Source organism: Triticum urartu, chromosome 6, assembly GCF_003073215.2.
Source record: "Triticum urartu cultivar G1812 chromosome 6, Tu2.1, whole genome shotgun sequence".
Lineage (NCBI taxonomy): Eukaryota > Viridiplantae > Streptophyta > Magnoliopsida > Poales > Poaceae > Triticum > Triticum urartu.
Genome location: NC_053027.1, coordinates 506,017,606 through 506,089,694, shown reverse-complemented (window position 1 = coordinate 506,089,694; position 72,089 = coordinate 506,017,606).

The window sequence follows — 72,089 nt, the reverse complement described above, 5'->3', positions numbered from 1 at the left end:
AAAGGAATTTTTCAAAGGAAGACCTCCGTTACCTGCTTACATATTGAGCATCAAGATCTATAGAGATAGATCGAGATGCTTGATAAGTTTTTTCAATGAGTACATACCTTGACAAGATTTTGAAGTAGTTCAAAATGGAACAGTCAAAGAAAGAGTTCTTGCCTGTGTTACAAGGTGTGAAACTGAGTAAGACTCAAAGCCCGACCACGGCAGAAGATAGAAAGAGAATAAAAGACGTTCCTTATGCCTTGGCCATAGGTTCTATAAAATATGCCATGTTGTGTACCAGATCTATTGTATACCCTACACTGTTTTGGCAAGGGATTACAATAGTGATCTAGGAGTAGATCACTGGACAGCGGTCAAAATTATCCTTAGTGGAATAAGGATATGTTTCTCGATTATGGAGGTGACAAAAAGGTTCGTCGTAAAGGGTTACGTCAATGCAAATTTTGACACTGATCCAGATGACTCCAAATCTCAATCTGGATACACATTGAAAGTGGGAGCAATTAGCTAGAGTAGCTCCGTGCAGAGCATTGTTGACATAGAAATTTGCAAAATACTTACGGATCTGAATGTGGCAGACCCATTGACTAAACTTCTCTCACAAGAAAAACATGATCACACCTTACTACTCTTTGGGTGTTAATCACATAGCGATGTGAACTAGATTATTGACTCTAGTAAACCCTTTGGGTGTTGGTCACATGTCCATGTGAACTATTTGTGTTAATCACATGGTGATATGAACTATTGGTATTAAATCACATGGTGATGTGAACTAGATTATTGACTCTAGTGCAAGTGGGAGACTGAAGGAAATATGCCCTAGAGGCAATAATAAAGTTATTATTTATTTCCTTATATCATGATAAATGTTTCTTATTCATGCTAGAATTGTATTAACCGGAAACATAATACATGTGTGAATACATAGACAAACAGAGTGTCACTAGTATGCCTCTACTTGACTAGCTCGTTGATCAAAGATGGTTATGTTTCCTAACCATAGACACGAGTTGTCATTTGATTAACAGGGTCACATCATTAGGAGAATGATGTGATTGACTTGACCCATTCCGTTAGCTTAGCACTTGATCGTTTAGTTTGTTGCTATTGCTTTCTTCATGACTTATACATGTTCCTATGACTATGAGATTATGCAAATCCCGTTTACTAGAGGAACACTTTGTGTGCTACCAAACGTCACAACGTAACTGGGTGATTATAAAGGTGCTCTACAGGTGTCTCCGAAGGTACTTGTTGGGTTGGCGTATTTCGAGATTAGGATTTGTCACTCCGATTGTCGGAGAGGTATCTCTGGGCCCTCTCGGTAATGCACGTCACTTAAGCCTTGCAAGCATTGCAACTAATGAGTTAGTTGCAGGATGATGTATTACAGAACGAGTAAAGAGACTTGCCGGTAACGAGATTGAACTAGGTATTGAGATACCGACGATCGAATCTCGGGCAAGAAACATACCGATGACAAAGGGAACAACGTATGTTGTTATGTGGTTTGACCGATAAAGATCTTCGTAGAATATGTAGGAGTCAATATGAGCATCCAGGTTCCGCTATTGGTTATTGACCGGAGACGTGTCTCGGTCATGTCTACATAGTTCTCGAACCCGTAGTGTCCGCACGCTTAACGTTACGATGACAGTTATATTATGAGTTTATATGTTTTGATGTACCGAAGGTTGTTCGTAGTCCCAGATGTGATCGAGTACACGATGAGGAGTCTTGAAATGGTCGAGACATAAGGATTGATATATTGGAAGCCTATATTTGGATGTCGGAAGTGTTCCTGGTGAAATCGAGATTTTACCGGAGTACCGGGAGGTTACCGGAACCCCCCGGGGGCTTAATGGGCCTACATGGGCCTTAGTGGAAATAGAGGGCAGCAAGGGAAGTGTGGGGCGCCCCCCCCAAGGCCCAAACCGAATTGGTTTAGGGCAAGGGGGGCGGCCCCCTCTTTCCTTCTTCCCCTCTTTCTTTCCTTCTCCCGAATCCTATTCCAACTAGGAAAGGGGGAGTCCTACTCCCGGTGGGAGTAGGACTCCTCCTGGCGCGCCCTCTCCCTGGCCGGCCGCACCCCCCCCCTTGCTCCTTTATATACTGGGGCAGGGGGCACCCCATAGACACAACAGTTGATCTCTTGATCTCTTAGCCGTGTGCGGTGCCCCCCTCCACCATAGTCCACCTCGATAATACTGTAGCGGTGCTTAGGCGAAGCCTTGCGTCGGTAGAACATCAACATCGTCACCATGCCGTCGTGCTGACAAAACTCTCCCTCAACACTCGGCTGGATCGGAGTTCGAGGGACGTCATCGAGCTGAACGTGTGCTGAACTCGGAGGTGTCGTACGTTTGGTACTTAATCTGTCGGATCGTAAAGACGTACGACTACATCAACCGCGTTGTGCTAATGCTTCCGCTTTCGGTCTACGAGGGTACGTGGACAACACTCTCCCCTCTCGTTGCTGTGCATCACCATGATCTTGCATGTGCGTAGGAAATTTTTGAAATTACTACGTTCCCCAACAGCATATGACATCTACGCATAAAACCAGGCTCAGATGCCACTGTTGGGGAACATAGTAATTTCAAAAAAATTCCTACACACACGCAAGATCATGGTGATGCATAGCAACGAGAGGGTAGAGTGTTGTCCACGTACCCTCGTAGACCGAAAGCGGAAGCGTTAGCACAACACGGTTGATGTAGTCATACGTCTTCACGATCCGACCGATCAAGTATCGAACGCACGGCACCTCCGAGTTCAGCACACGTTCAGCCCGATGACGTCCCTCAAAGTCTGATCCAGCCGAGTGTTGAGGGAGAGTTTCATCAGCACGATGGTGTGGTGACGATGATGATGTTCTACCGACGCAGGGCTTCGCCTAAACACCGCTACAGTATTATCGAGGTGGACTATGGTGGAGGGGGGCACCGCACACGGCTAAAAGATCAAATCAATTGTTGTGCCTATGGGGTGCCCCTGCCCTCGTATATAAAGGAGCAAGGGGGGAGGTGCGGCCGGCCAGGAGGAGGCGCGCCAGGAGGAGTACTACTCCCACCGGGAGTAGGACTCCCTCCCTTCCTTGTTGGATTAGGAGAAGGGGGGAAAGAGGAGGGAGAGAGGAAGGAAAGCCCCCCCTCTCCTTGTCCTATTCGGACTAGAGGGGGAGGGGAATGCGGCCCTGCCCTAGCCGCCTCTCCTCCTCTCCACTAAGGCCCACTATGGCCCATTAAGCCCCCGAGGGGTTCCGGTAACCCCTCGGTACTCTGGTAAAATTCTGATTTCACCCGGAACATTTCCGATATCCCAATATAGGCTTCCAATATATCAATCTTCATGTGTCGACCATTTCGAGATTCCTCTTCATGTCTGTGATCACATCCGGGACTCCGAACAACCTTCGGTACATCAAAACTCATAAAATCATAATATAACCGTCATCGAAACTTTAAGCGCGCGGACCCTATGGGTTCGAGAACTATGTAGACATGACCGAGACACGTCTCCGGTCCATAACCAATAGTGGAACCTGGATGCTCATATTGGCTCCCACATATTCTACGAAGATCTTTATCGGTCAGACCGCATAACAACATACGTTGTTCCCTTTGTCATCGGTATGTTACTTGCCCGAGATTCGATCATTGGTATCTCAATACCTAGCTCAATCTCATTACCGGCAAGTCTCTTTACTCGTTCCGTAATAGATCATCCTGCAACTAACTCATTAGTTGCAATGCTTGCAAGGCTTAAGTGATGTGCATTACCGAGTGGGCCCAGAGATACCTCTCCAACAATCGGAGTGACAAATCCTAATCTCGAAATACGCCAACCCAACAAGTACCTTCGGAGACACCTGTAGAGCTCCTTTATAATCACCCAGTTATGTTGTGACGTTTGGTAGCACACAAAGTGTTCCTCCGGTAAACGGGAGTTGCATAATCTCATAGTCATAGGAACATGTATAAGTCGTGAAGAAAGCAATAGCAACATACTAAATGATCGAGTGCTATGCTAACAGAATGGGTCAAGTCAATCACATCATTCTCCTAATGATGTGATCCCGTTAATCAAATGAAAACTCATGTCTATGGCTAGGAAACATAACCATCTTTGATCAACGAGCTAGTCAAGTAGAGGCTTACTAGTGACACTCTGTTTGTCTATGTATTCACACAAGTATTATGTTTCCGGTTAATACAATTCTAGCATGAATAATAAACATTTATCATGATATAAGGAAATAAATAATAACTTTATTATTGCCTCTAGGGCATATTTCCTTCAGAGTGAATATTTGTTCTGCCTTTAGCTCCTCGTTGGGTTCGACACTCTTACTTATCGAAAACTGTTGCGATCCCCTATACTTGTGGGTTATCAGGACCTTTTTCTGGCGCCGTTGCTAGGGAGTTATAGCGTGGGGTGAATATTCTCGTGTGTGCTTGTTTGCTTTATCACTAAGTAATTTTTATTTGTTGTTCTTAGTTGTTTTCTATCTTTAGTTATGGGCAGGAAACGCAAAGTACCAAAAAAAATTAGTTGTACCTACTAAACCAATGGTTGAAGAACCGCTCAAAATCTATCACATTGCTGAAGCTTATTACTTGGATCATCTTCGATCCCTATGTGCTCGTGCTGAAACCCCGACTAGCTTAGTTGAGGGAAAATCTTTAGATGAGCATGCTTGTTTTGTGCGACACCGAATATCTGAAAAAGGGAAAATTTTAGTGGGTCAAATTCATCGTTTGCAATGCTATGCTTGGAATTTATGCGAAATATATGATATTACTTGTTGTTCTGAAAACCCTAAGAAACACCTTCCCTATCAATGTGAGTTTAGTGATAATGGAATCGTATCTTCGTATGCTAAGGGTGTTTATAGTTACTATGATGTTCAACAAATTGAAGAATTTGTTGCTTTTAAGGGTGCTTATGAAATTTCTTCTTTGATTGAAACGTATGATGCTACTCTTTACAAATCTGAAAATTTTGACATACTTAAATATTGCTATGGTAATTATGCCTCTAATGCCTATATTGAACCATATATTAAGGACTACCCCGCTGTCCAAGAAGAGACTAATATTTTGCAGGAGTCTATGGAAGAAGAAATTGATGAAACTGTGAGCTCATTGGATGTAAAAGATGAGGAGGAGAGCGAAGAACAAAAGGAGGAAGAACGGATTAGCTACCCGTGCCCATCTTCTAATGAGAGTAACTCTTCAACTCATACATTGTTAAATTTCCCTTCGTGCTTACCGAAGGATGATTGCTATGATGATTGTTATGATCCCGTTGATTCTCTTGAAATATCCCTTTTTGATGATGCTTGCTATGCTTGTGGCCAAGATGCCAATATGAATTATGCTTATGGAGATGAACTTGCTATAGTTCCTTATGTTAAATATGAAATTGTTGCTATTGCACCCACACATGATAGTCCTATTATATTTTTGAATTCTCCCGACTACACTATATCGGAGAAGTTTGCCCTTATTAAGGATTATATTGATGGGTTGCCTTTTAGTGTTGCACATGATGATTTTGATGAATATAATATGCATGTGCTTGCTGCTCCTACTTGCAACTATTATGAGAGAGGAACTATATCTCCACCTCTCTATGTTTCCAATATGATAAAATTGCAAGAAGCTGCTTATGCTATGCATTGGCCTTTACTATGTGTGCATGAATCAAATCATTGTTAACTAAAATTGGCTTTGATATACCTTGGGATTCGGGTGGATCCATTACTTGAGCACTATATGCCTAGCTTAATGGCTTTAAAGAAAGCACTGCCAGGGAGACAACCCGGAAGTTTTAGAGAGTCATTTATTTTTGTTGAGTGCTTTCATATAGTTTAAAAACAACAAAAATAAAGAGGGGAACCCAAAACTTTTTCAAAAAGGAAAGTGAAAGTGAGAAAGACAAGCATTGTTGAAGTGGGAGAGCTCCTTGAACTTTGTTCATGCTCACGGCAACTTTGTGAATCTTGATTACAGAAACTTTTCAACAAAAACAATTATCCCCTTGTACAATTCCATTGTATTATAAAAATAATGTGCCAAGGTTTGCCTTTAGGATGTTTACGATGCTTGTTGGTTTGTACGGTGCAGGACAGAAACTTTGGCTGTAGTGCGTTATTTTACATTTTTTACTGGAACGTCAAATCATCTTTTTGCACTGTCTTTATATAAAAATTATTTATTTTTCCTAATTGTGGTAGAATTTTCCAAGTATCAGAAGTATGGTGAATGTTCAGATTGTTACAGACTGTTCTGTTTTAGACAGATTCTGTTTTTGATGCATAGTTTGCTTGTTTTGATGAAACTAACGATTTATATCAGTGGATTAAGCCATGGAAAAGTTATATTACAGTAGACACAAAGCAAAAACAAAATATGAATTGGTTTGCAATAGTACTTAGAGTAGTGATTTTCTTTATTATACTAATGGATCTTACCGAGTTTTCTGTTGAAGTTTTGTGTGGATGAAGTGTTCGATGATCGAGAAGGTCTCGATGTGAGAAGAAGGAAGAGAGGCAAGAGCTCAAGCTTGGGGATGCCCGAGGCACCCCAAGTAAATATTCAAGGAGACTCAAGCGTCTAAGCTGGGGGATGCCCCGGAAGGCATCCCCTCTTTCTTCAACAAACATCGGTATGTTTTCGGATTCGTTTCGTTCATGTGATATGTGCAATCTTGGAGCATCTTTTGCATTTAGTTTTCATTTTTCTTTTATGAACCATGCTTGTATGAGATAGTCCTAGGTTGATTTATAGAATGCTCATTGCACTTCACTTATACCTTTTGAGTATGGCTTTATACAATGTTTCATGTGCTTCGCTTATATCATTTGAAGTTTGGATTGCCTGTTTCTCTTTACATAGAAAACCGCCATTTGTAGAATGCTCTTTTGCTTCACTTATATTTTTTAGAGCACGGGCATATCTTTTGTAGAAAGAATTAAACTATCTTGCTTCACTTATATCTATTTAGAGAGATGACAGGAGCTGGTCATTCACTTGGTTAGTCATAAAATCCTACATAAAACTTGTAGATCACTGAATATGATATGTTTGATTCCTTGCAATAGTTTTGCGATATAAAGATGGTGATATTAGAGTCATGCTAGTGGGTATTTGTGGATTGTAGAAGTACTTGTGTTGAAGTTTGTGATTCCCGTAGCATACACGTATGGTGAACCGTTATGTGATGAAGTCGGAGCATGATTTATTTATTGATTGTCTTCCTTATGAGTAGCGGTCTGGGACGAGCGATGGTTTTTTCCTACCAATCTATCCCCCTAGGAGCATGCGCGTAGTACTTTTTTCGATGACTAATAAGATTTTTGCAATAAGTATGTGAGTTCTTTATGACTAATGTTGAGTCCATGGATTATACGCACTCTCACCCTTCCACCATTGCTAGCCTCTCTAGTATCGCGCAACTTTCGCCGGTACCTTAAACCCACCATATACCTTCCTCAAAACAACCACCATACCTACCTATCATGGCATTCCCATAGCCATTCCGAGATATATTGCCATGCAACTTCCATCATCATCATATACATGACTTGAGCATTCATTGTCATATTGCTTTGCATGACCGTAAGATAGCTAGCATGATATTTTCATGCTTGTCCGTTTTTTGATGTCATTGCTACGCTAGATCATTGCACATCCCGGTACACCACCGGAGGCATTCATATAGAGTCATATCTTTGTTCTAGTATCGAGTTGTAACTAAATAAAAGTGTGATGATCATCATTATTAGAGCATTGTCCCATGTGAGGAAAGGATGATGGAAGCTATGATTCCCTCACAAGTTGGGATGAGTCTCTGGACTTTACAAAAAAAATAAAAGAGGCCAAAGAAGCCCAAATAAAAAAAAGAGGCCAAAGAAGCCCACCAAAAAACAAAAAAAATGAGAGAAAATGAGAGAAGGGGCAATGTTACTATCCTTTTACCACACTTGTGCTTCAGAGAAGCACCATGTTCTTCATATAGAGAGTCTCTTGAGTTATCACTTTCATATACTAGTGGGAATTTTCATTATAGAACTTGGCTTGTATATTCCGATGATGGGCTTCCTCAAACGCCCGAGGTCTTCATGAGCAAGCAAGTTGTATGCACACCCACTTAGTTTTTAGTCTGAGCTTTCATACACTTATAGCTCTTAGTGCATCCATTGCATGGCAATCCCTACTCACTCACATTGATATCTATTGATGGGCATCTCCATAGCCCGTTGATACGCCTAGTTGATGTGAGACTATCTTCTCCTTTTTGTCTTCTCCACAACCACCATTCTATTCCACCTATAGTGCTATGTCCATGGCTCACGCTCATGTATTGCATGAAAGTTGAAAAGGTTTGAGAACGTCAAAAGTATGAAACAATTGCTTGGCTTGTCATCGGGGTTGTCATGATCTGAATATTTTGTGTGGTGAAGATGGAGCATAGACAGACTATATGATTTTGTAGGGATAACTTTCTTTGGCCATGTTATTTTGAAAAGACATGATTGCTTTATTCGTAGGCTTGAAGTATTATTGTTTTTATGTCAAATGATAGACTATTGCTTTGAATCACTCGTGTCTTAATATTCACGCCATGATTAGATACATGATCAAGATTATGCTAGGTAGCATTCCACATAAAAAATTATCTTTTTTATCATTTACCTACTCGAGGATGAGCAGGAATTAAGCTTGGGGATGCTGATACGTCTCCGTCGTATCTATAATTTTTTATTGTTCCATGCCAATATTATTCAACTTTCATATACTTTTGGCAACTTTTTATACTAGTTTTGGGACTAACATATTGATCCAGTGCCCAGTGCCAGTTCCTGTTTGTTGCATGTTTTTGTTTCGTAGAATATCCATATCAAACAAAGTCCAAATGGGATAAAAACGGACGGAGATTTTTTGGAATATATGTGATTTTTGGGAAGTGAAATCAACGCGAGACGATGCTCGAGGGGCCCACGAGGCAGGGGCGCGCCCCTAACCCTCGTTTCCACCCCGTAAGGCGGTTGGTGCCCTTCTTTCGCCGCAAGAAAGCTAATATCTGGATAGAGATCGTGTAAAAATTTCAGCCCAATCGGTGTTACGAATCTCCGGGGATATAAGAAACGATGAAAGGGTAGAATCTGAGAACGCAGAAACAGAGAGAGACAGAGAGACAGATCCAATCTCGGAGGGGCTCTCTCCCCTCCCATGCCATGGAGGCCAAGGACTAGAGGGGAAACCCTTCTCCCATCTAGGGAGGAGGTCAAGGAAGAAGAAGACGAAGGGGCCCCCTCTCCCCTTCTCTTCCGGTGGCGCCGGAACGCTGCCGTGGCCGTCATCATCATCACCGCGATCTACACCAACACCTCCGCCATCTTCACCAACATCTCCATCACCTTCCCCCCTCTATCTACAGCGGTCCACTCTCTCGCAACCCGTTGTACCCTCTACTTGAACATGGTGCTTTGTGCTTCATATTATTATCCAATGATGTGTTGCCATCCTATGATGTGTGAGTAGATTTTCGTTGTCCTATCGGTGGTTGATGAATTGCTATGATTGATTTAATTTGCTTGTGGTTCTGTTGCTATCCTTTGGTGCCCATCATATGAGTGCACGCGTGGATCACACCCTAGGGTTAGTTGTATGTTGATAGGACTATGTATTGGAGGGCAAGAGTGACAGAAGCTTCAACCTAGCATAGAAATTGATGCATACGAGATTGGAGGGGGGCAATATATCTTAATGCTATGGTTGGTTTTACCTTAATGAATGTTAGTAGTTGCGGATGCTTGTTAATAGTTCCAGTCATAAGTACATAGAATTCCAAGTCAGGAATGACATGCTAGCAGTGGCCTCTCCCACATAATACTTGCTATCGGTCTAGTAAAGTAGTCAATTGCTTAGGGGCAATTTCGCAACTCCTACCACCACTTTTCCACACTCGCTATATTTACTTTATTGTTTCTTTATCTAAACAGCCCCTACTTTTTATTTACTTGCTCTTTATTATCTTGCAAACCTATCCAACAACACCTACAAAGTACTTTTAGTTTCATACTTGTTCTAGGTAAAGCGAACATCAAGCGTGCGTAGAGTTGTATTGGTGGTCGATAGAACTTGAGGGAATATTTGTTCTGCCTTTAGCTCCTTGTTGGGTTTGACACTCTTACTTATCGAAAACTGTTGTGATCCCCTATACTTGTGGGTTATCAGTCACCTCTAGGGAAATAGGCACGGGATACTTTTTCGTTCCATTACCAGATCACTGAAAGGAGGTCAGTGACTCAGGATTTTCCATAGCGACCATGGAACTTGCCAATACATTCAATGTATTAACCATGGTTGCTGCAATGTATCATGTTGCAGGTGAATGCTACGAGGAGTGACTTACGTAGGATTTTTTGCCGCTACTCAAAATGCTTCCCTGTGGTGTTGATGGAGCTTACCAAGACGTCTACCTTTGATTTGCTTTCGTTTCTGCTTTAGAAGAACAATATTTGTTTATTGTAATATTATGCATTTGACTAGACTATGGCTAGAGTTTGTAAGACTATTTGCTTTCTGGATCATGCGATGTAATTTGTGTATGATACTACATCTATTACTCTGTATGCCAACAATTCAATCCAGGGGTTGGCATAGAAACATAAGGAGTCTGTATGCCTAAAAAGGTGGGTCGTGGCAGATGGTATCAGAGCAATGTGTTGACTATAGGACGTAACCCTAGGATTGGACGAAACCATATGATCATTTTTTCTCTTGCTTAAGATTTTCCATTGGTCTCGTACTTCACATCACTCATTTCTTGTCCTATTTTTTTCAAAACTGTAGATGGAAAACTTCACTTGATACATGTATGCTGAGGAGAAGACTACGAGCATGTTCATGGACCAGCCCATCAAACTGACAGAGGAACTAACCCTTCCACCACTGGAATTCCTGGGGAAGAAGTTGCCTCCCATAGTCCTTGAGGCCTAGCAATAGATCATCAAAACCGTGGTACGAGGGAGATAAGCGATGCCCTACACCAACAACATCACCTTCGCTAAGCTCTACAACAACTGGGGAAATGGTGTTGAGTAAGTCGCCCAGGAAGTCCTTCATTACACCTTATAGAAGTACCAAAATATGATAACCGAGAACCACACCCTTTCCGTGAGAGGAGCTATGTTAACGGGGAGCCTTTGGGGAACCCTAAAAGTAAGGAGGTGATCTGGGAGGAAAGGAATTACGAGGACATGGAGAGTCATGTGGCTAACCCCGAGGAGTATAGCGAGGAGTTTCTGAGTGAGTGCGATGAACTCATGGCCAACAACGACATTTTGGAGAAGGATGTGATATGTCCATTTTGCATCATGTTTTATACTGATAATTATTGCATTATGGGGCTGTTATTACACATTATGGTACAGTACTTATGCCTTTTCTCTCTTATTTTACAAGGTTTACATGAAGAGGGAGAATGCCAGCAGCTGGAATTCTGGACCAAAAAGGATGCAAATCTGAGAGACCTATTCTGCACAACTCCAAAAGTCCTAAGAATTTATGGAGAATTATTTTGGAATATATAAAAAATATTGGGCCAAGAAAATATAGAGGGGACCCACCAGGTGGCCACAAGGGTGGGGGCGCGCCTCCCTGGCTTGTGGGCCCCCTAGCAGACCTCCGGTGCCCCTCTTCTGCTATATGATGTCTTTTGACCTAGAAAAAAATCAAGAGGAAGCTTTCGGAACGAAGCGCCATCGTCTCAAGGCGGAACTTGGGCAGAACCAATCTAGGGCTCCGGCAGAGCTGTTCTGCGAGGGAAACTTCCCTCCCGGAGAGGGAAATCGGAGCCATCGTCATCACTAGTGATCCTCTCATCGAGAGGGGGTCAATATCCATCAACATCTTCACCAGCACCATCTCCTCTCAAACCCTAGTTCATCTCTTGTATCCGATCTTTGTCTCCAAACCTCACATTGGTGCCTGTGGGTTGCTAGTAGTGTTGATTACTCCTTGTAGTTGATGCTAGTTGGTTTAGTTGGTGGAAGATCATATGTTCGGATCCTTAATGATAATTATTACTCCTTTGATTATGAACATGAATATGCTTTGTGAGTAGTTACGTTTGTTCCTAACGACATGGGAGAAGTCTTGTTATAAGTAATCATGTGAATTTGGTATTCGTTCGATATTTTGATGAGATGTATGTTGTCTTTCCTCTAGTGGTGTTATGTGAATTTCGACTACATGACACTTCACCATTATTTGGGCCTAGGGGAAGGCATTGGAAGTAATAGGTAGATGATGGGTTGCTAGAGTGACAGAAGTTTAAACCCTAGTTTATGTGTTGCTTCATAAGGGGCTGATTTGGATCCATATGTTTCATGATATGGTTCGATTTATCTTAATTCTTCTTTTGTAGTTGCGGATGCTTGCGAGAGGGGTTAATCATAAGTGGGAGGCTTGTCCAAGTAAGGACATCACCCAAGCACCGGTCCATATCAAATTATCAAAGTAACGAACGCGAATCATATGAGCATGATGAAAACTAGCTTGACAATAATTCCCATGTGTCCTCGGGAGCGCTTTGCTTTATATAAGAGTTCTTCCAGGCTTGTCCTTTGCTACAAAAAGGATTGGGCCACCTTGTTGCACCTTTGTTACACTTGTTACTCGTTACCCGTTACAAATTATCTTATTACAAGACTATCTGTTGCCGATAATTTCAGTGCTTGTAGAGAATACCTTGCTGAAAACCGCTTGTCATTTCCTTCTGCTCCTCGTTGGGTTCGACACTCTTACTTATCGAAAGGACTAAGATAGATATCATATACTTGTGGTCATCAAGACTCTTTTCTGGCATCGTTGTCAGGGAGTGAAGCGCCTTTGGTAAGTGGAATTTGGTAAGGAAACATTTATATAGTGTGCTGAAATTTACTATCACTTGTTGCTATGGAAAATAATCCTTTGAGGGGTTTGTTCGGGGTATCTTCACCCCGACTGGAAGAGCAAAGAGTTTCCCCTCAACCTACTGAACCTACTAAAAATATCTATTTTGAAATTCCTTAGAAATTCCATGGTAGGAGTGTGAGTTTAGGCTTGCTAAATTCTGCATTAACCCGGTAGTTGTAAACTTAGGTCTTGTACCTTGTTCCTTGTAACCATCAAGTAGTGCTGCTTAGCTGCAGCTACGTGGATTGGGAATCAATAACAGTTTTTGAGCTTATGACCATATAGTAGACTACTTGACAACAACTTAAGTAATGAATCATATGGGAGGTACTTAGGTATTGCTTTGCTGGTAAACTGGGGGTGACTCCCGCAGACCCATGTCTATGGTTTACCTGCAGGAGGAGCTCACCAGTGGGTGACCACTAGGCTCAAAGGGATTGTACGAGTTCATGGTTGAGTAGCTTTTGTTTGTAACCGTGAGTCTATATGGGCTTTGTGTTGACCAAGTAAGTTGTGGGAACCCCCTCCAGAATGACCAACAGATGTAGGTGTGTACGTTGGAATGGGCCTTCCATTGGGCAAGGGATACCACTTCCCAAAAGTATCATCTTGGTCTACCTAGCTACTTCATGAGTGAAGTTTAGTAGCAGAAGGGTGTGACTAGGTCTTACGGGTAAAGTACACAAACCTCTACAGAGTGTAAAATTTTACGGACAAGTTTTGAGCAACTCTACTGAGAATTGTCAGCTTGATCTCATCACCTCTTCTTAATTAAAATTTGTTGGGGTTGAGTAAGGCATTACTAACTAGCCAGGTGCCAGGAGCGGTGAGCCACCAGCTAAGCGTGAGGTGCTAGTCTATTTATACAAAGCTATTAGAGTAGACCACCTAACACAAAAGTTGGACACAAACTATTTTATACAAAGAGCCTTGTACTCCACGAGCCAAAGGTGCATGTAGGTGACTCGGGATTTTCCATAACGACTATGGACCAATACATTCAATGTATTGACCCTAGTGGCTGGAACGTGTCATGTTGCAGGTGAATACTACAAGGAGTGTCTTACGTACAGTTTCGTGCCTCTACTCGACATGCTTTCCCATGTTGGGAATTGTTGTTGGGAAACATAGCATGCAATTTCAAAAATTTCCTATGCTCACCCAAGATCTATCTAGGAGATGCATAGCAACGAGAGGGGAGAGTGTGTCTACGTACCCTCGTAGACCGAAAGCGGAAGCGTTTGACAACGCGGTTGATGTAGTCGAACTTCTTCTCGTTTCGACCGATCAAGCACCGAACGTACGACACCTCCAAGTTCTGCACACATTCAACTCGATGACGTCCCTCGAACTCTTGATCTAGCAAAGTGTTGAGGGAGAGTTTCATCAGCACGACGGCGTGGTGATGGTGATGGAGGGGAGGAGAGGCAGCCAGGGGGTGCCCCAATTAAGATTCAAATCCTACTTGGGGTTTCCCCAAGTGGCGCCCCCTTTCCTTTTTCCACCGGAGAAGAAAGGAAGGGGGAAGAAGAGAAGGAAGGGGGCGAACCCCCTCTTCTCCTTCTCCTATTTGGCCACCTACCATAGGGGGCCACGCCACCCATTGTGGGCTGGTGTGCTCCCCTCTCATGGCCCATATGGCCCATATATCCCCCCAGGGGGGAGGGGTTCCGGTAACCCCTCCGGTACTCCGGTAAATACCCGATACACATTGGAACACTTCTGGTGTCCGAATACTATCGTCCAATATATTAATATTTACCTCTCTACCATTTCGAGACTCCTCGTTATGTCCGTGATCTCATCTAGGACTCTGAACAACATTCGGTCACCAAATCACATAACTCATATAATACAATATCGTCATCGAATGTTAAGCGTGCGGACCCTACGGGTTCGAGAACTATGTAGACATGACCGAGACACCTCTCCAGTCAATAACCAATAGCGGAACTTGGATGCTCATATTGTCTCCTACATATTCTACGAAGATCTTTATCGGTCGAACCGTTATGACAACATACGTAATTCCCTTTGTCCATCAGTATGTTACTTGCCCGATATTCGATCGTCGGTATCTTCATACCTAGTTCAATCTTGTTACCGGCAAGTCTCTTTACTCGTTCCGTAATACATCATCCTGTAACTAACTCATTAGTCACTTTGCTTACAAGGCTTCTTATGATGTGCATTACCGAGAGGGCCCAGAGATACCTCTCTGATACTCGGAGTGACAAATCCTAATCTCGATCTATGCCAACCCAACAAACACCTTCGGAGATACCTGTAGAGCATCTTTATAATCACCTAGTTACGTTGTGATGTTTGATAGCACAAAAGGCATTCCTCCGGTATCCGGGAGTTGCATAATCTCATAGTCGAAGGAATATGTATTCGACATGAAGAAAGCAATAGCAATAAAACTGAATGATCAATATGCTAAGCTAACGGATGGGTCTTGTCCTTCACATCATTCTCCTAATGATGTGATCCCGTTATCAAATGACAACTCATGTCCATGGTTAGGAAACCTTAACCATCTTTGATCAACGAGCTAGTCAAGTAGAGGATCACCAGGGACATAGTGTTTGTCTATGTATTGACACATGTATTTAGGTTTCCGATCAATACAATTCTAGCATGAATAATAAACATTTATCATGAATAAGGAAATATAAAATAACAACTTTATTATTGCCTCTAGGGCATATTTCCTTCATCCCGTGGTGTTGATGGAGCTTACCAAGACGTCTACCTTAGATTTGCTTTCGTTTCCGTTTTAGAAGAACTTTGTTTGCTTATTGTAGGACTATGTATTTGACTACCCTGTGGCTAGATCTGTAGGATTATTTGCTTTCCAGATCATGCGATGTAATATATTATGCATTTGTGTATGATACTACATCTGTTACTGTGTAAGCCGACGATTCGATCCGGGGTTTGGCATAGAAACACACGGAGACCGTTTGTTTGAAAAGGTGGGTCATGATAGTTCATCACTCTACTTACCGTGAATGTACTATAACACCATGTGCTCTTGCAGGACATCATGTTGAAGGTAAATCTATAAGTCTTGAAGGCAAACTTAATCATCTTGAGTAGTAGGTGCTTTCTCCTCACCCTTCCTCTTCTTTTCAGAACTTTTTGTGCAATGCAACTAAAATATAATGTCATCACCGCTTTAACATTTCAGTGACACTGTAGAAAACGAAATTGACTTGTCTTTACTACGTCAAGTGAGATATGAAATATAAAACCTCAATAGATGTGTCTAGCTCTAGTAGCATGAGCTGAAGTAGTTTAGTTATTCTTCAACACCATTAGAATAGTTTGACTAAAATCTAAAGTATTAGCAGAATTCTATAAGCATTATCTATAGAAAATATGAACGTGGCAACTTTCATCATCGGTCTAGTGGCAAGTGCAACACAATTAGCATGGTTTGACTAAAATCTAAAGCATTAATGGATTTATATAAGTAGTAGATATAAAAAAGGTGAAGGTAACACATTTCATCATTAGCCTAGTGGCTACTGCAACACCATTAGTACCGTTTTGTGTTAACACTAATCCTTAATAGATATCCGAAAGAAGCAGGAAAACCTACAAGAATTCATAAGCATATATATAAAAGTTAATCTATAACACTAAGATATACATCGACATGAAGGGTGGTAACACAGGTATGAAGCTCACCAGTTTGGCCGCCACCGCGATCGCAAAACAAGGTACCGCATGCCGGGTCTACGACCACGCACGCGAGTATTGGAGACCGGACATCCCATGGCAAGAAAAATGAGTTGTGACATTTTTCAAAATGATTATATAATGTAAAAAAGTGTTCGCATAGTTTTACAAAATGTTTTGTATCACTAGAAAAAATGTTTCAACATGTACATGAAAAATGTTTAACAAGTGCTCAAAAAAATGTTCGAAACATGTATTTATAAATGTTAATCATGTATGTGAAAAACGTTAAGCCTGGATAAAAAATGTTTTATATGTATACAAAAAGAGACAATGTTTATGGGAAAAAAATAACATTAAAAGATTTATTGGGAAAAATGTTAATCATGTATTTGCAAAATGTGAAACATGCATAATTTTTTTCATAATGAATACAAAATATATACAATGTGTATGAAAAATATAAGCATGTGTTAAAAAATTAAAAGGAATAATAATAATATGAAATAAAATAGAAAACAAATAAACCCGGTGTAGATTGAAGGAAGAAACAAAATAACCCAATGGAAAAGAAAAACCGACAAAATAACCAAACAGAAACCGATGCAAACTATGAAAAGCTGATAAGAAAACCGCCAAGACTCGCGCAACAGCTAGAGTACTGGACCTGCGCAACTTTCTGCTCCCATGAATCAGAGGGTTGTGTTTCTTGTCGTGATTGGGCTGGGTTCTTTAGTGTTGTTTTCATTCTACTTTTTTGTCTTATCATTTCGTTTCAATTTTTTCTCTATTACTTATTCATTTTCTCCTCCTCCTTTTTAAATTTTAAAAAACCATAAAATATTTCCAACGAATTAATGAATACTATTTTAAATTTTTGAATACTCTTAGAAATCTTGAACATTTTAAAAATTCGTAAATTCTTTTTAGACTGATGAAATTTTTTAGTTGTTGATTTTATGAATATTTACAGAACTAATTAACCTTATTAAGCCTTGGAACATTTTGTCAACTTGCAAAAAAATTATGTTCATAAATATATCTAAGCTTGTGAATTTTTTTCAAAAATTTGCAAACAAATAATAATTTATGGACATTATTAAATTCTGTTTTTTCTAAAAACTATAGAACATTTATAATGTATGTAGACATTTTGTTCCATATTGTATTGAAATCGGTAGAAATATTAAATCTAAAAGTAAAAAAAACTAGACCGAAAAAAAACTAAATAGATAAGCAACCAAAAAAACTAAAATATAGGGCACATAGCATTGTGCTAAGGTTGTGCCTCGGCCCAGAAATGCATATCGGTCTATTTGCAAGGGGATTTGATCGCAGATCATCTCTATTTTTAATGGAGCAATTGGTAGTCTCATATGATTTATTTTGGTCCCATCTTTCATGTTTTTTTATATCTCCTTCCACCTTCGTTAGTTTTTTTGTCCCCTTCCTTCATTTCATTGGTTTATTTTCGCGTCACCCTCTCATACAACGAAAGAAACCTGAACAGATCAAAACTTTCCATACTGCCGCAAGTTATTTAGTAATGTAAAATCAATCACAAAAAATCTCTAAAAATAAAATCTAAATTAATTAACCTTACCTTAAATCACTCGATCATATTAATTAAAAAGCAAATATTTGATTTTCAGAAAAATCGCTCAATCACATTAACCTTACCTTAACTCATGGATGGTAATCAATCTCCAAACAAAGGAAACAATACATAGAGGGAGCAGTAAATAAACTCTCTTTCTTATGACATGTATATGATCTTTCATTCCCTATCCGTTATCGAGCGTTCTTGATTCTCGAGACCGATACTTGGGCTGCGTCACTGGGTCGCGACGGTGGCGGAGGACGAGGACGGCGAGGCCGGATGCCGCGGCACCGCATTGGCCGCGGCCGGTGAAGGGGGCGAAGAAGGGCGGCTTCCCGCCTCCCATGGTTTTTTTGGTACCTCCTCCAACCTTCGCTAGTTTTTTTTCGTAGATTTTTTTGTCCCCTCCCTCCACCTTATTAGTTTATTTTCACGTCACCCTCTCACACAACGAAAGAAATCTGAACAGATCAGAACTTTCCATACTGGCGCAAATTATTTAGTAATGTAGAATCAATCACGAACAATCTCTAAAAAATAAAATCTAAATTAATTAACCTTACCTTAAATCACTCAATCACATTAATTAGAAAGCAGATATTTGATTTTCAAAAAAATCGCTCAATCACATTAACCTTACCTTAACTCACTGATGGTAATCAATCTCCAAACAAATGAAACAATACATAGAGGGAGCAGTAAATAAACTCCCTTTCTTATGACATGTATATGATCTTCCCTTCCATCTTCGTTGTCGAGCATTCTTGATTCTCGAGACCGATGCTTGGATTGCGTCACTGGGTCGCGACAGTGCCGGAGGACGAGGACGGCGAGGCCGGGTGTCGCGGCACCGCGTTGGCCGCGGCCGGTGAAGGGGGCGAAGAAGGGCGGCTTCCCTGGCCCTGGCCGTGGCCCTGGGAGTTGGTGCGATGGAAGAGGCACTTGAAGGACCCGGCGTGAGTGGCCGGCGTGCAGACGCACTTGGAAGCGGGCCCGTGGCCCGCACCGGACGGCGCCAACGCCGACCCGGGCCACCTCCTCCGCGTATTCTTGGAGCTGTGGCTGACCGATTTACATGAAATTAATTCCCTCAGTTGTGGTGGCAAATATAATACACATAATGCATATTGTTATGCACTAGCGTGCGTGTGTGAGTGAAATAGATGGATTATGGTCCCGTACCCAATAAAATGGATATGTGTGTGTGTTAGAGAGAGAGAGGGAGAGGGGAAGAGAGAGTGAGGAAGAGGGAGGAAGAGAGTGTGTGTGTGAGGATTTGATGGTAGAAAGGTCGCCAACGTAACTTGATATGCTTAAGAATATTAATATTGAACTCTTTAAGTTAATGTGGCCCCGTTGCAACGCACGGGTATTCTTCTGGTTCGTATAGTGTTCTTGGTTAGACAGGAGGCGCACCTTACTTGATGATAAGGTCCCGAGTTTTCTTTTATATCTTTGTTTTCTCTTTTTCTTTTCGTTCCTGTTGTTTTTTGGTCGTTTTTTACGCCTTTCTTCATTTTAAATAGCCACTAAGCCAACATCGAATTTAAATTAAATAACAGGGGCGCAACCTACTATAAGGAAAATATCTGGTTTTACACTGGTTTCCTAGTTTTTTCTATATTTTTTCTATCTCCATTTTCTTCAGGCATTTTTAAATTGTTTGTTTATTTTAATTTTTATTGTCTGATTTTTATCATTCTTTATTCATTTGTTTGTTCAATTTTATTTTCATTTTCCTTGTTCTTTTAGTTTCTTTTGTTTCTTTTTTGGTTTCAATTTTTGGTTTTCTTTGTTTATTTTGCTTTTCATTCTACATTTTTAATAAGTCAACAACATTCTTCTAATACATATTTAACATTTTCCAATACAAATTTAATATTGTTTAATACATAGTCAATATTTTTCTATACACATTTTTTACATTTTTAAATGCTTGAGTACCATTTTTAAATACAAGAGTAACATTTTGCAATACATAGGGAACATTTTACCTATGGATACTTATAATAAAGTTTCAAATTCTTTATAAAATTCTCTAATACATGGTCAAAAACAATTTATGCAGATTTTAATATTTTTTAGATGCTTGATTAAAATTTTCTAAATGCATCATTAACATTTTTTGAACACATGGTCAACATATTTTTTCTAAACACATTTACTATTTTTCAAATACTTGTTTAACATTTTTCAAATGATTGATTAACATTTTTATATATATGATGAAAGAAAAATCATCATTTTTGTATTACTTGGTCAACATTCTTTCTACACACATTTTAAAAAATTCAAATACACGTTCAACATTTTTCGAATGCTTGATAAACATTTATATATATATGATAAAAGAGAGTCATCATTTTTTCTATTACTTGGTCAATATTTTTTCTATAGACATTTAGTATTTTTCAAATACATTTTCAATTTTTTAAAATGCTTGATTAACATTTTTATATACTTGAGAAAATTAGTTTCATCATTTTTATAATACATGGTCAACATTGTTTCTACACACATTTAATATTTTCCAAATGCTTGATTAACATTTTCAAACACTTGCTCATCATTTTTAAAAATGTCTGATTAATTTTTTTAAAATTTATAACTAAATTATATCTTACACATTTTTCTGCATAAATTTTTCATATACGTGATAAACATTTTTGCTGTACAGATTTAACATTTTTAATGCCTAGTTAACATTTTTCAAATGTTTTAATGTAGAGTAATTTCGATAATATATTTAAATTTAATATCTTGAAGTATAAAAAAATTAAAAAAAAGAGAGCAAAAAACGAAAAAAACGTGAAAAAACAAAACAGAAAACAAGGATGTTGTTCCCTCGCGACTGGGCCGGCGCAACCGGTGGCTCCCTTCAGCCAGCAATCGGGATTAGGCCGGCGCATCTAAACATTTTCTGCGTTTCCGGTTTTGCCCAGCCGGGTCTTTTAGGTTTCGGGAAACTTCTAGAAGATTCTTGAACCGGATTTTTTCTGTTTCTCTTTTCCCTTTTTCTCCCTTTTTACTTTTATCACTTAATCGCTTATTTCCTGTCCTTTTTTCGTTTTTTGTTTCTTTTTCTTTCCTTTTTACTATTATTTTCATTTTAATTGACTTTCTCAAATATATTTTTCATTTTAAAATATTTTTCGTATTTTAAATTTTATTTCATTTCTAAAGAAAATGTTCCATTTTTCAAATTTTCTTCATAAATTCCATAAAAAAGTCCAAATTTTGTTTACTTCATTTCGGAAAATGTTCGGCAATTCAAAAAAATCACCTTCAGAAATTTGTTCACTTCATTTCCCATTTAAAAAAAATTGTTCACAAATTCAAAAAAGTTTGGGGATTTCAAAAGAGTTCTTGTTTCCAAATATTGTCCAAAAATTCAAAAAAATCTGGAATTTCCAAAATTCTTCGTTTTTGAAAATTCAAAAAATACTTACATTTTCAAAATTTGTTCACATGTTCAAAAAGTGTTCATGTTTCAAAATTTGTTTAAAAATTCAAAAAATATTTTCATGTTTAATTTTTGTTCACAAATTCTTAAATATTTGGGAATTTAAAAAAAGTTCATGTTCTCCAAATTTGTTCACATATTCTAAAAATGTTAGCGTTTTAAAATTTTGTGAACCAGTTTTAAAAATGTTCATGTTTCCAAAATTATTTTACAAATTTAAAAAATGCTCGAGTTTTGTAAAAGTAATTTTTTTGTTACTTTGTGTTTTAGTATTTTTTTCGAGTTCCCAAATTTTGGGCTTCAAAATGTTTTTCCTTTTAATAAATTACGCTTGAAATTTTAAAATGAGTTTTATCCTTTCGCGGGTTATAATTCATATATACTGGGCTGTATTGTGCGCACTAACCTCGTTTACTACAGTGGCTATGAACTTGCTTTCATAGTGGGAGGACTTGAGTTCATCCCTTGCCCGCAAGTTTATTTTAGGGAATTTGGCAAACTTGTTTTATTTTTCGCCTCTACCGGCAGGTTCTTTAAAACTCGTGCTGCTGAATTTTCAGAGTAGCTCACCTATCGCAGCTACTAGTGCAGCGCGCGCATGTAGCAGGTCGCTGGTTTGATTCCTACCAGTGTATTTTTTTTTGTTTGAGAATCACAGCGCACTTTATTGCTTAAGTTCAATGTTTACAGGGATACATAAATGAGCAGGTAGTGCATCAAGCCACACATGCCTACCTATATCAAGAGACGTAGCCATACGTGCTAGTCTGTGAGGCTCCCCATTACATTCGCGCTGTTCATGACTAAAAAGACAAGCCCTAAATAAATTGCTTCGTTCTTTTGATCTCATGAAACACCATACAATGTCCACCAAGGTTCTTTGGTGCTTCGATTTCCCGGACGACTCTCAGACAGTCAGTAGAAATATGTACTCTTTCCAGGTCCAGGTCCTCACTCAACGCTAGTGCTTCTTGACATGCAAGTGCTTCCAGGGTTTCTGCATCAGAGATGCCCTCAAACACCACTGCCGAGGCCCCTTGGAAACACCCTTGTTCATCCTGGCATACGGCCCCAACAGCCCCTCTGCATTGCGTCTTTACCACAGCTCCGTCGACGTTGATCTTGCAATGTCCTGTGAGCGGAGGAACCCATCGAGGCACCGCCCGAGCTGCCCCATGCCCGGTCTTGGTCTGCACATCTAACACCTTAAGCTCCTCCAAGTATCTGCTGATGAATAGATGCGTCGACAATGGACTTTGGAATTCATGCTCATGAATTGCTTTCCTCCGGGCATACCATATTGCCCACAAAGTGACTAACACCTCGATAAACTTCTTGTTGGACAGAGTCTCGCTCATCCCGAACAACCATAACTTTGCATCTTGTGTTTCATCTCCATATATCGGAAGGGTAGAATCATCATCCCGCAGCGCCCACACACTTTTTGCCATATTACAATCCAGTAAAGAATGTCTCCATGTATCATTTGCTGCGTTACACAGGGAGCAGACCGGCGTGGTGGCCATTTGCCGTTGTGCACGTTCCTCTCCCGTCGGCAATGATGCCTTGGCCAGCCTCCAAGCAAACATACGTAATTTTGGCGGTACTTTTGTGCTCCATAGCTTCTTCCAACCCTTCTTCTCCTGCTGTAAATTGGAGTTCCCCGTGTCACCACTCAGCCAAGCTTCTCTCTGTAACTTAGTATCAACGAGAAACTTATAACAAGATCGCACCGTAAAAATTCCATGTTGATCGTAGTGCCATGCCCAGAAATTATGAGAGTTTGAGTGACTTAATGGAATCTTTTGTACCACCTCGACGTCCATAGGCAGCATATAAGTGTTTAGCTTCTGAACATCCCATTCTTTTGTTGCTGCAGCTATAAAGTCAGCTACCTTCTCAGGTGGGTTTGCAGCCGCTGCACATATTAACCGCAGCATGAAATCACGTGGTAGCCAGCCATCCTCCCATGCATTCGTAACTGCTCCATTTCCTATGCGCCGGATCAAGCCCAGTTTGAGTACTTCCTTTCCTTCGTGTAATTTTTTGCAATTTTCAATCCCTGAAGGAGAGCGAATGGGCCGGCCCAGGTGAGCCGTCTCCTGTGCGAAACCAGGACTCCTTGCCGCAATAAGCAGCATATAGGAGGTCCTGAATGCGAGACATAGGGGCGCCTGGCATTTTGACGCAATAAACATAAAAAACAAGCACACCAAACAAATAAATTCAGCCTGTTGAACCTCTGAGGGCTATGTCACTCTCAGTGTGAACCGTAACCTTGCCTTGCCTGTTGAACCTGTAAGCATGCAATTCACATTTTTTTCAAGTATATTTGTTGATTTGTAGTTTTTCATGTATGTTTTATATTTTATATACACATTCAACATATTAAAAATACATGATTAACATATTTTTCAATATATTGTTTAATCTCTCCTTTTTTTCATGAAAATTGTACTTTTGCTATATAGATCATGGAAAAATTATACAGGTTTAATATTTCTTGAATACATGATGAAAAAATTCTATAATGTCATGTACATTTTCTTGAAAGACATGATTTTTTTGTGACAAACATTTTTAAGCAGCATCAACATTTTTCAAACTACGGTAATTTTTGTACACTCTGTTAACAATTTATCAAATCATGGATTTTTTACAAAAAAATCAGTTTGTTCATATCTATACCCCCCTTTTTTACTAATAAAGCAAGGTGTGTTTCTCCGATTTTTTTCTTCCCTTCACCATTAAAAAGTTTTTTTTCTATTCGAGGTTGTACTAAATTTGTGTCCGTTCGTTTTTTTAGACAATCTCACGAAGTTTTTATTAAATCGTCACAATGTTTATAGGGACGGATGGTAGGTCTCCAGGATAGCCTAACCAAACATGGCGCCCAACCCCTAGAGAAAGTGCATGCTTCGCTAAATTGTTAGCCTCAAAATTTGAGCTCATAAATTCATGACTAAATTTACAAAAATCAAAAGTCGAAGAGTGATCTATTATTTCATGTATGATTGCTCCGTAACGAGAGGCGTTTTCCTTCCGAATATCTTCCACCACAACTTTGCAGTCTGAAGCCACATGGATACTCCGTAGATATAGATCATCTGATAGGGCAAGAGCTTCTCTTATAGCCAAGGCCTCAAGAGTTTGTGGTTCGGCAATATATCCGAAGACTAGCGCCGAGGCTCCCAAGAACACCCCATCTGCATCTCTGCTTATTGCTCCCACCGCGCCATATCTTCTATGCGGAGGTACAGCCGCATCAACATTCACTTTCACACTGTTCACAACCGGCGGCAGCCAAACTGTAGGTCTTGGGGCCCTGGTTACCACCGGCTTCGGCAACACTGTATTCACCACTTGTAGTTCACTCAAGTATCGTGTGATGAAGCCGTGGATTGACAATGGTGATTGGAAAATATCCTCATGAATTGCTTTCCTTCTCGCTCCCCAGATTGCCCATGAAGTGACAACTAGCTGTACAAACTCATCTTTGCTTAGTATCTCATGTAGTGCAAAAAGCCAGTCCTTCGAGCTCTCTTCCTGTCGGTCAACCAGCTGTTGTACAAGCTGCTCCGGAGCCAGCGCCCAAACACTGCTGGACATCGGGCAGGTAAGGAGAGTGTGCCTCCATGTGTCCCTTGCCCTGCACAGGTTAAATGTGTCCTCTGTCGACATATGACGGTGTTTAATCAGCTCGTCAATTGGCATAGATTGCCTAGCTAACCTCCACACAAACATCCTAAGTTTTGAAGGTACTTGGATATGCCATAAGCTGCTCCACTGCTTGCTCTCATGCTGATCGTACGAAGATCCTTCAGCCTCATGCAACCATGCCTCCCGGTTTAATTTTGTCCTCAAGATCATACGATACGCCGAGCGAACGCTAAAAGTTCCACGGGTTTCCTCATGCCATGCCCAAAAGTCTGTTACTTTGTGTGTACACAGCGGAATCTTGAGAATTTCCTCCGAGTCAAAAGGAGTGAAGGTAGATCGAACTAGTCCTTCGTTCCAAGAAGCGGTGGAAGCATTAATCAGTTGTGCAACTCTAGTCGGCGGGTGTTGTACCAGGGATGTTATAGGTCTTTTGAAGCTCTCCCTCGGAATCCAGTTGTGTGCCCAAATAGACGTTGTTTCTCGATCTCCAATCCTCCTGATAATGCTCTGCGGCAATATGTCCAGGCCATCCAAAACAGCCCTTCAGATCTGCGACGGATGAGATCCCAGCTCAGCCTCTAGCAAAGAGCAGTCTCGGAAGTAAACTGATTTAAGGATCTTGGTGGTTAGTGAGAATTCCGCTGTCATTGTCCGCATGCAGTGTGGCCCAGCAAAGTCAGCACCTTTATTTTCGTGCCAACTTGAAAAACCCTATTTATCGCAGTGGGCGTCAAATAGTCGCAGCTTCCCACAGGGTGCCCAAGCTGGGCTGAATCGTTTTTTTCTTCTGTATTACATTTCTGTATGTTTCTTTTTCCGTTTATTTCTTTTTGTTTCTTTCCTGTTTCTTTTGTATTTTTTCCTTTCGAGTTTATTTTTATTCCTCCCTTTTTTCATTAAATCATAATTTTCAAAAAAGTTCATAATTTCAGAAAAAATGATTTTCTTAGAAATGTTCAGAACTCCAAAAAATATCCTGTTTTATAAAAATGTTCAGAACATTATATCATTGTTATCATTCCAAATTTGGTTGAAATTTTTAAAAAATGTTCCATTTTTCTTTGTGTTTTTCATTGTTGTTTGAGATTCTCCAAAAAAATGCATTTCCAAAATGTGTGGAAATATGAAAAATATTATTGTTTTAGTGAAATATTCACAAATTCTAAATAATTTCCAAGTTCAAAGAAACCCATTTTCTAAAATTGTTCTGAATGTTTAGAATATGTTTCCTTTTCAAACAAAAAACACAAATTCAAAACATGTTCATGTTCTTATAATAAAAAGGTTCATGCGAAGATCGTTTTTGGTGGACACATCAATTATCTCTCCCATTGCTTCTTGCAAAGAAATGTCTCTCCCGTTGCAACACATGGACATACGTGCTAGTATTTATTAAATAATTGTGTGCATTTTTTTAAATTTAATCAGGAGAATTTAATCAAAATATAAAAAAGAGAAAAAAGTGCATGATGTTATCATGACGTCGACGTGACAAGAGTGAATGAAATATGCCCTGGAGGCAATAATAAAGTTTTTTTTATATTTCCTTATTCATGATAAATGTTTATTATTCATGCTAGAATTGTATTGATCGGAAACCTAAATACATGTGAATACATAGATAAACACTGTGTCCCTAGTAAGTCTCTATTTGACTAGCTCGTTGATCAAAGACGGTTAAGGTTTCCTAAACATGGACATGAGTTGTCATTTGATAACAGGATCACATTATTAAGAGAATGATGTGATGGACAAGACCCATCCATTATTTTAGCATATTAATCGTTCAGTTTTATTGCTATTGCTTTCTTCATGTCAAATATCATATTCCTTCGACTATGAGATTATGCAACTCTCGGATACCGGAGGAATACCTTGTGTGCTATCAAACATCACAATGTAACTAGATGATTATAAAGATGCTCTACAGGTATCTCCTAAGGTGTCTGTTGGGTTGGCATAGACCAAGATTATGATTTGTCACTCCGAGTATCGGAGAGGTATCTTTGGGCCTTCTCGGTAGTGCACATTATAAGAAGCCTTGCAAGAAAAGTGACTAATGAGTTAGTTGCAGGATTATGTATTATGGAACGAGTAAAGACACTTGTCGGTAATGAGATTGAACTAGGTATGTAGATACCGATGATCGAATCTCGGGCAAGTAACATACCGATGGACAAAGGGAATTACATATGTTGTCATAACGGCTCGACCGATAAAGATCTTCGTAGAATATGTAGGAGCCAATATGAGCATCCAGGTTCCGCTATTGGTTATTGACCGAAGAGGTGTCTCGGTCATGTCTACATAGTTCTTGAACCCGTAGGGTCCGCACACTTAACGTTCGATGACGATATTGTATTATATGAGTTATGTGATTTGGTGACCGAATGTTGTTCGGAGTCTCGGATGATATCACGGACATGACAAGGGGTCTCGAAATGGCCGAGAGGTAAAGATGAATATATAGGATGATAGTATTCGGATACCGGAAGTGTTCCGGAATGTATCGGGTATTTATCAGAGTACCGAAGGGGTTACCGGAAACCCTGGAGGAAGTATATGGGCCATATGGGCCATAAGAGGGGAGCACACCAACCCACAAGGGGTGACGTGCCCCCCTTGGCATGTGGCCGAATTGGAGAAGGAAAAGGGGGGGTTCGCCCCCTTCCTTTCTCTCTTCCCCATTCCTTTCTTCTCCGGTGGAAAAAGGAAAGGGGGCGCCACTTGGGGAAACCCCAAGTAGGATTTGGATCCTACTTGGGCCGCCCCCTGGCTGCCTCCCCTCCCCTCCCACCTATATATATGCGGGGAGGGGGGCGCCTAGAACACACAACATCAATTGGTAGCCGAGTGCGACGCCCCCTCCATAGTTTACACCCCCGGTCATATTCTCGCGGTGCTTAGGCGAAGCCCTGCGAGGACCACATCACCATCACCGTCACCACGTCATCATACTGATGGAACTCATCTAATACCTCGACACCTTGCTGGATCAAGAAGGCGAGGGACGCCACTAAGCTGAACGAGTGCAGAACTCGGAGGCACCGTATGTTCGGTACTCAACCGGTGGAGCGCGAAGAAATTTCGACTACATCAACCGCGTTGTGAAACGCTTCCGCTTTCGGTCTATGAGGGTACGTAGACGCACTCTCCCCCTCGTTGCTATGCATCTCCACGGATAGATCATTGCATGTGCGTAGATTTTTTTGTTTTCCATGCAACGTTTCCCAACAGTGGCATCATGAGCTAGGTCTATGCGTAGAAGATATGCACGAGTAGAACACAGAGAGTTGTGGGCGGTGATAGTCATACTGCTTACCACCAACGTCTTATTTTGATTCAGCGGTATTGTGGGATGAAGCGGCCTGGACCAACCTTACATGTCCATGCACACGAGACCGGTTCCACCGACAGACATGCAACTAGTTTTGCGTAAAGGTGGCCGGCGGCTGTCTGTTTCTCCTACTTTAGTTGAATCGAATTTGACTACGGCCAGTCATTGAAGAAGGTTAAAACAGCAAACTTGACAAAACACTGTTGTGGTTTGATGCGTAGGTAAGAACGATTATTGCTAGAAGCCTATAGCAGCCACGTAAAACTTGCAACAACAAAGTAGAGGACGTCTAACTTGTTTCTGCAGGGCATGTTGTGACGTGATATGGTCAAGACATGATGTGATATACATTATTGTATGAGATGATCATGTTTTGTAGAAGTTATCGGCAACCGGCAGGAGCCTTATGGTTGTCTCTTTATTGTATGAAATGCAAACGCCATGTAATTGCTTTACTTTATCACTATGCGTTAACGATAGTTGTAGAAGCAATAGTTGGCGAGAAGGCCACGACGCTATGATGGAGATCAAGGTGTCAAGCCGGTGATAATGAAGATCATGACGATGATTTGGAGATGGAGATCAAAAGCACAAGATGATGATGGCCATATCATGTCACATATTTTGATTGCATGTGATGTTTATCTTTTATGCATCTTATTTTGCTTAGTACGGCGGTAGCATTATAAGATGACCCCTTAACTAAAATTTCAAGGTATGAGTGTTCTTCCTAAGTATGCACCGTTGCGACAGTTCGTCGTGTTGAGACACCACATGATGATCGGGTGTGATAGACTCTACATTCACATACAACTGGTGCAAGACAGTTTTGCACATGCGGAATACTCAGGTTAAACTTGACGAGCCCGACATGTACAGACATGACCTCGGAACACTGGAGACCGAAAGGTCGAACGTGAATCATATAGTAGATATTATCAACATAGAGATGTTCACCATTGATGACTACTCCATCTCACGTGATGATCGGACATGGTTTAGTTGATTTGGATCACGTATCATTCAGATGACTTGAGGGATGTCTATCTAAGTGGGAGTTCTTAAGTAATTTGATTAATTGAACTTAATTCATCATGAACTTAGTCCTGCTAGTTTTTCAATATCTATGTTGTAGATCAAGGGCCCGTGCTACCGTTCCCTTGAATTTTAATGCGTTCCTAGAGAAAGCTAAGTTGAAAGATGATGGTAGCAACTACAAGGACTGGGTCCGTAACTTGAGGATTATCCTCATTGCTGCACAGAAGAATTATGTCCTTGATGCACCATTAGGTGAAAGGCCTGCTGCAGGAGCAGATGCTGATCTTATGAACGCCTGGCAAGCTCGATCTGATGACCACTCGATAGTTTAGCGTGCCATGCTTTACGGCTTTGAATCGGGACTTCAAAGACGTTTTGAATGTCATGGACCATATGAGATGTTTCAGGAGTTGAAGTTAATATTTCAAGCAAATGTCCGAGTTGAGAGATATGAAGTCTCCAACAAGTTCTATAGCTGCAAGATGGAGGAGAACAGTTCTATCAATGAACACATACTCAAAAAGTCTAGGTATCATAATCACTTGACTCAGCTGGGAGTTAATCTTCCAGATGATAGTGTTATTGACAGAGTTCTTCAATCACTGCCACCAAGCTACAAAGGCTTCGTGATGAATTATAATATGCAAGGGATGGACAAGACAATTGCCGAGCTCTTCGCAATGCTCAAAGATGCGGAGGTAGAAATCAAGAAGGAGCATCAAGTGTTGATGGTTAACAAGACCACTAGTTTCAAGAAAAAAGGCAAGGGAAATAAGGGGAACTTCAAGAAGAATGGCAAACAAGTTGCCACTCCTGGGAAGAAGCCCAAAGCTGGACCCAAGCCTGAAACTGAGTGCTTCGACTGCAAAGGAAATTGTCACTGGAAACAGAAATTCCCCAAATAGTTGGTGGATAAGAAGGATGGCAAAGTGAACAAAGGTATATTTGATATACATGTTATTGATGTGTACCTTACTAATGCTCATAGTAGCACCTGGGTATTTGATACTGGTTCGGTTGCTCATATTCGTAACTCAAAACAGGAGCTATGGATTAAACGAAGATTGGCTAAGGACGAGGTGACGATTGATGTCTACTACGCAACTTTATTCTTGTAGACACGTGTTAGGCCTCCAAGCGCAGAGTTTTGTAGGACAATAGCAATTTTCCCTCAAGTGGATGACCTATGGTTTATCAATCCGTGAGAGGTGTAGGATGAAGATGGTCTCTCTCAAATGACCCTCCAACCAAATACAAGAAATCTCTTGTGTACCCAACACACCCGATACAATGGGAAATTGTATAGGTGCACTAGTTCGGTGAAGAGATGGTGATAAAAGTGTAAAGTGGATGATAGAAATATATTTTTATAATCTGAATAAATAAAAACAGCAAGGTAGCAAATAGTAAATGGGCACAAAAACGGTATTGCAATGCTTGAAAACAAGGCCTAGGGTCCGTACTTTCGCTAGTGCAATCTCTCAACAGTGCTAACATAGTTGGATCATATGATTACCCCTTAAAGTGCAACGAAGAATCACTCCCGAGTTCCTATTAGCGGAGAACTAAAGATAAGAATTGTTTGTAGGGCACGAAACCACCTCAAAGCTATACTTTCCGCTCGATCTATTCAAGAGTTCGTACTAAAATAAAACAAAGCTATTTTTCTGTTCGATCTATCCTAGAGTTCATACTAGAATAACACCAAAGCATATTCATATTCATAATGCTCAATCCACACAAAGAACTACAAGGGGACCCCAAATTTTCTATCAGAGAAAAGATAATAAAAACATGCATCAACCCCTATGCAAAGATTACCCCAATATCATCGCGGGAATCTGCAGGTTGAATGCCATAATATATATCAAGTGAATCAATAAGATACCCCAATGTCACCTCAAGTATTCATAACGCAAGACATACATCATGTGTTCTCAAATCTGAATATTCAATCCAACATGAAAAAACTTCAAAGCGTAAAGATTCAATTCATCACAACAAGAGTATAGAGGGGAGAAACATCATATGATCCGAATATATTAACAAAGCCCATTATATAGATCACGAGAGAGAGAGAGATTAAACACATAGCTACTGGTACAAACCCTCAGCCCCGAGGGTGGACTACTCCCTCCTCATCGTGGTGGCCGCCGAGATGATGAAGATACCCACCGGAGATGACCCCCCCCATCCGACAGGGTGCCGGAACGGGTCTAGATTGGTTTTCGATGGCTACAGAGCCCTGCGGCGGCGGAACTTCTGATCTTGGTTAACCTCGAAGGGTTTTGGAATATTTGGTAATTTATAGTGCGAAGAAGGGGTACGTGAGGCCACCGAGGTGGGCACAACCCACCTGGGCGCCAGGGGGCCCTAGTGCGCCCTGGTGGGTTGTGCCCCCCCTTGGGGCACCCGCCAGGTGCTGCTTTGGCCCATCGGGAGTCCTCTAGCCCATAAAAAAAATCCACAAAAAGTTTTGCGGTGTTTGGACTTCGTTTGATATTGATTTTCTGCGATGTAAAAAACAAGCAAAAAACAACAATTGGCACTGGGTAGTGGGTCAATAGGTAGTCCCAAAAAACGATATAAATTTGCTATAAAATGATTGTAAAATATCCAAGAATGATAATATAACGGCATGAATACTTCATAAATTATAGATACGTTGGAGACGTATCAGCATCCCCGAGCTTAATGCCTACTCGTCCTCGAGTAGGTAAATGATAAAAGAAATAATTTATGAAGTGTGAATGCTAGCAAAGTGCACAAGTTTAATCAATGCTAATTTCAATCACTTTTCCTAGCATCGTAACAACAATTCTTTCTTATGAAACTTCTCATGTTATCGTGGCAACCAATTCACATGTTAAGGTTCAAACAATGAATTCTCTTGAAACCCAACAACCAATGTTCTTAGTCACCAAGCAATTGCAATTCAACTTATTCAACAAAGTTTAAGTAAGAGCTCCACATACTCAACCATCATATAGTTTTCTATGATTGCTAACACTCACCACATACACATGAGCAAAACATTTCAACCGGACACATAGAAAGATAGAGGCTTATTGTTTTTCCTCCCAACGTATTCACCTCAAGGGTGATGTCAACAATAATAAATCATGCTACCCATATTCAACTGGAAATATGTGCCTAGAGCTTTCCTCACCACATGATGCTTACCAAAAGAGAAAATAAGAAGGAATAGAGAGGAATACTTTTGACTCTTTGCATAAAAGTAAATACTGAAAAGTAAAAGATAGGTCCTTCGCAGAGGGAAGCAGAGGTTACCATGCGCTTATTTCTTTGTATGATCAATCCCTTAGTGCAAAAGAACGTCACGTTATATTGCCCCTTGTGATAGCAACCTTTATTATGCAGTCTGTCGCTTTTATTGCTTTACCATCACAAGTTCGTACAACGCTCAATTTTCTCTTACACTAAATGATCTTACACTTTTAGAAGCAATTTTTATTGCCTTATTGCACCGATGACAACTTACTTGAAGGATCTTGCTCAATCCTTAGGTAGGTATGGTGGACTCTTGAAAATAAGATTTGGGTTGAAGGGTTTTTGGATGGACAAGTAGTATCTCTACTTGGTGTGGAATTTTTGGCTAGCAAAGATGGGGGGCAAGCACCACATGTTGAAGGATCTATGATAATATAAATTCTATATGAATATGAACAAATGTAAACCATTATGTTGTCTTCCTTGTCCAACTCAACAATTTTGGCATATAATATTTTGATGGGGCTCACAATCACAAAATATTTCCATGATAGTGTATTTATATGTGAAAGTTCTCTTCCTTATACTAATTATTCGTGAATTGCTTGTATGACCAATATTGTGACTGTCAAGCCTCAAAAGATTTCACTTTCTAAACCCAATGTGAATCTACCACTAAGCATGATATGATTTCAAATTCATGACATTCAATTTAATCAACAATTTACTTACAGGATGTAAGTGAAGCACAAGAGTAAATGACATAGAAAAGAGCTTCGTTGACGGGATGAGAATGCCGCTTACTTGGCCTCCCTGGCAATTATTTGAGGACTCTATTTTATTTAAAAACTTTCATATCTAAGCATTTTATTAAAACAACAAGAAAAATTAAAATAAATGAAATTCTAAGAATATCACACATCATGTGAAGAAGCAAAAACTTAGGTTCAGCCGATACTAACCGATAATTGTTGAAGAAGAAAGGTGGGATGCCTACCGGGGCATCCCCAAGCTTAGATACTTGAGACTTATTGAAATATTATCTTGGGATGCCTTGGGAATACCCAATCTTGAGCTTTTGTGTCTCCTTAATTCTTATCATATAATGGTTTTCCTAAATCTCAAAAGCTTCATCCACACAAAACTCAACAAGAACTCGTGAGATAAGTTAGTATAAACGAATGCAAAAACCTTATCATTCTGTACTGTAGCAAATCACTAAAATTATTATTGAACATTGCATACTAAATGCCTCTGCATATTTAATACTCCTATCCTCATATATAATCATTAAACAAGAAAACATATGCAAACAATGCAACCATAACAGTAATCTGCCAAAACAGTACAATCTGTAAAGAATGTAAGAGTATAAATACTTCTTAAACTCCGAAAATTATGAAAATTTACCACACTGTATAATGTTTATCAGAGCTCATTTTTCAAAAAGTTTCAACATTTTATCGCATTCTGGCTTTTCTAGGGAATTTTTGCAACATCGGTAAACTTTCTGTTTTCAAACAGCAACATGTATACTTGCAAAGTAAGCATGGCAAATGCTATCATTGCCACTTTTATTGAAATAAAATATGAAAACCATTATTATAAATAAAATAAAGCAAATCCTAACAAAATAAATTGGCGCTCCAAGCAAAACACATATCATGTGACGAATGAAAACATAGCTCAAAGTGAGGTTATCGATAATGTTGGAGACGAAAGAGGGGATGCCTTCCGGGGCATCCCCAAGCTTAGTTGCTTGGATCTTCCTTGAATATTTCCTTGGGGGTGCCTTGGGAATTCCCAAGCTTAGGTTCTTGTCACTCCTTATTCTCCTCATATCGATATCTCACCCAAAACTTGAAAACTTCAATCACACAAAACTTAACGGAACTTTGTGAGATAGGTTAGTATGATAAAGAGCACACCATTCCACTTTTGGTATTTCCAAAGACAATATTCATAATTGTTATCACACAATGCCTACTATATTATATCATTTATATAATTTATATTGAGCAATATAAGCCATAGAAACTAGAAAACAAGCAAACTATGCATTGAAAACAGAATCTGTCAAAAACAGAACAGTCTGTAGTAATCTGTACTCAAACCATACTTCTGGTACTCCAAAAATTCTGACAAATTAGGAAAACCTTAGCAATTTGTCTATTAATCTTCTGCAAAAACAATCAGCATTTTATCACGCTTTTTTAAAAACGAGAATTGTTTTCCTGAGTGCAAAAGTTTCTGTTTTTCAGCAAGATCAAACCAACTATCACCGTAAGCCATCCCAAAGGTCTTACTTGGCACTTTATTGAAACAAAAGCAATTAAACATGATTAGTACAGTATCATAATCATGTGAACACACAAAAACAGCAGGTAAAAGTGTTGGGTTGTCTCCCAACAAGCGCTTTTCTTTTATGCCTTTTAAGCTAGGCATGATGATTTCGATGATGCTCGCATAAAAGATAAGAATTGAAACATGAAGAAAGCATCATGAAGCATATGACTAGCACATTTAAGTCTAACCCACTTCCTATGCATATGGATTTTGTGAGAAAACAACTTATGGGAACAAGAATCAACTAGCATAGGAAGGCAAAACAAGTGCAACTTCAAAACAATCAACACATAGAGAAGAAACTTGATATTATTGAGATATGTAAGGGCATAAGTTACTTCCTCATAGTAATTTTCAGAAACATCATGAATGGATTCAAAAATATAACTATCACATACAACACTCTTTTCATGATGCACAAGCATAGAAGATTTATCACTCTATATGGCATAGATGTCATCATAATAATCATCATAGATAGAAACTTCATTGTCATAGTCAATTGAAACCTCTTCCAAAATAGTGGATGTATCACTAAATAAAGTCACGACCTATCCAAATCCACTTTCATCAATATTGTAATAAGATTCAACACCCTCCAAAATAGTGGGATCGCTACTACCTAGAGTTGACACTCTTCCAAACCCACTTTCATCAATGTAATCATCATAAATAAGAGGCATGCTATCATCATAATAATTTTTCTTATCGAAAGTAGAAGGAAACAAAGGATCATTGTCGGTGTCAAAACCGGCGGATCTCGGGTAGGGGGTCCCGAACTGTGCGTCAAGGCCGGATGGTAACAGGAGACAAGGGACACGATGTTTTTTACCCAGGTTCGGGCCCTCTCGATGGAGGTAATACCCTACTCCTGCTTGATTAATATTGATGATATGGGTAGTACAAGAGTAGATCTACCACGAGATCAAGGAGGCTAAACCCTAGAAGCTAGCCTATGGTATGATTGTTGTGTATGGAGTTGATTGCCTACGGACTACAACCCTCCGGTTTATATAGACACCGGATAGGGTTAGGGTTACATAAAGTCGGTTACAATGGTAGGAGATCTTGAATATCCGCATCGCCAAGCTTGCCTTCCACGCCAAGGAAAGTCCCATCCGGACACGGGACGATGTCTTCAATCTTGTATCTTCATAGTCCAGGAGTCCGGCTGAAGGTATAGTCTGGCCACCTGAACACCCCCTAATCCAGGACTCCCTCAGTAGCCCCTGAACCAGGCTTCAATGACGACGAGTCCGACGCGCAAATTGTCTTCGGCATTGCAAGGCGGGTTCCTCCTCCAAGTCCTTCGTAGAAGATTGTAAACACCAAGAGTAGTGTCCGGCTTTGCAAAATAAGTTTCACATATTGCCATAGAGAGAATAATATTGACACAAATCAAATCTGCCGACGTATTCCGCAGTGCGTCATCACACTACGGCCAAGTCCTTTACTCGAATCGTTTTTACTTTTTCACCTCAGCATGTTTTGCGAGGCGGTTTCCTTGGCACGTCTTGTCAAAGCAGAGATCGTGTACCCCCTTTACGGGATTCTCATCAATACGGACGTGGGTAACCCAACCGCGCCATTTATCACGGTGCTTGGGAGGCAAGTGAGTTTTACTAGGCTGGCGGGGACGCACAACCGCATCCACCCATATAAGGGGATAAGGATCCACCCTTTTACCTACGCCTTCTTCCTCTTTTGCCTATCCATCTCCTGCGCACTCGACCTCCAGGGCCCAAGCCCGCACTTCCCACCTCAACCTTCTCCAGCAATGTCTGGAGCGGGAGGCAAGTGGATGGTCTCCTCCGTCACAGAGGGCCATGTCAAAAAGCTAAGGAAGGCCGGATACTTGTCCAAAGACATCGCGCACCGGCTTCCCGAGGAGGGGCAACTTCTCCCCACCCCAAGGCCCCATGAGAGGGTAGTATTCCTTCCCCACTTCCTCCGCGGACTGGGTTTTCCACTCCACCCATTTGTCCGGGGGCTCATGTTTTACTATGGCCTGGATTTCCACGATCTGGCTCCGAACTTCGTCCTCAACATCTCAGCGTTTATTGTCGTGTGCGAGGCCTTCCTCCGCATCCGCCCCCATTTCGGCCTCTGGCTCAAGACCTTCAACGTCAAGCCCAAGGTGGTGCGCGGCAGCCAGGCGGAATGTGGAGGCGCCATGGCGAGCAAGATGGCCAACGTCCTATGGCTCGAGGGCTCCTTCATGGAGACCCTGAAGGGGTGGCAATCATGGTGGTTTTACATCACCGAGCCGCGCGATCCGAAATGGATCGCAACCCCCGAGTTCCGATCCGGACCCCCCACGCGGCTTATGTCCTGGAAAGAGACGGGCCTGTCATGGGGCGACGAAAAAGAGGTGACCGGACTGTAGACATGCATCCATTCCCTGGTGAACAAGTCGATCAAGCTCGTCAATGTAGTCTAGGTTATGCTCGTCCGCCGGATCCTCCCGTGTCAACAATGGGGCTTTAATCTGTGGGAGTTCAACCCGGCGCAGCACCAAACCCTTAACAGGCTCTTCGACACGACGTATGAAGATGTCTGGAAGGTGCTAACCAAAGGCGCCGAGGCTCCCACATCCGCTTCCGAGGACCGCGGATACAGCTCGCAGCGTCATGCTAGCGAGGTAAGCTATTTTCACCTTTTACAGGATGTTAAGTTTTTTCATAGTTTGACTCTATGCGGGATCTAAGCTCCCTTACCTTTGACAGGCTTGGCGGGCGAAGTCCGGATCGATTAACTGTCTGGCTCCCTTGCCCGAAGACCCAGCCCCCGCTCTACTAGCGAAGCTGCTGGTTCCGGCACCTTATGTGGTGCCGGAGAAGAAGGCCAAGAAGAAGAAGGCCACGGGGACTCGAAAGAGTTCCCGACATATGGTGGTGTCGGACTCGTCGTCCGACGAGTCCGAGACGCACTCCCCCCGTGAAGACAAGGAGGAGGAAGAAGAAACCTCTCCCCCCCCCAGCGGGGGAGGAGAGAAGAGGAAGGCCGCCCCAACGGGGGAGGCCGAGGGGTCTAGGAAAAGGAAGAGCCCTCCGCCGGACTATGCCCCCAACGCCGAAGAGGGCAAAGAGGAGTGGTCAAACAGGGACAAGCGTCCGGCGAAATCATAAGTTCGGATATCAGAATAACTCATGATGTTCCTTTGTTGCACAGCTTTCCCTAATGTCGAACATAATTATGCAGCCCGCCCCGGGCCGAACTCAACAAGTCGTCGAGTGGCTCCCTGGATTCATCGGACGTGTACTCAGTTCCGCCCGCTGTCTCCCCCCGCACTGCGGACTATGACGAAGTGGCATCGCAACGAGCTCCGGGGCAGGAGGAGGTGGTCCTGGAGGAGCCGCAGGGCGACCTCCCGGACCCCAGGAGTAAAGGGGACAAGACCCCCCAGGGCTCCAAGTCCGGCTTTGTGCCGGACACCGCACCGAAATCTTCAACAGTTCTGGACCGCGGCAGGCGAACTCCTTCCAAGAGGAGCAAGCCTTCTGAGCCGGCGGCCTCCGTCCAACCGAAGGTGCCGGACAATCTGCTCGAGGTGCTTGACGGCGCCTCCATCGACGAGGAGCACCGTACTATTATGAGTACGGTGATCTAGAAGGTTCAGTCCGCCAAGAGCGGACTGAGTGAAGCTTGCGCTAGCCTCCTAACAGGCTTCGAGGTAAGTAAAAATATGTAAAAATATAACCGCATAGACAGTAGCCCCTGATGCTCTATTTGGCGTTCGGAAAGAAAAGCCGAATAGAGGATCTAGTAAATTTCACAGGAGTCTAACAATAAAGAGTCAATATGCGTGTGCAGGCTTCGCTGCTATCCGCCGCCGCACTGACTGCGGAGGTGGGTGTCCTGAAACAGGACCTCAAGCGGACCGAGCAAGAGCTCGGCCTTGCCAAGCGGCAGCTCGAGGAAAAAGAAGGTAGGAAATACCTTACAGAAAAGGTGCCTATAGAGAGGCGTGATTGCAAAAAATAACAGGATTGCACTGCTTATTATTGGGGCCACGACTGAGGTGGCGACCCTCAAGCAGGCGCTGTCCGAGGCCGAAAAGAAAACGGCCGCGGAGCGCACCGAGCGAGAGAAACTTGGGGCTCAGGTCGGCGAGGTGCAGCAAGAGCTTCAGGCTCTCATGAAAAAACATGAGAGTTTGGAGCTTGAGTCAAAGACCCAAGCGTCCGAGCTCGCGGTGGCCCTTGAGACTGCCAAGTCTGCCAAGGCCGAAGCCCAAAAGGCCCTCCAAGAGTTGGAGGAGATTAAGAAGATAGCAGCGGGTAAGGCATTCTTTATGCAAAGCAGAAATATAAAAGTAAACTACTTGTTACTTACCCGAATCCGGAGTTCTCCAGGGGCATTCGCAGATCTTGCCCGCAGTGTATCCGACGCCGCCGCATTCTACCGAGCTGAAGAGGGCAGCTCGACGGAGAAGGTGTTCTGGTCTCAGTATGCTGAGGCCGGACACCCTGTGCCCTTGAGCGACCAGCTGAAACAGCTGGTCGAGCTCCACAAGGCAGCCGAACAGGCCATGAAGGGCTTCATAGTTCGGCTGTGGCCCGGAGAGGCCCTGCCTGGGAGCTGCTTCGGGCTGGTGCGGCAGCTGGTGGAGGCCTGTCCAAGGCTCGAGGTCATCAAGCGCTCCGTCTGCATCGAAGGTGCCCGTCGGGCCCTTGCCCGTGCAAAGGTGCATTGGGGTAAGCTGGACGGTGAGAAGCTTGTGAAGGACGGGCCGCCGCCGGGGAAGGAGCATCGCAAGCCCGAGAACTATTACAAGGATGTTCTTGCGGGTGCCCGCCTTATGGCGGATGAATGTACCAAGGATGTAATTTTTGAATAAACTCGCTCGTTTTTATCCTGTGCGCTGAAAACTTGTTCATAGGCGCTTAAGCAATGCTTGTTGAATTTAAAATATTATTTTCTGTGTGGCCGTTTATCAAAAAATTGAGAGATGGCCAGTCGTCGGCTTCTGCCCCCATGCCACTAGTGCTGGGGTGTTCGGGATAAACCTGAGCGCTCTTTTTCCCATAGTTGGGTCCTTCGAGGGAGGCGCTCAGCACAACGAACCAGGCAATCGGACTATAATGCTTGAACACTCTCACTTAGCCATAGAATTTTATAATTTTAAATTTCGGCGAAGCCCCTAGTTCGGAAGACCGAGTTCGGGGCGCTATCCACGCCTTGGCCGGACAAATCCGGCTCCTCGCTCGAAGCGGCATAAGTCTTTAGGGACTCGAAAAAACCTCTCGAACAGCGACCGGTCTCTCGCCTCATCATGACAATCAGTTTTAGCTTTCTCCACTGAGGTGCTTAACCCAGCTCAACCGGGGCACAATCGCAGTGGTTCTCCTAGTGCTACCTTAGCCGATATAGCGGAACGTAAGGCACCAAAACATAGGAGCCGGGCAAACCCAACTATTGACCCAAATCATGATTCGGAGCCGATGCATATAGTGCTATAAGTTCGGGGTGCCGCACTTGTGAAAGTGTACGGACTTCTCACACCATATTAAAGGGTACTGAAGCCCCTGGCATACTTGCCGTACCACAGTGTACGGGTGCAACATGTCATTAATGAACATATATAAAAGAGAGTAATGCAGAAAATAGACAAAAGCTATGCATTGTTTATATAAAGGCTATTTATCAAAGCCGAACGATACAAATAGTGCGGTAAGCAAAAGATATTGGACTATTCAGTATGTCCTGACCGGGGGCAGGCCGCGGAATTGTATTTAAAACAGGTATACCGCTCGTAACAGAGACCACCTGGGAGTTCCATAGTGCGGCATGGCTTGTCTGCCTCCCTGGATCTTGCATCATTTGTGCGGCAGTCGAATTGCCGAATAGGTCGTCCGAAGTATGGAGTCATGAAGGTAAGAAAAATTAAAAAGAGAATCCGACAGCCCCTAGTACGTTTTAAGCCGTATTCTGGGCGTGCCGTTATTGTGCCCCTTCCCCTGTGCCCATTCAAGGGCGTATTTATGTACGCGAGGTACTGGTTTCGCTATGTCGCGATAGCTGGGGTTGGGGCCGCATTGCTACGCTTGCTCAGAGTGTGCCAGGCGGTCCTGCTGTGGGTTACTCCGGGCGCTCTTGGCAGTGTCTGGCTTTTTAATGGCTGGACTGGAGAATTGCCTGAGAAGGCTACTTTGTACCTCCGATGCGAGAGCCGCCGTATGCTCCTCCGTACGGAGGGAGTGTTCGGTGTTTCCGTTGACCGTAATTACTCCTCGAGGGCCTGGCATCTTGAGCTTGAGATATGCGTAGTGTGGCACCGCATTGAACTTTGCAAATGCGGTTCGTCCGAGCAGGGCGTGATAGCCACTGCGAAACGGGACTATATCGAAGATTAACTCTTCGCTTCGGAAATTGTCCGGGGTTCCGAAGACCACGTCAAGTGTTACTGAGCCTATACAGTTGGCTTCTACACCTGGTATAACGCCTTTAAAGGTCGTTCTTGTGGGCTTAATCCTTGAGGGATCTATGCCCATTTTCCGCACTGTATCCTGATAAAGCAGGTTCAGGCTACTGCCGCCGTCCATGAGGACTCTTGTGAGATGAAATCCGTCGATGATTGGGTTGAGAACCAATGCGGCGAAGCCGCCATGACGGATGCTAGTGGGATGGTCCCTTCGATCAAAAGTGATCGGGCAGGAGGACCATGGGTTGAACTTTGGGGCGACTGGCTCTATCGCGTATACGTCCCATAGCGCACGCTTCCGCTCCCGCTTGGGAATGTGGGTTGCGTATATCATGTTCACCGTCCGCACTTGTGGGGGAAAGCCCTTCTGTCCATTGTTGTTCGGCGGCTTGGGCTCTTCGTCGTCGCTGTGCAGCCCCTTGTCTCTGTTTTCGGCCCTTAACTTGCCTGCCTGCTTGAACACCCAACAATCCCTGTTAGTGTGATTGGCTGGCCTTTCGGGGGTGCCATGTATCTGGCACAAGCGATCGAGTATTCGGTCCAAACTGGACGGGCCCTGAGTATTCTTTTTGAATGGCTTTTTCTGCTGATCGGATTTATAGCCTTTGAATCCGGCATTGACTGCCGTGTCTTCATTGCTGTCGCTGTTAATGCGGCGTTTTTGTTTATTCCGACGTGTCCTGCCACTTTTGTCCTTGGTATCCGAATTACCAGGGTTCTTTGATAAGTTGTTACTGCGAGCTAGCCAGCTGTCTTCTCCCGCGCAAAAGCGGGTCATGAGTGTCGTGAGGGCTGCCATGGATTTCGGCTTTTCCTGTCCCAGGTGCCGGGCAAGCCACTCATCACGGATGTTATGCTTGAAGGCTGCTAGGGCCTCTGCGTCCAGACAGTCGACTATTTGGTTTTTCTTTGTTAGGAACCGTGTCCAGAATTGTCTGGCCGATTCCTCTGGCTGCTGAATTATGTGGCTTAAGTCATCGGCATCCGGCGGTCGCACGTAAGTGCCCTGGAAGTTGTCGAGGAATGCGGCTTCCAGGTCCTCCCAAGAACCGATTGAGCCTGCTGGCAAGCTGTTAAGCCAATGCCGGGCCGGTCCTTTAAGTTTGAGCGGGAGGTATTTGATGGCGTGTAGATCATCGCCGCGTGCCATGTGGATGTGAAGGAGATAATCCTCGATCCATACCGCCGGGTCTGTTGTGCCATCGTATGATTCGATGTTTATGGGTTTGAAACCCTCTAGGATTTTATGATCCATTACTTCATTCGTGAAGCATAGCGGGTGTGCGGCGCCTCTGTACTGGGCTATATCACAACGTAGCTCGGAAGCGCTATGTCTGTTGTGTTTGGCCCGGCCGGATTTGCTGTATCCGGAGTGAAGATCATTGTCACATGCCGTAGGGCGCCTGCACGATCCGTAGATCGATCTTGTTTGTCTTGCCTTATCCTCCAGTATGTCTCGCAGGTCCGGCGCATTTTCCCGTGCCTTAGTTGAGCGGCGTCGGGGCATGGCTTGGGTGGAGGGCCGAGGGGCCTCTCTGTCACGGCCGCGAGGTGGCCGGTCTGCCATGTCATGCACTAGTGATGTAGGTGCTTCCTCCTCTGATCGGGGTAGCGGCCTGCGCTTCGGGTAATTCTTGGAGGGGCATTCGAGTTCATACTCTTCGGCCGTAAGGACTTCAGTCCATCTGTCAGCTAGCAAATCTTGGGCAGCTTTAAGCTGTTGCTGCTTTTTCTTGAGGCTGCTTGCCATGGCTAAAAGCCTGCGTTTAAAATGCTCTTGTTCGGCGGGGTTTGATGGTATGAAGAATTCATCGTCATCGAGGCTTGCCTCGTCTTCGGAGGGAGGCATATAGTTATCATCCTCGACCTCTCGGTCTGCCGCTCTCTCATGAGGGCTGGCTTCTCCATCTTCCTGTGCCAAATCTTGCTGAGGTGGGTGTTCTTCGGCGTTATCCGGGGTAGTATTATCTCCCGTGCCAGAATCACCGTTTTTGCTTTGGCGGGATTTAGAGCGGCGCCGTTGACGCCGACGCTTTGGCTGTTTCTTGGGGGCGTCATCCCCCGCTGTTCCATCGCCATCTCCATCTTTTGGAGTATCCACCATATATATGTCATATGACGAGGTGGCCTTCCAGCGCCCTACAGGTGCTGGTTCCTGTTCGTCTCCTACATCGTCGTCCATGCCGTCGATATCTTCGGAGCTGAAGTCAAGCATGTCGGTTAGATCGTCGACAATGGCTACAAAGTGGGTGGTGGGTGGGCTTTGAATTTCCTTATCGTCCGTATCCCACCCTCGCTGACCGTAGTCCGGCCAGGGCTCTCCTGATAAAGAGAGAGACTTAAGAGAGTTCAGGATGTCGCCAAAAGGCGAATGCTGAAAGATGTCTGCGGCGGTGAACTCCATTATCGGCGCCCAATCGGATTCGATTGGCAGGGGAGCGGGGGGTTCGGAGTCCGGGGAGGAGTCCGGATCCTCGGAGTCACGGGCCATGCGGAGTGCGGGGCTGGAGTTCGGCTCGATCGCCTCTAAGATCGCAGCCCCTGAGGCAGCGTCTAACCGCTGATCCTCGATCGGCGCAGTATGCTCCAAATCAATGGTCGAAACCGATGCGTATGCGGCCTCCAAGGCACTGTTCGGCGGCAGAGCTATATCATGCCCATCGAGACAGTGCGGCGCGCTTGGCTGTGGCTCGAATCCGTCGAAGATCAAGTCCCCGTGGATGTCAGCCGTGTAGTTTAGGCTTCCAAACCTGACCTGATGGCCAGGGGCGTAGCTTTCGATCTGCTCCAGGTGGCCGAGTGCATTAGCCCGCAGAGCGAAGCCGCCGAAGACGAAGATCTGTCCGGGGAGAAAAGTTTCACCCTGGACCGTATCGTCGTTGATGATGAAAGGAGCCATCGGGCCTAAAGGCGACGACACAGAGGAACTCTCAATGAAAGCACCAATGTCGGTGTCAAAACCGGCGGATCTCGGGTAGGGGGTCCTGAACTGTGCGTCAAGGCCGGATGGTAACAGGAGACAAGGGAAATGATGTTTTTTACCCAGGTTCGGGCCCTCTCGATGGAGGTAATACCCTACTCCTGCTTGATTAATATTGATGATATGGGTAGTATAAGAGTAGATCTACCACGAGATCAAGGAGGCTAAACCCTAGAAGCTAGCCTATGGTATGATTGTTGTGTATGGAGTTGATTGCCTATGGACTACAACCCTCCGGTTTATATAGACACCGGATAGGGTTAGGGTTACATAAAGTCGGTTACAATGGTAGGAGATCTTGAATATCTGCATCGCCAAGCTTGCCTTCCACGCCAAGGAAAGTCCCATCCGGACACGGGACGAAGTCTTCAATCTTGTATCTTCATAGTCCAGGAGTCCGGCTGAAGGTATAGTCCGGCTACCCGAACACCCCCTAATCCAGGACTCCCTCAATCATATTCATTAAGCAAATCATCCTCAAGCTTAGGACAAGCATTATTTCCAGCAAATAAATCTTCAAACATATCATACTCATTAAACATAGCATCCCCAAGCTTGTGGTTTTGCATATCATCACAATCCATTCTTATCAATAGCATGAATGGCACCAATAGTATAGCAAACATCATTATCATATTCTTCCAAGCAAGTGCTAAAAATATTTTCAAGATCATAAGGGATATCGTTGACTTCACAATCATAATCATTACAAAAAGTAGTAGGCATCACAAAATCATACTCAATATCATCATCCTCCATCAACATATTTGATTCACTTTCATGAGGCACAATGGTGATAGGAGCAACATTATTTGGGAGAGATACCTTTTTACCTCTATTCTTTCTTCTTTTCTTATTCTTCACCACATCATGTGTGGATTTAATTAATTTTTTCAAGCTTCTTGTGGGAGAGATTGATTGGATAGGAAGCTCCTCCTCGTTACCTAATTCATCATAATAAACACTAGGAGGGTATTGGGAGACATTTTCCCTTTCATTAGTACTCTCTTCATATTCCATTTGTTTTCTTGTCTTTAGGTAGTTGGCAATATAAGGATTCTCAATGCAATTTACCGCCAAAACATATAAATTTCCTCTAGATCAAAATCAAGAAACCTCTCGAGATTAAATTCTGGAATACCCTTACTTATACATTTCATTTCTTCATACCCCAAAAGAAGACTAAGCTTTTTATGATGCTCAAGGGTAATCAAGTTATCACAATTTTTGGACACAATTTGATCATGAAAGAATTTGCATTTGAGATTTAAATGACAATGTTCATTGCAAAGTTCACAAGGATGGCAGGAAAAAAATCTTTCAGCACAATCATCTAGCCTCTCTTGTAACCTTTTCATTTCTAAACATTTATGCTTCTTACAAAATCTATCTTCCCCTTTTGGTGTGCAAATGCATTCCCAATTCATTCCGCAAAAATTGACATGCTTATAAGAAACATTTTTGTCATGACTTGTGCAATCATCATTAGCATTTTGGATATTCAAAGAATTTGTACTAACAATATTGCAATCATGCTAATCATTCAAATATTTTGTGCCAAAAATTTTATTGACTTCTTCTTCTAACAATTGAGCACAATTTTCTGATCCATCATTTTCACGAAAACATTATAGAGTTGAATAATATGATGCAACCTCAATTCCATTTTTGTAGTTTTCTTTTTATAAACCAAACTAGTGATAAAACAAGAGATTAAAAGATTCAATTGCAATATCTAAAGATATACCTTCAAGCACTCACCTCCCCGGCAACGGCGCTAGAAAAGAGCTTGATGTCTACTATGCAACTTTATTCTTGTAGACACGTGTTGAGCCTCCAAGCACAAGTTTTGTAGGACAATAGCAATTTTCCCTCAAGTGGATGACCTAAGGTTTATCAATCCATGAGAGGTGTAGGATGAAGATGGTCTCTCTCAAACGACCCTGCAACCAAATACAAGAAAACTCTTGTGTCCCCAACACACCCGATACAATGGAAAATTGTATAGGTGCACTAGTTCGGCAAAGAGATGGTGATAAAAGTGTAATATGGATGATAGAAATATATTTTTATAATCTGAATAAATAAAAATAGCAAGGTAGAAAATAGTAAGCGGGCACAAAAATGGTACTGCAATGCTTGAAAACAAGGCCTAGGGTCCGTACTTTCGCTAGTGCAATTTCTCAACGGTGCTAACATAGTTGGATCATATGATTATCCCTCAACCAAGAATCACTCCCGAGTTCCTATTAGAGGAGAACAAAAGATAGGAATTGTTTGTAGGGTACGAAACCACCTCAAAGCTATTCTTTCCGTTCGATCTATTCAAGAGTTCGTACTAAAATAACGCAAAGCTATTTTTCCGTTTGATCTATCCTAGAGTTCGTAGTAGAATAACACCAAAGCATATTCATATTCATAATACTCAATCCACACAAAGAGCTACAAGGGGACCCCAAAGTTTCTATCGGAGAAAATATAATAAAAACATGCATCAACCCCTATGCAAAGATTACCCCAATATCACCGTGGGAATCCGCAAGTTGAATGCCATAACATATATCAAGTGAATCAATAAGATACCCCAATGTCACCTCAAGTATTCATACCGCAAGACATACATCATGTGTTCACAAATCTGAATAGTCAATCCGACATGACAAAACTTCAAAGGGTAAAGATTCAATTAATCACAACAAGAGTATAGAGGGGAGAAACATCATATGATCCAACTATAGTAACAAATCCCATGATATAGATCATGAGAGAGAGAGAGAGATTAAACACATAGCTACTGGTACAAACCCTCAGCCCCAAGATGATAGTGTTATTGACAGAGTTCTTCAATCACTGCCACCAAGCTACAAAGGCTTCGTGATGAATTATAATATGCAAGGGATGGACAAGACAATTCCCGAGCTCTTCGCAATGCTCAAAGCTGCGGAGGTAGAAATCAAGAAGGAGCATCAAGTGTTGATGGTTAACAAGACCACTAGTTTCAAGAAAAAAAGGCACGGGAAATAAGGGGAACTTCAAGAAGAATGGCAAACAAGTTGCCACTCCTGGGAAGAAGCCCAAAGCTGGAACCAAGCCTGAAACTGAGTGCTTCGACTGCAAAGGAAATTGTCACTGGAAACAAACTGCCCCAAATACTTGGTGGATAAGAAGGATGGCAAAGTGAACAAAGGTATATTTGATATACATGTTATTGATGTGTACCTTACTAATGCTCATAGTAGCACCTGGGTATTTGATACTGGTTCGGTTGCTCATATTCGTAACTCAAAACAGGAGCTATGAATTAAACGAAGATTGGCTAAGGACGAGGTGATGATTGATGTCTACTACGCAACTTTATTCTTGTAGACACGTGTTAGGCCTCCAAGCGCAGAGTTTTGTAGGACAATAGCAATTTTCCCTCAAGTGGATGACCTAAGGTTTATCAATCCGTGAGAGGTGTAGGATGAAGATGGTCTCTCTAAAATGACCCTCCAACCAAATACAAGAAATCTCTTGTGTACCCAACACACCCAATACAATGGGAAATTGTATAGGTGCACTAGTTCGGTGAAGAGATGGTGATAAAAGTGTAATATGGATGATAGAAATATATTTTTATAATCTGAATAAATAAAAACAGCAAGGTAGAAAATAGTAAATGGGCACAAAAACGGTATTGCAATGCTTGAAAACAAGGCCTAGGGTCCGTACTTTCGCTAGTGCAATCTCTCAACAGTGCTAACATAGTTGGATCATATGATTATCCCTTAAAGTGCAACGCAGAATCACTCCTGAGTTCCTATTAGCGGAGAACTAAAGATAAGAATTGTTTGTAGGGCACGAAACCACCTCAAAGCTATACTTTCCGCTCGATCTATTGAAGAGTTCGTACTAAAATAACGCAAAGCTATTTTTCCGTTCGATCTATCCTAGAGTTCATACTAGAATAACACCAAAGCATATTCATATTCATAATGCTCAATCCACACAAAGAACAACAAGGGGACCCCAAAGTTTTATCAGAGAAAAGATAATAAAAACATGCATCAACCCCTATGCAAAGATTACCCCAATATCATCGCGGGAATCTGCAAGTTGAATGCCATAATATATATCAAGTGAATCAATAAGATACCCCAATGTCACCTCAAGTATTCATACCGCAAGACATACATCATGTGTTCTCAAATCTGAATATTCAATCCGACATGACAAAACTTCAAAGGGTAAATATTCAATTCATCACAACAAGAGTATAGAGGGGAGAAACATCATATGATCCGACTATATTAACAAAGCCCATTATATAGATCACGAGAGAGAGAGAGAGATTAAACACATAGCTACTGGTACAAACCCTCAGCCCCGAGGGTGGACTACTCCCTCCTCATCGTGGTGGCTGCCGAGATGATGAAGATGGCCACCGGAGATGATTCCGCCCTCCGGCAGGTTGCCAGAACGGCTCTTGATTGGTTTTCGGTGGCTACGGAGCCCTGCAGCGGCGGCACTTCTGATCTCGGTTAACCTCGAAGGGTTTCAGAATATTTGGGAATTTATAGTCCAAAGAAGGGGTATGGGAGGCCACCGAGGTGGGCACAACCCACTTGGGCGCGCCAGGGGGCCCTAGCGCACCCTGGTGGGTTGTGCCCCCCTCGAGGCACCCCCAGGTGCTGCTTTGGCCCATAAAAAATCCACAAAAAGTTTCGCGGTGTTTGGACTGCGTTTGATATTGATTTTCTGCGATGTAAAAAACAAGCAAAAAACAACAACTGGCACTGGGCAATGGGTCAATAGGTTAGTCCCACAAAATGATATAAAGTTGCTATAAAATGATTGTAAAACATCCAAGAATGATAATATAACAACATGAATACTTCATAAATTATAGATACGTTGGAGACGTATCAATGATGCGCGTCAGGAATGGTTCCAAGGTCGATGTGATCGTTGTTGTCACGCTACCTCTACATCTACCTTCGGGATTAGTTTTACACCTGAATAATTGTTATTTGGTGCCGGCGTTGAGCATGAACATTATATCTAGATCTTGTTTAGTGTCGGACGGTTATTCATTTAAATCAGAGAATAATGGTTGTTCTATTTATATGAATAATATCTTTTATGGTCATGCACCCTTGAAGAGTGGTATAGTTTTGTTGAATCTCGATTCTGGTGATACACATATTCATAATATTGATGCCAAAAGATGCAAAGTTGATAATGATAGTGCAACATATTTTTGGCACTGCCGTTTAGGTCATATTGGTGTAAAGCGCATGAAGAAACTCCATGCAGATGGGCTTTTGGAATCACTTGATTATGAATCATTTGATAATTGCGAACCATGCCTCATGGGAAAGATGACTAAAACTCTGTTCTCTAGAAGAATGGAGCAAGCTAATGACTTATTGGAAATAATACATACCGATGTATGCGGTCCGATGGGTGTTGAGGCACGCGTCAGGTATCATTATTTCCTGACCTTCACAGATGATTTGAGCAGATATGGGTATATCTACTTAATGAAACACAAGTCTGAAATATTTGTGAAGTTCAAAGAATTTTAGAGTGAAGTGGAGAATCATCGTAACAAGAAAATAAAGTTTCTACGATCTGATCGCGGAGGCGAATATTTGAGTTATGAGTTTGGCCTTCATTTAAAACAATGTGGAATAGTTTCACCACTCACACCACCTGGAACACCACAACGTAATGGTGTGTCCGAACATTGTAACCGTACTTTATTAGATATGGTGCGATCTATGATGTCTCTTATCGATTTACCACTATCGTTTTGGGGTTATGCATTAGAGACAACTGTATTCACATTAAATAGGGCATCATCTAAATCCGTTGAGAGGACGCCATATGAACTGTGGTTTGGCAACAAACCTAAGCTGTCGTTTCTTAAAGTTTGGGGTTGCGACACTTATGTCAAAAGGCTTTAGCCTGATAAACTCAAACCCAAATCGGAGAAGTGCATCTTCATAGGATACCCTAAGGAAACAATTGGGTACACCTTCTACCACAGATCCGACGGCAAGATCATTATGGCCAAGAATGAAAACTTTTTAGAGAAGGAGTTTCTCTCGAAAGAAGTGAGTGGGAGGAAAGTAGAACTTGATGAGGTTATTGTACCTTCTCTCAAATTGGAAAGTAGCTAATTAGAGAAATCCGTTCCCATGATGCCTATACCAACTAGAGAGGAAGCTAATGATGATGGTCATGAAACTTCAGATCAACTTACTACTGGACCTCGTAGGTCGAACAGAGCATGTTCCACACCAGAGTGATACGGTAGTCCTGTTCTGGAAGTCATGTTACTAGACCATGACGAACCTATGAACTATGAAGAAGATATGATGAGCCCAGATTCCAATAAATGGCTTGATGCCATGAAATCTGAGATAGGATCCATGTATGAGAACAAACTGTGGGCTTTGGTGGACTTGCCCAATGATCAGCGAGCCATAGAGAATAAATGGATCTTCAAGAAGAAGTCTGACGCTGATAGTAATGTTACTATTTACAAAGCTTGACTTGTCGCAAAAGGTTTTCGACAAGTTCAAGGAGTTGACTACGATGAGACTTTCTCACCTGTAGCGATGCTTAAGTCTGTCCGAATCATGTTAGCAATTGCCGCATTTTATGATTATGAAATCTGGCAAATGGATGTCAGAACTGCATTCTTTAATGGATTTCTTAAAGAGTTGTATATGACGCAACCAGAAGGTTTTGTCGATCCTAAAGGTGCTAACAAAGTGTGCAAGCTCCAGCGATCCATCTATGGACTGGTGCAAGCATCTCGGAGTTTGAATATACGCTTTGATGAGGTGATAAAAGCATATGGTTTTATACAGACTTTCGGAGAAGCTTGTATTTACAAGAAAGAGAGTGGGAGCTCTGTAGCATTTCTAATATTATATGTGGATGACATATTGTTGATTGGTAATGATGTAGAATTTCTGGATAGCATAAAAGGATAATTGAATAAATTTTTTTCAATGAAAGACCTCGGTGAAGCTGCTTATATATTGGGCATCAAGATCTATAGAGATAGATGAAGATGCTTAATAGGACTTTCACAAAGCACATACCTTGATAAAGTTTTGAAGAAGTTTAAAATGGATCAGTCAAAGAAAGGGTTCTTGCCTGTGTTACAAGGTATGAAGTTGAGTCAGACTCAATGCCCGACCACTGCATAAGATAGAGAGAAAATGAAAGGCATTCCCTATGCCTCAGCCATATGTTCTATCATGTATGCAATGCTGTGTACCAGACCTGATGTGTGCCTTGCTATAAGTTTGGCAGGGAGGTAGCAATGTAATCCAGGAGTTGATCATTGGACAACAGTCAAGAACATCCTGAAGTACCTGAAAAGGACTAAGGATATGTTTCTCGTTTATGGAGGTGACAAAGAGCTCGTTGTAAATGGTTACATTGATGCTAGCTTTGATACTGATCTGGATGACTCTAAGTCACAAACCGGATATGTATTTATATTGAATGCTGGAGCTATCAATTGGTGCAGTTCCAAGCAGAGCGTCATGGCAGGATCTATGTGTGAAGCGGAGTACATAGCTGCTTCGGAAGTAGCAAATGAAGGAGTCTAGATGAAGGAGTTCATATTCGATCTAGGTGTAATACTCAGTGCATCGGGTCCAATGAAAATCTTTTGTGACAATACTGGAGCAATTGTCTTGGCGAAGGAATCCAGATTTCACAAAAGAACCAAACAGATCAAGAGACGCTTCAACTCCATCCGTGATCAAGTCAAGGAGGGAGACATAGAGATTTGCAAAATACATACTAATCTGAATGTAGCAGATTCGTTGACTAAGCCTCTTCCACGAGCAAAACATGATCAGCACCAAGACTCCATGGGTGTTGGAATCATTAGAATGTAATCTAGATTATTGACTCTAGTGCAAGTGGGAGACTGAAGGAAATATGCCCTAGATGCAATAATAAAGTTGTTATTTTATATTTCCTTATTCATGATAAATGTTTATTATTCATGCTATAATTGTATTGATCGGAAACCTAAATACATGCGCGAATTCATAGACAACACCGTGTCCCTAGTAAGCCTCTATTTGACTACCTCGTTGATCAAAGATGGTTAAGGTTTCCTAACCATGGACATGAGTTGTCATTTGATAATGGGATCACATCATTAGGAGAATGATGTGATGGACAAGAGCCATCCGTTATCATAGCATATTGATCGTTCAGTTTTATTGTTATTGCTTTCTTCATGTCAAATACATATTCCTTCGACTATGAGATTATGCAACTCCCGGATACCAGAGGAATACTTTGTGTGCTATCAAACATCATAACGTAATTGGGTGATTATAAAGATGCTCCACAGGTATCTTCGAAGGTGTTTGTTGGGTTGACATAGATCAAGATTAGGATTTGTCACTCCGAGTATCGAAGAGGTATCTCTGGGCCCTCTCAGTAATGAACATCATAAGAAGCCTTGAAAGCAAAGTGACAAATGAGTTAGTTGCAGGATGATGTATTACGGAACGAGTAAAGAGACCTGCCGGTAACGATATTGAACTAGGTATGTAGATACCGACGATCGAATCTCGGGCAGGTAACATATCGATGGACAAAGGGAATTATGTATGTTGTCATAACGGTTCGACTGATAAAAATCTTCATAGAATATGTAGGAGCCAATATGAGCATCCAGGTTCCGCTATTGGTTATTGAACGAAGAGGTGTCTTGGTCATGTCTACATAGTTCTTGAACCCGCAGGGTCCGCACGCTTAACGTTCATTGACAATATTGTATTATATGAGTTATGTGAATTGGTGACCGAATGTTGTTCTGAGTCCCAGATGAGATCACGGAGATGACGAAGAGTCTCAAAATGGTCGAGAGGTAAAGATTAATATATAGGATGATAGTATTCGGACACCGGAAGTGTTCCGAAATGTATCGGGTATTTATCGGAGTACCAGAGGGGTTACCGGAAACCCAGGGGGAGGTATATGGGCCATATGGGCCATAAGAGGCGAGCGCACCAGCCCACAAGGGGTGACGTGCTCCCTTGGCATGTGGCCGAATTGGAGAAGGAAAAAGGGGGGTTCGGCCCCCCTTCCTTTCTCTCTTCCCCCTTCCTTTCTTCTCCGGTGGAAAAAGGAAAGGGGGGGGGGCGCCACTTTGGGAAACCCCAAGTAGGATTCGGATCCTACTTGGGCCCCCTTGGCTGCCTCTCCTGCCCTCTCACCTATATATATGTGGGGAGGGGGGCACCTAGAACACACAACATCAATTGTTAGCCGGGTGTGGCACCCCCTCCACCGTTTACACCCCAGGTCATATACTCGCGGTGCTTAGGCAAAGCCCTGCGTGGATCACCATCACCTTCACCATGCCATCGTGCTGAAGGAACTCATCTACTACCTCGACACCTTGCTGGATCAAGAAGGCAAGGGATGTCACCGAGCTGAACGTGTGCAGAACTTGGAGGTGTCGTACGTTTGGTACTCGATCGGTGGAGCGCGAAGAAAGTTTGACTACATCAACCGCGTTGTGAAACCCTTCTGCTTTCGGTCTATGAGGGTACGTTGGCACACTCTCCCCCTTGTTGCTATGCATCTCCATGGATAGATCATTACATGTGTGTAGAATATTTTTTGTTTTCCATGCAACGTTTCCCAACAAAGTGGTGTTGGGACAGCCTACTAACCGACTCCCTAAGATGAGGCTAGCTACTCTCTCGTAGCGAACGAGACATAGACGCGCCCATGCAACCACCGGTCTCGCCATAAGCGACACATAGACACGCCCTGTTTGGCTAACCTTGTATAGCAAGTAGACAAAAGAACATGTGGCCTATTTGGCGAAGGCAAGGCTAATCCAATCACATTCATCCACATCTTTAAACACAAAATATTCCCACATTTCAGTCTCCTGTCCAATCCTAAATGAATGAAATGAGTTTTGTTTTTCACGCGCCTCCACTCACTCCGGAATAACTGCTTTACTCTCTTTATATTTACATTTAAAAAATAAATAAATAAATAGCTATAACCCTTTTATTTCCTCCAAAGAACAAGTGTATGCATGATGAGTTCAAATTATGAGATGATATTACACTTTATTTTGTGCCTACAAGACATGCTTTGTTGAGTTTTATGGCGTTCGCACACTTCTTTTTGTGTGTTCTCTCTAGGATGTTATTTCGGAATTGTTTGGAATTCTAAGTAAAGAACACCAAGAAAAGGTGATACAATCACGTTAATCAACATGATAAATAATTTCCAAAAAATGAGGCATCTCGGAGAAGCTGGGAGTTGCGCAGGGCCACCAGAGTGCTCAGCTCTTTGGTACATGCGCAAGTGCCCGTACCACTGGTCATACCATTCATCGTCGCCACCTCTTGATCAACTACTTCACCCCCATGCAATCGGATTTGAGATCAAACGCCAACAGACTCCAAAAACTCATCTAGAAGATAGAACCCTAGCCTCTGGAAGGCATCCAAAGGAGGAACTGGCAAGGAGGATATCAGTTTCGTGAAGTTTCAGAATACACCATAGGGGAATCAGCAAGTAATATTCTTCGTTCATGTTGGTCCTACATGCCATTACAGTATTACTTACTATGTTTATTCAATTTATATGTTGATATTTAATGCATGCTTTCGAATATCATGATGAATAATTAATGTCTACCATTCATACAATGCTATTTAATCATTTTCTTTGGAATGTCATGATGAATAATTAATATCTACAGTAATAAGGCTCATGCATCTACTAGTAGTATCATTCATTATTATTAATAGTGCATTAAGTACTACTCTCTCCATCCTATTATATAGTGCACATTGATTTTCATGAAAACCAATCTTAACCATTTTGACTAAGTTTCTATAGAAAATTATTTACACTACAATATCAAATATCTATCATATCAAAATTCATTTTAGGATGAATATAATGTGTTCATGCTATAGAGTCAATGAATTTTTCTATATTATCGATCATGGTTTATAATGTTTGACTTAAAAAAACTTATATGCATTATATTTTAGGACCAAGGGAGTATGAAATTATATTATTTATTCTTTTTGTATATCTAGTATTGTGATGGGGCTATCATTATCTCTAAACTTGGTCAGAGTTTATAAACTTTGACTTAGGATAAAACTTATATGCACAATATTTAAAAGCGGTGGGAGTATGTTTTGATAACTAGTGCACGTATCCATAATAATCTAGTAAACAATGCAACTAATAGTGTTTTGGTCGATTTAACTGCCTTAATTTTCATAGTTAACCTCGATGTTGTTGATTTGAGTGCATTATTTTTTGAAATAAATCAAAAGACGTGTCATTTCAATTGAAGTGCTTGCTTCAACCACCAAAGAGTTTGGGATTGGCTGTTACTACTACCTACGTCCATGTTCGCAAGTCCCCTTCGTATTTTGACCATAATTTTAACTAAGAAAATATAAGTTATGTGTATCAAAAGTAATATCACTAAAAGCTACATCTAAATACGAGGCCGCCAATATAATTTTTTATGACATGCATTAATATTTTGCTAGCAAAATATATGGTCAAAATTTAACCTACACTACAAAATCTGCTCTACTCAGTGACAAAAACCCTGGTGACGAAACAGGAAACATCGTGAAAGATCGTTTTCTGTGACGGTCAATCATCACCATGTGTTTTCCTCCTGGGGCAGCACCCTCGGCAACTTTGGCGACATTTTGGCCTGATTTTCAGCGACATATTTTGTCGTCGTTAGGCATGTGCATATTCTGCGATGATTCATAGTGTCATACAAAATGTTTGGTGTAACAGAAAATGTTCGGCGGGTTAAAAATGATTAAAAATGGTGTGTTGGTGTTCAGAACATAGTACCTTATAAATTCTCCCATTGCAGATTTTATAACATATTAGAATCAAAATTTCAGGGTTTAAGGTTCAGAGCTCGCATCAAAATCCATTGATTAGTTTTTCATGCATGCTCTCATTGTAGTGAACTATGAGAGCATGAACGGGAAATCACATAGAAATATATTGCATTAAAGTTATAAATTCACTTGAAATAGTGTACCACAATTTCAAAGGGACCGTCAAGTCAGATAGCAATACTACAAAAGGTCATAATTTCTTAATGCCACTTAATAGAACATACACGTGCATCATCATCATCATCATCATATCAGTACCAACAATAGCATAAAAGACCTATAGAGATGGACGATCATGAGGCAAGATGATAGAGAGTCAGAACTACTCCTTATCTTGTTCAGCAACAATGAAATCGAGGACGAGAAAGCTCCCTGGATGTCCATGGTGGATCACGCAGATCATCTTGTCTCCAATATCCATGTCATACATGTCAATTACTTTGCTCCGCCAAGTAAGGACGATCTTTCATCTCCTTGTCCCGAAGCCGAGTATGAAGGCAATCTGATGTTGACTCTAGGATGGAGAACAATGGTCAGCTCTCTATTTGCAACCATGGGCACAACACGTTGTTGGAGTATCTGGTGGAAGAACACAATTTGAACACTTTAAGCATTCTACATAAGTACTTGGACTATCTGAAGATAATGAGAGTATATACAATTATAACCATGAGTTTGTCATCAATGTTGGTCTTGTTCAAAGTGTGCAGAAGGGGCACATAAGAATGTTCTCTTGGTCCAACGTTGTAACCGTCCGCAAGCACCCCAATATGATCAACAAAGATGATGACAAACCACATCTCTTCCCAGCTTACTCTGCTCCCTTCAGTAACCTCCATGTTTTCTATAAACTACTTTGTTACAATATCCACTCTGTAATAAGCTATCAATTTTTTTGTAAATAATATTAGTTAAATATAGCACCAAGATGAAATGTGATTATTTAAATCTAGCTGTAAATGTTGTTACTTAAAATTGTGAGATATTTGCTAGAATACTTACTGATGTGGCTAGATTGCGTCGGTATTTCCCCAAAGAGGAAGGGATGATGCAGCATAGTGACGGTAAGTATTTCCTTCAGTTGTGAAACCAAGTATCAATCCAATAGGAGAACCAAGCAACACTATGTAAACAGTACCTGCACACAAAGAACAAATACTTGCAACCCGACGCGTAAGAGGGGTTGTCAGTCCCTCCCCGGGAAAAAAGATATATTGGTCTGTATGAGTTTGGATAAATAGATCTCGCTAAAACACAAAATAAAATAAGTAAGAAAAAAGTGCAACAAGGTATTTTTGGGTTTTTGGAATAATAAACCTGAAAATAAAAGCGGCAAAAAATAGGTCAGAAAGCAAATATGATGAAAGATAGACCCGAGGGCCATAGATTTCACTAGTGGCTTCTCTTGAGAAAATAACGCATGGTGGGTAAACAACTTACTGTTGGGCAATTGATAGAAGAAAAAATAATTATGATGATATCTAGGCAATGATCAATATATAGGCATCACGTCCAAGATTAGTAGACCGACTCCTGCATGCATCTACTACTATTACTCCACACATCGACCGCTATCCAGCATTTATCTAGTGCATTAAGTTCATGGAGAAACGAAGTAATGCAATAAGAATGATGGCATGATGTAGACAAGATCTATTCATGTAGGAATAAACCCCATCTTGTTGTTCTTAATAACAATGATACATGTGTGCCTCGCTGCCCCTTGTGTCACTGGGAGAGGACACCGCAAGATCGAACCCATCACAAAGCACCTCTTCCCATTGCAAGAAAAATCAATCTGGTTGTCCTAACTAAAAAAATACGAGGCTATAAATAATCATGCATATAAGAGATCAAAGAAGACTCAAATAATATTCATGGATAGAAATCCGATCATAAACTCGAACTTCATCGGATCCCAACAAACACACCGCAAAAAGTCATTACATCAAATAGATCTCCAAGAGACCATTGTATTGAGAATCAAAAAAGTGAGAAGAATACATCACGCATCATTGCAGAGGCACCAATGAGGATGATAAACCCCTCTGCGATGGTGTTTGATTGGATCTCGTGGTTCTGGAACTTGCGGCGGCTGGAATTGTGTTTCATCGACTCCCTTAGGGTTTCTAGAATATTTGGGAATTTATAGGGTAAAGAGGCGGTGCAGGAGACCCTCGTGGGCCCCACAACCCACCAAGGTGCGCCCTGGTATCTTGTGGTCCCCACGGGCCTCCCCTCTGGTCCTACCTTGGTCCCCAAGTTGTATTACGGTCCAAAAAAATCTCCAAAAAGTTTTGCTGCATTAGGATATTCTACGAAGTAAAAAACAAGCAAAAAATAGCAACTGGCACTGGTGTCGGTGTCAAAACCGGCGGATCTCGGGTAGGGGGTCCCGAAATGTGCGTCTAGGATCGATGGTAACAGGAGACGGGGGACACGATGTTTACCCAGGTTTGGGCCCTCTCTATGGAGGTAATACCCTACTTCCTGCTTGATTGATCTTGATGAATATGAGTATTACAAGAGTTGATCTACCACGAGATCGTAATGGCTAAACCCTAGAAGTCTAGCCTATGTGGGTATGGTAATGAGTATATGTGGTGTCCTTTCCGGACTATCCCCTTCGGTTTATATAGACACCGAGGGGATCTAGGGTTTACATGGAGTCGGTTACATAAGAAGGAATCTTCGGTCGCCAAGCTTGCCTTCCACGCCAAGTAGAGTCCAATCCAGACACGGCGCAGTCTTCGGCCTTCATGTCTTCACAGCCCATCAGTCCGGCCCATGGATAACCGACCGGATGCCCGAGGACCCCTCAGTCCAGGACTCCCTCAGTAGCCCCTAAACCTGGCTTTCAATGACGAGGAGTCCGGCACGCTGATTGTCTTCGGCATTGTAAGGCGGGTTCCCCTTTCTCCGAACTCCAAGATAGTCTTCGGATGCAATGATAGTATCCTGACCTGTTACGCACACCATACACAACCGCAGAGAGAATATAATATTTGCACGGATCTAATCTGTTGACAACTTTTTTCCAACACGACATCACGTCTGTCCGGTTACAATTTCGAACCATTTTTCTTCTGCCTTCCACACTTCAAGACGCGGTTGCTATTGGCACGTCTTGTCGAAACAGAGATCATGCCCCCCTTATTGCGGGATTCTCATCAATGTAGGCATGGATAACTCAACCGTGCCGTTTTTACATCCCTAGGGAACAGGCGAATCCTAAGGCGAGTGAGGAGGTGTTTAATATTTGCTGCCTTTATAAGGGGATAAGGATTCCCTCTTCCTCTCCTCATGCTCTCTCTCCGTCTCCGCCTTTCCGATCTCAAGCTCCAACACCCAAGTTCTGATCTCCTTTCTGCTCAAGCAACCATGTCCGGATCTAGTGGTCAGGGCAAGTGGATGGTCTCCTCCGTCAAGGATGAGGACATTACTAAGCTCCGGGCAGCCTGATATTTGGCGAAGGAGATCGCCCATCGTTTGACAACCGAGGGACAAGTCGTCCCCACACCGGAGCCCACAGAGAGGGTAGTATTCATCCCCCATTTCCTCCACGGGTTAGGGTTTCCACTCCACCCTTTCGCCCGCGGGCTGATGTGCTACTACGGGATAGATTTCCATGATCTGTCCCCGAATTCCTTCCTCAACATCTCGGCGTTTATCGTCGTTTGCGAGGCCTTCCTCCATATCCATCCCCACTTCGGGCTATGGCTCAAAGTCTTCAACGTGAAGCCGAAGGTGGTGGATGTCCAGCACGCGGAGTGTGGAGGGGCCATGGTGAGCAAGCTATCCAATGTCTCCTGGCCCAAAGGCACCTTTGTGGAGACAGTAAAGGAATGGCAGAAGCAGTGGTTCTACATTACAGAACCTCACGGCACCACCTGGGCCGCAACTGCCGAATTCCGCTCCAGTGCTCCCATGTGACTCACCTCGTGGGTCGAGAAGAGTCCGGACTGGTGTTCACCTGACGAGCTGATAGCGCTGCAGACGCGCGTTCAAAGCATGGTGACCAAGGACGTCAAGCTTGTTGACGTTATCCAGGTGATGCTAATCCGCCTGATTCTTCCGTGCCAGCGCCGAAGCCGCCCTTTATGGGAGTTCAATTCGAAGAAGCACCAGACCCTGAAAAGGCTCTTCGATACTTCTCACGAAGGGGCCTGGAAGTTGCTCTTTAAGGGCAACGAGAAGCCACCGGCCACAGACTCAGACCGTGGTCACAATTGTAACCGCCCCGCCAATGAGGTATGTTACTTTTGACGTATTCCCAACTTAAATGTTTCGAGGATGATGTCTAAGATCTTAGTATTGCTCTCTCAGGACTGGGTGGAGAGGGCGAAGCAGATCCAGTGTCCGGCTCCGCTGCCCGAAGAACCAGTCATCCCGCGCTTAGCGAAGATGCTGGTACTGGCGCCATATACAGCGCCGGAGAAGAAGGCCAAGAAGAAAGCCAAGGGGGCCAAGAGTGGCCCCTGTCAGAAGGGCACTTCGGACGCGATGTCCAAAGACGACGAGGCCCATTCCTCTGTCCCTGAGGACAACGACGAGGAAGAGGAGGAGGAGGAGGAAAACAACCCTCCTCCCGAGGAGAAGAAGAAGAAGAGGGTGGCCTCGGCACATCTGGAGGTGAAAGCACCCAAAAAGGGGAAGGGCGCCCCAGCAGTCGACACCGCGTGGGACATTGACAGTGGCCTGGAACATCACCCCCGTACTAGGCCCCAGGCCGCATCGTAAGTGACATGGCTTATTTATGCGCACATCCAGCCCTTTCTTTTTATTATTCTAACATGGTTAATCCACGCTATTGCAGTCCGGCCCGTGACCTTATCCAGCGATCCTCATCTAGAGGTTCGTTGGCTCCGTCGAAAATGGCGAGCATGTCGCCACCTCCTGCTTACTCCCCCGGGGCCAGGGACGACACCGAAGTGTTATCCCGGAGGACCGCTCCGAACGGAGGAGCCCAGGACATTGTCCGGGAGGCGCCATGAGGCGGGACCTCCACTGCCAGACACATGGGGGAGTCAATCCCCGTGGAGACTGGCAAAGAGGGCCGTATCTAGTTCGACCCTCAGCCGAATATGGTTCCGGAGACCAATATGGCTCCGGAGTCGGGCGAGTAGCCCCCTTTGAAGGAGGGGGGGGGGGTGCATCGCCTCCACCGGTGGCTCCTGTCCATCCAGGAGCGCCGGATGACCTGATGGGGGCGCTACGAAGCGCCTCCATCGGGACGAGCACCGTATCCTTATGGTGCGGTGATCGAGAAGGTTTAGTCTGCCAAGAGAGGACTGAATGAAGCCTGCAGCAGCCTGTTAACAGGTTTCGAGGTAAGAAAGAGAAAAACCCCGTATAGTCCTTAGCCCTTGAGACGCTGTCTGGTGTTCGGCAAGGAGAACCGGACAGGGGACCAATCCTTAATTATAAGAGGCTGACTGAATATGTATCGATAAGCAGGCGTCCCTATTGGCCGCGACCTCGCATGCTGCCGAGGTCTCCGAGCTAAAGCGGAGGCTGGAGCGGACCGAGAACGAGCTCGGCGAGGTTAAGGTTCGGCTCCAGGAGAAGCAAGGTGAGGAACGACTTGCTATATGTTCGGGAAAGGATAAGCGTTGTATATTGACAGTGCTATTGTGATATGTGCAGAAGCCGCGACCGAGGTCGAGGCCCTGAGGAAGGCCCTGGGCGAGGCCAAGGAGCAGGCTGTCCAGCAGCAGGCCGCCCGTAAGAAGCTAAAGGCCCGGGTAAAAGAAGTCCACCAGGAGCTCCAGGATGCGGTGAAAAAATGCGAGGCCTTGGATCATGATGCGTTGGTTCGAGGGACCGAACTCGCCAAGGCTCATCAGAGCGTGGAGACCGCACGGAATGAGGTCCAGGACGCCCTCCAGGAGATCCAGGAGGCCAAGAAGATCACAGCGGGTAAGGCATTTAAGATGCAAAGCAAGTATGTGGAGAAGCAATACCTTTTACTAACCCGGGTTCAGAGTTCCCCACGGGCTTTTGCGGATTTGCCATGCAGTGTATCAGACGCCGTGGAGTTTTATCGAGCCGAAGGAGGGGGTTCTTCGGAGAGGCTCTTCTGGTCGCAGTATGCAGCACCAGAGCATCCCATGTCCTTCACCGATCAGCTGAAACACCTGGTGGAGCTGCATAGGGTGGCCGAACTAGCCATTAAGGATTTGATAATCCGGCTGTGGCCAGCTGAAGCTATGCCTAGCAGCTACTTCGGACTCGTGAGGCGGATGGTGAACGCATGTCCTCGGCTGGACGTTATCAAGCGCTCCGTCTGTATTGAAGGTGCATGTATGGCCTTCGCTCGCTGCAAGATGTGGTGGGCGAAGATGAACGTTGTTGAAGTCGCCAGCGGGCCGCCGGAGGGCAAGGAGCATCGCACACCCGAGCGATGTTTCGAGGATGTCGTAGAAGGGTCTCGACTTGTAGCGGCGCAATGTTCGCAGGACATTGTATTTGAATAAATGTATTCATGTTCCCTTTGTCTTGTATTATGGGAACAAAGCCAGCTTTTGTAAAGTAATTTTATTATGCTTTGAATTGTTTCCTCCTGTACGGCCATGTTGTGTGTAATCTGAGGGTTGGCCAGTCGTCGGCTTCTGCCCTCACGTAGATAGTACGGAGGTGTTCGGGATGGAATCTAAACAATCTTGATCCAATTACATGGTCCTTGTGTTGGGGAACGTAGTAATTTCAAAATTTTCCTACGCACACGCAAGATCATGGTGATGCATAGCAATGAGAGGGGAGAGTGTGATCTACGTACCCTTGTAGACCGACAGCGGAAGCGTTAGCACAACGCGGTTGATGTAGTCGTACGTCTTCACGGCCCGACCGATCAAGCACCGAAACTACGGCACCTCCGAGTTCTAGCACACGTTCAGCTCGATGACGATCCCCGGACTCCGATCCAGCAAAGTGTCGGGGAAGAGTTCCGTCAGCACGACGGCGTGGTGACGATCTTGATGTACTACCATCGTAGGGCTTCGCCTAAGCACCGCTACAATATTATCAAGGATTATGGTGGAAGGGGGCACCGCACACGGCTAAGAATATGATCACGTGGATCAACTTGTGTGTCTAGGGGTGCCCCCTGCCCCCGTATATAAAGGAGCAGGGGAAGGTGCGGCCGGCCAGGAGGAGGGCACGCCAGGAGGAGTCCTACTCCCACCGGGAGTAGGATTCCCCCCTTTCCTAGTTGGAATAGAATTCGGGAGGGGGAAAGAGGAGAGAGAGAAGGAAGGGGGGGCGCCGCCCCCCCTCTCCTTGTCCTATTCATACTAGGGGGGAGGGGCGCGCGGCCCAGCCCTGGCCACCTCTCCTCTCTTCCACTAAAGCCCACTAAGGCCCATATACCTCCCGGGGGGTTCCGGTAACCTCCCGGTACTCCGGTAAAATCCCGATTTCACCCGGAACACTTCCGATATCCAAATATAGGCTTCCAATATATCAATCTTTATGTCTCGACCATTTCGAGACTCCTCGTCATGTCCGTGATCACATCCGGGACTCCGAACAAACTTCGGTACATCAAAATGCATAAACTCATAATATAACTGTCATCAAAACCTTAAGCATGCGGACCCTACGGGTTCGAGAACAATGTAGACATGACCGAGACATGTCTCCGGTCAATAACCAATAGCGGAACCTGGATGCTCATATTGGCTCCCACATATTCTACGAAGATCTTTATCGGTCAGACCGCATAACAACATACGTTGTTCCCTTTGTCATCGGTATGTTACTTGCCCGAGATTCGATCGTTGGTATCTCAATACCTAGTTCAATCTCGTTACTGGCAAGTCTCTTTACTCGTTTCGTAATACATCATCTCGCAACTAACTCATTAGTTGCAATGCTTGCAAGGCTTATGTGATGTGCATTACCGAGAGGGCCCAGAGATACCTCTCCGACAATCGGAGTGAAAAATCCTAATCTTGAAATACGCCAACCCAACATGTACCTTTGGAGACACCTTTAGAGCTCCTTTATAATCACCCAGTTACGTTGTGACATTTGGTAGCACACAAAGTGTTCCTCCGGCAAACGGGAGTTGCATAATCTCATAGTCATAGGAACATGTATAAGTCATGAAGAAAGCAATAGCAACATATTAAACGATCGGGTGCTAAGCTAATGGAATGGGTCATGTCAATCACATCATTCTCCTAATGATGTGATCCCATTAATCAAATGACAACATATGTCTATGGTTAGGAAACATAACCATCTTCGATTAACGAGCTAGTCAAGTAGAGGCATACTAGTGACGTTTGGTTTGTCTATGTATTCACACAAGTATTATGTTTCCGGATAATACAATTCTAGCATGAATAATAAACATTTATCATGATATAAGGAAATAAAATAATAACATTATTATTGCCTCTAGGGCATATTTCCTTCAGTCTCCCACTTGCACTAGAGTCAATAATCTAGATTACACAGTAATGATTCTAACACCCATGGAGCTTTGGTGCTGATCATGTTTTGCTCGTGGAAGAGGCTTAGTCAACGGGTTTGCTATATTCAGATCCGTATGTTTCTTGCAAATATCTATGTCTCCCACCTGGACTAGATCCCGGATGGAATTGAAGCGTCTCTTGATGTGCTTGGTTCTCTTGTGAAATCTGGATTCCTTTCCCAAGGCAATTGCACCAGTATTGTCACAAAAGATTTTCATTGGACCCGATGCACTAGGTATGACACCTAGATCGGATATGAACTCCTTCATCCAGACTCCTTCGTTTGCTGCTTCCGAAGCAGCTATGTACTCCGCTTCACATGTGGATCCCGCCACAATGCTTTGTTTAGAACTGCACCAACTGACAGCTCCACCGTTTAATGTAAACATGTATCCGGTTTGCGATTTAGAATCGTCCGGATCAGTGTCAAAGCTTGCATCAACGTAACCATTTACGATGAGCTCTTTGTCACCTCCATATATGAGAAACATATCCTTAGTCCTTTTCAGGTATTTTAGGATGTTCTTGACCGCTGTCCAGTGATCCACTCCAAGATTACTTTGGTACCTCCCTGCTAGACTTATAGCAAGACACACATCAGGTCTGGTACACAGCATTGCATACATGATAGAGCCTATGGCTGAAGCATAGGGAACATCTTTCATTTTCTCTCTATCTTCTGCATTGGTCGGGGATTGAGTCTTACTCAATTTCACACCTTGTAACACAGGGAAGAATCCTTTCTTTGCTTGATCCATTTTGAACTTCTTCAAAACTTTGTCAAGGTATGTGCTTTGTGAAAGTCCAATTAAGCGTCTTGATCTATCTCTATACATCTTAATGCCCAATATGTAAGCAGCTTCACCGAGGTCTTTCATTGAAAAACTCTTATTCAAGTATCCTTTTATGCTATCTAGAAATTCTATATCATTTCCGATTAGCAATATGTCATCTACATATAATATCAGAAATGCTACAGAGCTCCCGCTCACTTTCTTGTAAATACAGGCTTCTCCAAAAGTCTGTACAAAACCAAATGCTTTGATCACACTATCAAAGCGTTTATTCCAACTCCGAGAGGCTTGCACCAGTCCATAAATGGATCACTGGAGCTTGCACACTTTGTTAGCTCCCTTTGGATCGACAAAACCTTCCAGCTGCATCATATACAACTCTTCTTGCAGAAATCCATTCAGGAATGCAGTTTTGACATCCATTTGTCAAATTTCATAATCATAAAATGTGGCAATTGCTAACATGATTCGGACAGACTTAAGCATCGCTACGGGTGAGAAGGTCTCATCGTAGTCAATCCCTTGAACTTGCCGAAAACCTTTTGCGACAAGTCGAGCTTTGTAGACAGTAACATTACCGTCAACGTCAGTCTTCTTCTTGAAGATCCATTTATTCTCAATTGCTTGCCGATCATTGGGCAAGTCAACCAAAGTCCATACTTTGTTCTCATACATGGATCCCATCTCAGATTTCATGGCTTCAAGCCATTTTGCGGAATCTAGGCTCACCATCGCTTCTTCATACGTAGGTTCATCATGATCTAGTAGCATGACTTCCAGAACAGGATTACCGTACCACTCTGGCGCAGATCTTACTCTGGTTGATCTACGAGGTTCAATAGTATCTTGTTCTGAAGTTTCATGATCATTATCATTAGCTTCCTCACTAATTGGTGTAGGTGTCACAGAAACAGGTTTCTGTGATGTACTACTTTCCAATAAGGGAGCAGGTATAGTTACCTCATCAAGTTCTACTTTCCTCCCACTCACTTCTTTCGAGAGAAACTCCTTCTCTAGAAAGTTTCCGAATTTAGCAACAAAAGTCTTGCCTTCGGATCTGTGATAGAAGGTGTATCCAATAGTTTCCTTTGGATATCCTATGAAGACACATTTCTCCAATTTGGGTTCGAGCTTATCAGGTTGAAGTTTTTTCACATAAGCATCGCAGCCCCAAATTTTCAGAAGCGACAACTTTGGTTTCTTGCCAAACCACAGTTCATATGGCGTCGTCTCAACGGATTTTGATGGTGCCCTATTTAACGTGAATGCGGCCGTCTCTAGAGCATATCCCCAAAACGATAGCGGTAAATCAGTAAGAGACATCATAGATCGCACCATATCTAGTAAAGTACGATTACGACGTTCGGACACACCATTACGCTGTGGTGTTCCGGGTGGCGTGAGTTGCGAAACTATTCCACATTGTTTTAAATGTACACCAAACTCGTAACTCAAATATTCTCCTCCATGATCAGATCGTAGGAATTTTATTTTCTTGTTACGATGATTTTCAACTTCACTCTGAAATTCTTTGAACTTTTCAAATGTTTCAGATTTATGTTTCATTAAGTAGATATACCCATATCTGCTTAAGTCATCTGTGATGGTGAGAAAATAACGATATCCGGCACGAGCCTCAACATTCATCGGACCACATACATCTATATGTATGATTTCCAGTAAATCTGTTGCTCTCTCCATAGTACCGGAGAACGGTTTTTTGTCATCTTACCCATAAGGCACGGTTCGCAAGTACCAAGTGATTCATAATCAAGTGGTTCCAAAAGCCCATCAGTATGGAGTTTCTTCATGCGCTTTATACCGATATGACCCAAATGGGAGTGCCACAAATAAGTTGCACTATCATTATCAACTCTGCATCTTTTGGTTTGAACACTATGAATATGTGTGTCACTACTATCGAGATTTAATAAAAATAGACCACTCTTTAAGGGTGCATGACCATAAAAGATATTACTCATGTAAATAGAACAACCATTATTCTCTGATTTAAATGAATAACCGTCTCGCATCAAACAAGATCCAGATATAATGGTCATGCTTAACGCTGGCACAAAATAACAATTATTTAGGTCTAATACTAATCCCGAAATTAGATGTAGAGGTAGCGTGCCGACTGCGATCACATCGACTTTGGAACCATTTGCCACGCGCATCGTCACCTCGTCCTTAGCCAATCTTCGCTTAATCCGTAGTCCCTGTTTCGAGTTGCAAATATTAGCAACAGAACCAGTATCAAATACCCAGGTGCTACTGCGAGCATTAGTAAGGTACACATCAATAACATGTATATCACATATACCTTTGTTCACCTTGCCATCCTTCTTATCCGCCAAATACTTGGGGCAGTTCCGCTTCCAGTGACCAGTCTGCTTGCAGTAGAAGCACTCAGTTTCAGGCTTAGGTCCAGGTTTGGGTTTCTTCTCTTGAGTAGCAACTTGCTTGCTGTTCTTTTTGAAGTTTCCCTTCTTCTTCCCTTTGCCCTTTTTCTTGAAACTAGTGGTCTTGTTGACCATCAACACTTGATGCTCCTTCTTGATTTCTACCTCCGTAGCTTTTAGCATTGCGAAGATCTCGGGAATAGTCTTATTCATCCCTTGCATATTATAGTTCATCACGAAGCTCTTGTAGCTTGGTGGTAGTGATTGGAGAATTCTGTCAATGACGCAATCATCTGGAAGATTAACTCCCAATTGAATCAAGTGATTATTATACCCAGACATTTTGAGTATATGCTCACTGATAGAACTGTTCTCCTCCATCTTGCAGCTATAGAACTTATTGGAGACTTCATATCTCTCAATCCGGGCATTTGCTTGAAATATTAACTTCAACTCCTGGAACATCTCATATGCTCCATGACATTCAAAACGTCGTTGAAGTCCCGATTCTAAGCCGTAAAGCATGGCACACTGAACTATCAAGTAGTCATCAGCTTTGCTCTGCCAGACGTTCATAACATCTGGTGTTGCTCCACCAGCAGGCCTGGCACCCAGCGGTGCTTCCAGGACATAATTCTTTTGTGCAGCAATGAGGATAATCCTCAAGTTACGGACCCAGTCCGTGTAATTGCTACCATCATCTTTCAGCTTTGCTTTCTCAAGGAACACATTAAAATTCAACGGAACAACAGCATGGGCCATCTATCTACAATCAAACATAAACAAGCAAGATACTATCAAGTACTAAGTTTCATGATAAATTTAAGTTCAATTAATCATATTACTTAAAGAACTCCCACTTAGATAGACATCCCTCTAATCCTCTAAGTGATTACGTGATCCAAATCAACTAAACCATGTCCGATCATCACGTGAGATGGAGTAGTTTCATTGGTGAACATCACTATGTTGATCGTATCTACTATATGATTCACGCTCGACCTTTCGGTCTCTGTGTTCCGAGGCCATATCTGTATATGCTTGGCTCGTCAAGTATAACTTGAGTATTCCGCATGTGCAGCTGTTTTGCACCCGTTGTATTTGAACATAGAGCCTATCACACCCGATCATCACGTGGTGTCTCAGCACGAAGAACTTTCGCAATGGTGCATACTCAGGGAGAACACTTCTTGATAATTAGTGAGAGATCATCTTATAATGCTACCGTCAATCAAAGCAAGATAAGATGCATAAAAGATAAACATCACATGCAATCAATATAAGTGATATGATATGGCCATCATCATCTTGTTCTTGTGATCTCCATCTTCGAAGCACCGTCGTGATCACCATCGTCACCGGCGCGACACCTTGATCTCCATCGTAGCATCGTTGTCGTCTCGCCAATCTTATGCTTCCACGACTATCGCTACCGCTTAGTGATAAAGTAAAGCATTACAGCGCGATTGCATTGCATACAATAAAAAGACAACCATATGGCTCCTGCCAGTTGCCGATAACTCGGTTACAAAACATGATCATCTCATACAATAAAATTTAGCATCATGTCTTGACCATATCACATCACAACATGCCCTGCAAAAACAAGTTAGACGTCCTCTACTTTGTTGTTGCAAGTTTTACATGGCTGCTACGGGCTTAAGCAAGAACCAATCTTACCTACGCATCAAAACCACAATGATAGTTTGTCAAGTTGGTACTGTTTTAACCTTCGCAAGGACCGGGCGTAGCCACACTCGGTTCAACTAAAGTTGGAGAAACTGTCACCCGCTAGCCACCTTTGTGCAAAGCACGTCGGGAGAACCGGTCTCGCGTAAGCGTACGCGTAATGTCGGTCCGGGCCGCTTCGTCCAACAATATCGCCGAACCAAAGTATGACATGCTGGTAAGCAGTATGACTTATATCTCCCACAACTCACTTGTGTTCTACTCATGCATATAACATCAACACATAAAAAGTAGGCTCGGATGCCACTGTTGGGGAACGTAGTAATTTCAAAATTTTCCTACGCACATGCCAGATCATGGTGATGCATAGCAATGAGAGGGGAGAGTGTGATCTACGTACCCTTGTAGACCGACAGCGGAAGCGTTAGCACAACGCGGTTGATGTAGTCGTACGTCTTCACGGCCTGACCGATCAAGCACCGAAACTACAGCACCTCCGAGTTCTAGCACACGTTCAGCTCGATGACGATCCCCGGACTCCGATCCAGCAAAGTGTCAGGGAAGAGTTCCGTCAGCACGACGACGTGGTGACGATCTTGATGTACTACTGTCGCAGGGCTTCTCCTAAGCACCGCTACAATATTATCGAGGATTATGGTGGAAGGGGGCACCGCACACGGCTAAGAATATGATCACGTGGATCAACTTGTGTGTCTAGGGGTGCCCCCTGCCCCCGTATATAAAGGAGCAGGGGAAGGTGCAGCCGGCCAGGAGGAGGGCGCGTCAGGAGGAGTCCTACTCTCACCGGGAGTAGGATTCCCCCCTTTCCTAGTTGGAATAGGATTCGGGAGGGGGAAAGAGGAGAGAGAGAAGGAAGGGGGGGCGCCGCCCCCTCTCCTTGTCCTATTCGGACTAGGGGGGGAGGGGCGTGCGGCCCAGCCCTGGCCACCTCTCCTCTGTTCCACTAAAGCCCACTAAGGCCCATATACCTCCCGGGGGGTTCCGGTAACCTCCCGGTACTCCGGTAAAATCCCGATTTCACCCGGAACACTTCCGATATCCAAATATAGGCTTCCAATATATCAATCTTTATGTCTCGACCATTTCGAGACTCCTCGTCATGTCCGTGATCACATCCGGGACTCCGAACAAACTTCGGTACATCAAAATGCATAAACTCATAATATAACTATCATCAAAACCTTAAGCGTGCGGACCCTACGGGTTCGAGAACAATGTAGACATGACCGAGACATGTCTCCGGTCAATAACCAATAGCGGAACCTGGATGCTCATATTGGCTCCCACATATTCTACGAAGATCTTTATCGGTCAGACCGCATAACAACATACGTTGTTCCCTTTGTCATCGGTATGTTACTTGCCCGAGATTCGATCATCGGTATCTCAATACCTAGTTCAATCTCGTTACCGGCAAGTCTCTTTACTCGTTTTGTAATACATCATCTCACAACTAACTCATTAGTTGCAATGCTTGCAAGGCTTATGTGATGTGCATTACCGAGAGGGCCCAGAGATACCTCTCCGACAATCGGAGTGACAAATCCTAATCTTGAAATACGCCAACCCAACATGTACCTTTGGAGACACCTGTAGAGCTCCTTTATAATCACCCAGTTACGTTGTGACGTTTGGTAGCACACAAAGTGTTCCTCTGGCAAACGGGAGTTGCATAATCTCATAGTCATAGGAACATGTATAAGTCATGAAGAAAGCAATAGCAACATATTAAACGATCGGGTGCTAAGCTAATGGAATGGGTCAAGTCAATCACATCATTCTCCTAATGATGTGATCCCGTTAATCAAATAACAACATTGTCTATGGTTAGGAAACATAACCATCTTCGATTAACGAGCTAGTCAAGTAGAGGCATACTAGTGACGTTTGGTTTGTCTATGTATTCACACAAGTATTATGTTTCCGGATAATACAATTCTAGCATGAATAATAAACATTTATCATGATATAAGGAAATAAAATAATAACATTATTATTGCCTCTAG